Here is a 72,089-nt window from a genome sequence, read left to right as displayed (position 1 = left end):
TTGAAACCCAGTTTGTATGGGATTAAGCAAGCCCCCCATCAATGGTATCTTAAATTTGACAAATTCATGATTGATCACAAGTTTACTCACAGCGAGTCTGATCCTTGTATCTATTTCAAGAAGCTTCCTAATGGTGAATTTGTCATTCTTCTCCTTTATGTGGATGATATACTAGTGGCTGACACAAGCATAAAGATTGTGAGTGAACTTAAAACTCACTTAGCAAAGGAATTTGCCATGAAAGATTTAGGGGCAGCAAAGAAGATTCTAGGAATGACTATTTTTCAAGATAGGAAAAAGAGAGAACTCAAACTATCTCAGCAAGACTACATTAAAAAAGTTTTGGACAGATTTGGTATGGCAAATGCTAAGTTCGTTTGTGTACCCTTAGCCTCTCATTTTCAATTGTCTTCTCAATTATGTCCAAAAACACAAGAAGATAAGGAGTTTATGGATAAAATTTCATGCAAATCTGTAGTTGGAAGTCTCATGTATGCTATGGTGTCTACTCAACTAGACATTGCTCATACCGTGGGATTGGTGAGTAGATTTATGGCTAATCTGGGCATATCACATTGGGAGGTGGTCAAGTATATCTTGCAGTATCTCAAGGGTACTTCTGATTTTTGTTTATGGTTTGGAAAGGGCAAGGCAGTTTTGCAAGGGTTTATCGATTCTGATTTTGCCAGTGATTTAGACAAAAGAAAGTCTACTTCAGGTTATGCTTTCACATTTGTCGAGGCAACGATTAGTTGGGCTTCAAAATTGCAACATACAGCTGCTCAATCGACTGCGGAGGCTGAATACATAGCTCTTTCTGAAGGAGCAAAAGAGATGGTATGGTTGCAACTCTTGTTCAACAAATTGGGGTTGAAGCAATTAGTTTTGCTTTGTTTTGTGATAACAATAGTGCCATTTTTATGACTAAACATCAGACATCTCAGCCACGGTCAAAACATGTTGATGTTTGTAATCATTATGTTCACCATATGATCGAAGAAGGCAAGTTTCATGTAGATAAAATTCATACCGACATGAATCCAGCTGATGTGCTCACTAAAGTAGTTAAGTGGGAGTTCGATTTTTGTCGAGCTTCTCTCGGCTTTTCCAATAACTGATAGTAGGACTGAGTGGGGGAATCAACTTGTTGCAGCAGTTCATTGGTCTTCAGTGGGTGATTGTTGGAAGTGAAGTCCAACAGACTCCTTCCTCTTGCCGCCAGAACTCTTGGCTCTTCAACTTCTCCTTACAAGCTCTTTAAGAGCTGATTGTAATTCATTTGTAGAGGTTAATTCTAGAGCTGCTTGCAGCTGTGAATGTGTAAACCAGATTGGTTATTAATCAATTGATTCCCCTGCTTCAAGTGTGGACATAGACAATTGTCGAACCACAATAAATCTGTGTGTCTTATTTGTCTATGTTGTGTGTTTATAATTCTGTTTTAATCTGTTGTTTAAATTCGTTTCTTCATCCTAACACAAATGGTGTCATTCTACATTGACTCTTCTGCTTTCTTCCTCCTAGAGTTGCCAAAATCTGTCTAACAGACCTCCAAATATAGACTCGTGTTGCTTCTAGAACTTACTAAGGCGGTCTTCAAAAATCTATAACATGTCAAATCCCGTATCTAAGGAATCTTGATCAAATCTTACTTAGGATCTAGTTTACCTACTATTTCTATGTCTAATATGATATAATTATTTAATAATATTATATAAATAATAATAATAAATATACCAAGTTATACATTTATAACGGTCAATTTTACTATTAGAATTACATGTTCCTTTTGAAACCTAAAATTAAAACGCTGAAGCCACGTCTAAAACTCTGTGCAAGTTTTGAAGAGGACAGGTAATGGAAAATGGAACAGTGTTTGTAAGTGGAGCCCACATGAGCCAGCACACACTAAAGTCAAACCTTAGTGTGTGCTATTTAAGGCTGGCTGAAAAGCAATGTAATTAAGCTGATAGGCTTTTAGTGGGTGAAAGCGCTCAAAAAATTGCAAGACATTCCAGCGGCCACCGGATTGTCTTGCCGCCGGCATTCTCCCTCCGGTGCATGCATGTTCATTGTCTGGCCCGCTTGCTGACATGTGCCTTGGTTGCGGTCGTCTCCGTGCATGTGCTCTGTTTCCGAAGCGATGCTGTCTTTAATGATTTCGTCCCCAAGGCTGTGCACGAATGTCGACGTTCTTTATGGCTGTTTGCAACCCTGAAATCTAATTTGTTTTGTTGTTGTCGGCAATATTTCGCTCTACAATTTTTGCTCTAGAAATTTTCGCATAAGGTTGTTAGGTTTTGTTCTCGTTGTGACTATTTTACTAGGCTTCTTTGTGAGTTTGATAGCGTGAATGGTTTCAATTTGAAAGGTAAGGTTTCATTTTATTTAAATGTGTCTATTTGCTTGCAGGGTTGTTGCTTTGTTTCTGTTGTTTAACTGTTTGTGCGGGTGGGTACTTCCAGTTTGCAAGGCATTTTCGAGGCTGCTCTGTCAGTTTCAAGCCGTGAATGGTTTGAATTTGCAAGGTAGATTCTGGTTATATTTATATTCTTTCTCATTTTGTAATGCATTTTTTTGGAATCTGTTGTGCAAATAGCTTTCGTTTTATTTAAATTTATTTTTGCTTTATAATGCATTTTTTTTATATGCTTATTTGCTCCTCCCATGTGCTTGCAAGGTTGTGGCTTTGTTTATGTTGTTTAACTATTTGTGGGCATGGCTACTTCCAGTTTGGAAGGCATTTTCGAGGCTTCTTTGTGAGTTTCATGCCATGCATGCTTTGAATTTGCAAGGTAAGTTCGGCTGCTTGCAACCCTAAAATTTAATTTCTTTTATTGTTGTAGGCAATATTTCGCTTTGCAAATTTTCACATGAGGTTGTATATAGTCGTGGACTTAGGTTTTGTTCTGGTTGTGTTTGTTTTATTGGGCTCCTTTGTGAGCTTCACGGCTTGAATGGTTTGAATTTGCAATGTAAGAACTTTATTTAAATTTGTTTTGATTTTGTAATGGATTAAATCTATACTTTGCTTATTTTCTGCTTCCGTGTGCTTGCAGGGTTGTTTGTTTGTTTATGTTCTTTAACTGTTTGAATTTGCAAGGTAAGTTTGTGTTTTATTTAGATTCTTTATGGGCGCTTGGAACCCTAAAATCTAATTTGTTTTGTTGTTGTCAACAATATTTCGGTCTGCAAATTTTCGCATAAGGTTGCATATAGTCGTCTAGTTAGGTTTTGTCCTGGTTGTGATTGTTTTATTGGGCTCCTTTGTGACCTTCACGCCGTGAATGATTTGAATTTTTAAGGTAAGCTTTGGTTTTAAAAAAAAAAAAATTGGTTTTGTAATGAATTTTTTTTATAGTGTGCTTATTTTCTCGTTCCATGTGCTTGCAAGGTTGTTACTTTGTCTATGTTATTTAACTGTTTGTGGGCATGATGACTACTTCCAGTTTCCAAGGCATTTTCGCATAACTTTGGATATAGTTGTTTGAGTTAAGTTTTGTTGTGGCTCTGACTGGATGGTTTGAATTTGCAAGGTAAGTTCTGATTTTAGTTAGATTCTTTTTTGTTTTGTAATGCATTTTTTTATAGTCTGCTTATTTCCCAATTTGGTGTAGTTGCAAGGTTGGTATTTTGTGCATTTTGTTGTAGGTTAAAAGGGTTTTAGTTGGGTTTTGTTGTTTGCAGATATTTATTGATTTAAGTTTCTTACTTTGTTTTAATCTTTTCGTCCCCGGTGATGTGCACCAATGCAGACTGTTTTGTTTGGCTTATTTCTGAGGTTCTCGCCATTAATGGTTTTACATTGCTAGGTACTTGTTTAGTTTATTTTTTAAGTTTTCAAAATTCATAATGCATTATTTGATAGTTTCCTTATTTTTGGCCGTGGTGTGGTTGTAGGGTTGTTACTTTGGTTATGTTATTTAACTGTTTGTGGACGTGATTACTTTGAGTCTGCAATGTCTCTGTTCACTTTAACAGGTATTTAGGTTTTGACCATTCTGATGCCGATTAAATTCTGGTCTAGGTTAAAAGAATTTTAGTTTGGTTTTGGATTCTGTAGATATTTTTATTGTTTGCACTAATGCCAACGTTCTTTATGGCCGCTTGCAACCCTACAATGTAATTTCTTTTGCTGTTCTCAAGAATATTTTGCTGTGAAAATTTTTACCGAACATTCAGTATTGAATTTCAAGTTTTTCAAATTTGTAGTGCTTTATTTTATAGGGTGTTTATTTTTTTTGTGTGGTGTACTTGCAGGGTTGTGACTTTGTTCTTGTTATTTAACTGTTTGTTGTCTTGAATACATACATATATGCATAGGCGTGTATAAAGTAAATGATCTTGTCCCTCCAGTACGTCCGTGTTCATTACCTTGCCCACGTGGTGACGTGTGCCTTGTTTGTGGTTGTCTCCATGCGTGTGCTCTGTTTCTAAACAATGTTGTCTTTAATGATTTCATCCCCGAGGTTGTGTATGAATGTCGATGTTCTTTATGTGTGCAAAGATTAACAAATTGTTAGAGTACCTATATATATATATATATATATATATATATATATATATGTACGTGTATATATACATGTACATATATATATATATATATATATATATATATATATATATATATATATATATGTACGTGTATATATACATGTACATATATATACACATGATGTACATATATATATAATAGTTTTTCTTAGAATGCATTATAGTACTGATATATGTATATGTACACACACACACACACACACACACACATATATACATGTCTGTATATGCATGTATACATGTATATATATATATACACATGTATGCATATATATATGCATGTATGTATATATACACATGTGTGTATGTATATGGGTGAACTCACAATAATGGTTCCCACTTTTTTGCCACTTTTGACACTGAGATGAACAATTTTAAAATAATCTTCAACTTCCGACAACTTTAACTTTTAAACTATTAAGAATTTGAAGATGATGTAAATTAGTGATTTGTAGAATTTTGTCTTTAGATTCTATATATATTTTTTCAAAGTTTTTGGAAGGATTTTTTTTTAAGTTTTCCATCTCCCTCGAAAAGTAGTTTTTTACAACAAACTAGACTTTTTAAGAGTGATGTGCCTCCCAAAACACATAACTTTTTTTCTATAAATGATAAAAACTCAATTCTTTTGAATTTTGGTTTGTAACATCAATATCCAAGGCTTGCAGTTAGTTTGATAGTGATATGTTCAATATTTTTCATTTTATTAAGTTTTAAAGTCCGACTAGTCATAATTCAGACATAAGTTTACGTTTGAATACATAACTTATTCTATATATATCGAAATTCAATTTTATTTTTTTTGTTAGAAAGAAGACATTAATACCCAGGGCTTAGATATTTTTCAAAAAAATTTTGAATTAGTTTCCTATTTTTCCCAATGCGTTGAACATAGAAGTTCATGTTCAATGAAAAACCTATATTTGGTAAAATTAAAAAAACAAGTTCATAATAAACTCAATATGTAATAAAATTATATTCATTGTAAAGCTTTCTTTGAGGACTATAATACCACATTTTGGTTTGTCAAGATCATTCCATTTGAGCCTTCAACCAGAGGTTTCGAGGCCAAAAATCTGGAAAAAAATGTAGAAATCTTCAGAGAAGTGTTAAAAAAGGGGTTCAAACGAAAGGGGGTTCAAGCAAACCCCCCATTTTTAGGGGGGTTCGAATGAAGGGGGGTTCAATCGAACCCCCATGCTATAATTGAAAAAAGACATAAACGGGCATTAAAGGTGCTTCGCTCGAAAGATGGGGTTCGAGTGAAGTGGGGTCTTCGCTCGAACCCCAAAGGGTATTCCATTCGAACACCCCCACTTTGCTCGAACCCCCCGTAAACAAAATTTTCCATTTTCGCCAATTTCCTTCATTGGCAAAAGTGGGAACTAGCTTTGTGAGTTCACCCATATGTATATAGGGTTTTATTAAATCTCTATTTTAATAACTATGTTCTAAAGTGTGTAGGATTTATTGATACAATTCTGTGTTGTAGTCTCAAAGTAGTCACATCCACAAATAGTTAAATAACATAAAGAATGTATTGCTATAATTGTTTTCCTTAGAATACTTTGTAGTGTTGATATATGTATATGTACATACCCATATATACATATATACATATGTCTATATATATGTATATAGGGTTTTATTAAATATCTGTTTTAATAACTCCATTCTAAAGTGTGTAGGATTTGTTGATACAAGTCTACGTTGTAGTCTGAAAGTAGTCATGTCCACAAACAATTAAATAACATAAACAAACTATATATATAATTGTTTTTCTTAGAATGCTTTGTAGTGCTGATATATGTATATGTACATACACATATGTACATATATATATACATATATATATATATATATACATGTATGTATAGGCATGTATACATGTATATAAATACACACATGTACGCTTATATATATATGCATGTATGTACCTATAGACATGTGCGTGTGTATATATGCATAGGGTACTTTGTGTTGTAGTCTGAAAGTAATCACGCGCACAAATAGTTAAAAAACATAAACAAAGTAGCAAGCCTGCAAGCATCAAGGAATTTTTACAGTGCCAACACTTATATATATATATATATATATATATATATATATATATATATGTATGTATGTATGTATGTATGTATGTATGTATGTATGTATGTATGTACATGTCCATATATTGTACATATATATATATCAATTTATCTTAGTGAATAAAAGCCTTCATGTGCACACAACAGTAATCACGTATATACCCTTGTAAATTAACACCACTGCAACATGAACGTTAGTAAATAGTTACCTTGCAAAGTAAAATACTTACAACAACAAGAAAATAGTTACATTGTAGTGAGCAGCTTACAAACCCCATCAAGTAAACACTCACAGCCAAAAGAAAACCTAACTCGACAACTAAATCGAATGTTACAAGAAAATTTACAGAGCGAAATACTTACAACAACAACAAAACATATTACATTTTATAGTTTCAAGCGCCCATAACAAACTAAGAACCCTGCAAGTGCAACACACACAAAAAAAGCACAGTATACGTGCACAAACATTTAAACGAAGTGACAACCCTGCAAGGACATGGAAGGAGAAAATAAGTAGACTATAAAAAAAATGCATTACAAAACAAAAAAAAATTTAAATAAAACCAAAGTTTACATTGCAAATTCAAACCATTCATGGCGTGAAGCTCACAAAGAAACCCAATAAAATAGTTGCACAACTAGAACAAAACCTAACTCCATGACTATATACAACCTCATGCGAAAATTTGTAGAGTGAAATATTGCCTACAACAATTAAACTAGAAGTAGCCATGCCCACAAATAGTTAAACAGCATAAACAAAGCCACAACCCTACAAGCACACGGGAGGAGAAAATAAGCAGAATATAAAAAAAATGCATTACAAAACAAAAATAAATTTAAATAAAACGAAAGCTATTTCCAAAAATTTGCACAACAAATTCCAAAAAAATGCATTACAAAAGAAAAAAGAATATAAATATAACCAGTATTTACCTTGCAAATTCAAACCATTCACAGCTTGAAACTGACAGAGCAGCCTCAAAAATGCCTTGCAAACTGGAAGTACCCACCTGCACAAATAGTTAAACAACAGAAACAAAGAAACAACCCTGCAAGCAGACAGACACATTTAAATAAAATGAAACCATTCATGCTGTCAAACTCACAAAGAAGCCCAGTAAAACAGTCACAACGAGAACAAAACCTAACAACCTTATGCGAAAATTTTCAGAGCCAAAATTGTAGAGCGAAATATTACCAACAACAACAAAACAAAATAGATTTTAGGGTTGCAAGCAGCCATAAAGAACATCGACATTCATGCACAACCTTGGGGATGAAATCATTAAAGACAGCGTCGCTTCGGAAATAGAGCGCACGCACGGAGACGACCGCAACCAAGGCACACGTCAGCACAAAGTAAAACCCTTTTAACCTATAGCAAAATACACACAAATCAAAAATGTTTTCATAGCAGGATTATACATCTCGCACAGGAAAACATTAAACACAACGTTGCTTCACAAAATATTTGGTCAGACTCACACAAATTAGATAACTGACTTTGTGCACATGAAGGCTTTTAATCGCAAAGATAAATAACCACTAACAAATGTTCCATATTTAGAACATTAATATATTGCAATTGATGTCTATAATTCTGATTTTGTGACCACCTTATTACATAACATAGTTACGTTCTTTAGTTTACTAATAATAAATTCTCATTTTTGAAGTGATGTTGTCTTTAATGTTTTCCTTACCAGCCAAATCCACAAGTGTATTTAATTTTGTTATTGTATTCATGTCGCAGACCCTTCAAACTGTAAAATCAAATAGTTACCTTGCAGAGTGAAAGCATTCATGCCCATACTTAAATATATATCCATGTATTTATATTGATATAGATGTATATATATTAGATCTATATGTATATGTGTATGTACATTGATATATACATGTATAGTTGTATATATACATATATATATATACACATACTCTAAAATAAATGCAACTAAACACTTGTCTTGCAAAGTGAAAGCTTTGTAAGTTGACTCATTGGTCAATTTACAAAACTTAAAGTATTAACCTAATTATTACAAGTTTTTATAATCAATCAATAGTAAATTCATTATGATTCACAAAAAAAAAGAAGTGATCTACTTAAAGATTTGTTGTATTATTCTTGTATGTTCACTTTTTTTTGTAATGCATTTCCACTCTATCATTCCAACAGAAAACAACCATGCTAACACAATCAAATTTCAGAATGGATAGAAGATTGAAAGAAATAGAGAACATCAACAATGTAATTGAAAGCAAGTTGCAAGAAAGAAACAAGTTAAAGAGAAACCTCAGAAAGATAATTGACCACTACGAACATAAATCACCAAACCAAACAACAGTCAACCTCTCTACATCGTGTAGTGTTGTAACAACCATACATAGTATTGAATTAGCACCTTTACCAATACCAAGTACTGAACAAATAGATGATCCAACGGTTGTTTTCACATTAGGAGACAGAGTATTTAAATGGATTGATAACGAGCTTGGATGGGTTGCTTGGCTTGATCCTATGTTGTTGTAATTATTCAATGTTTGAAAAGTTACATTCATATTTTGGTTAACATTTGAAACAGACAGAAGCATCCCATATTTTCAAAGATCTTTGATGAGATGAACTCATATTTTGTTAATATGCTCTCAAATATGTAAATCATGATGTCATACTTTATGTTTTTTAAGCTTATCAGCATATGCCCAATTATCGTTTTCAATGCATGTTTCAATCACATTATGATCAATTCATTATCATTTGAAACAAAAAATAAATTGTAACAATGTTAATTTAAACTCGGTTAATTTTGCTCTGCTTGTGCATATATACCTTTGATAAGCTTACATCATGTTGTGATTGTATTCTGATATAATAACTACAATTCATCATGCTTATAATTTACTTTTAATTCTCAAAAGGTATATATGCACAATGGCATCTTCAACAGCCACCTCTGAATCGATAGACTACTCCACTATTGATAATTTGGTAAGCTAAATTATCAAAGCTTTTCAAAATACAAAGCTTTTATGCTCTTTTTTTTGGACAACTCATCTCTCTTTTCCATACCATCCTTTTTTCATAGCATAGTGCAAAAGTAAATGCTTACTCTACAGATAACATAGCCTGATTACATACTTTACTAACACAAGCTTTACATTAACAAGTAAGGAAATATATAAGTTGCTTGTCGTTAAAATTAAATCCTCTATATTCATATTATTTTTTGTAGGCAAAAACCCAAGAGTATGTCCCTACCCCTTTTGCAATTAAATCTATCAATGTTGGGGATGACCTTCCTTCAACATTGTTACAAGTTTTGTCATTTCAGAAAATGCAGAACAACACAGATGATACTGACAGACATAAATTAGTGTTATCTGATGGCACATACATGCAGTTGGCAATCTTGCCCTCTAAGTATGCTACTCTAATAGATTCAAATATTCTAAAAATAGGCACCATAGTCCAGTTATCGAGTTATACATGTCAATACATATGGAACACAAGGTAGGAAATCAACTATGGTTATTAAATACAATATGTTTCATCTTTTTTTAATTTTGTTTATGTATAATCAACAGTAATTTAAAAAGAAGTCTTTTGTTTTCACAGGTTTATTGTAATACTTAGTTTGGAAGTGAAACAAAGTGATTGCCCGTTCTTTGGTAAACCAGTATACATGTTCAAAGAACAACAACCAGAAATGATGTTTGAGGACAGACCATCAACATCTAAACGATCTCTTCAATTTGCCACTGAATTGCCATCCCCACAAACAACAACTTCTGAAAATATAAGCCCTATCAAAAGTTTGAATCCATACCAAAATAAATGAACAATCAAAGGGAGAGTTACTCATAAACACCCTATTAAGGCATATAGCACAGCCACAAAAAATGGCCATGTGTTTAGCTTTGACATTGTTGATTGTGAAGGTTCTGAAATTAGAATTACATGTTTTGATTAGATAGCTAAGTTACACTACTCTAACCATGTGGACATAGGTTCACATTATCTTATTTCAAAGGGATCTATTAAGGAGGCAAATGCAAGGTACAACAAACTAAATAGTCATTTAGAAATCACCTTGTCTAATGCATCCATACTAAAACATTGCACCAATGAAGAACAAGCAGATCAACAAGGTCCTCCTTTCACGCCCATTAATAAATTGTTTCATCTAACAAATAACATGTTGGTTGACATAATTGGCCTTGTTCTATATGTTGGAGATATCATTCCAATACACAAGAAAGATGGCAATCAAACACACAAACATGTTGTGAAAATTAGTGATATATCTAATTCAACAATTGACATCAACCTATGGGGTCTAATGGCAAAACAAAAAGGACTAGAATTGAAAAATATGTTGAGCAATGATAGTGTGGTTATCTTTTCTTTACGTAATGCTCGTGTTGGCTATTTCAATGGGAAGCTTATAAACATAACAGCTGCAACCACATTACATATCAACCCAACTTTTCTAGAAGCAGAGCTTCTAACATTAAGAGGAAAGGACCCTTTGCTTGTTGTACCCTTTGTTGCAGAAACTATCCACATAGATGGTAAATATAGTAGAATGACTATTTATTCAATCCATGAGTGGATGAGCATCAAACTAGAAACAATTCAGACAAATTTGCTAGCCATTCTGCGCTTTGTAAACGTAACTGACCAAAATTTCTATTACGCAGCCTGTCCACTAATAGTCAATGGAAGGCCTTGCAAGAAAAAATGTACACAACAAGTTGATGATTCTTGGTTTTTCTCTAGATGTCAAATGACTATGCAAGACTATAATTATAGTTACCTCTTGCCACTAAAGTTACAAGATGCCACAGGTACTCTATGGGCCACTGTTGTTGATGAGGGTAGCATTCACTTGCTACAGAAAACTGTAAAACAACTTTGTGCACTACAAAATGATGCAACAACAACAAAGACATCTTGCTCAGTGATTAAGAGACTACTGTCATGTCACTATTCATTCACACTGTTGGTTTCCACTGAGACATATAATTCAGAGTCAAAGATGAAAGTGACAGTCAATAAAGTCGCTCCCGTTGACTTCAAAGCTAAGTGTCATGCACTACTTCCAGAAATTGGCCGCCTAAGTACACAGACTTAGAATTATAATGCATCTTTTTGGATTATTAAACTTTCAGTTTACAATACAATTATACCATTAGCTAATTTACATATACAAACAATTACGTTTTACGAACACAAGGCTACTTCTATAAATATCTATATGTACATTTCTTACATCTACCTCTTATCTCTTTGAAAGTTTTTCCTCCTGGCATAAGTTATTTGCACTCATACTCATTACTTTTAAATGTGTTGAACTCTATGTTGTTTGCAGAAAATTTATACATATATGCATGCATATCATTTTTTTTGGTCTAATATCTATTTATATAACTATACAACACCGGAATTATTCATACTTATAGAATTCCGCAGATATACAACTATACTTATATATGTACATAACTATATATAAGTATTCATAGTTATAGTCTTTTTGATATACACATGTGTAGTTATATATGTGCATATGTTCATATACAAAACTTTGAATTTTTAGAAGATATGTATATATACATGTGTATATGTATGCATACATCTGTATGTATCAGAAATTACTATATTTGTGCATACCTATATTAGAATGATGCTTTCAAAAACAACAAACAACTAAGAACAACAAACAATTATACATATATACACTTATATATATATATATATATATATATATATATTATAATTATTCATAGTCTTATTTTTTTTGATATATACATGTGTAGTTATATATGTGCATATGTTTGTATGTAACATTTTGAATATTTAATTCATATGTATATATACATATGTACATATATACATACATGTGTATGTATCATAAATTACTATATCTATGCATATTTATATTACAATGCTACTTTTGAAAAACCAAGTTGCTAACAGCAACAAGTGTACGCAGAACAACACTGCAAAGTCAATTTATGACTTTTCAAAACCCATACATTTCAAGTAAAGTCATTTATAAGTATATAAATATGTGTACATATAAGTTGACTGAATGAGAGCAACAAAACAACACAACAAATCACTAGACATACAAATAAACACAACAAAAGCACTTTACATACAGAACAAATCCTCTAAAATCACATTACCATAGATGCAACAATTTTCAATTCTCATACATTCTTGATACATAGTTCAAAGTTAACTACCTTCAATTATGAAATTCTGACATCCCTGTGCTCTCTTTCAAATATTAGATATCTATCCAGCCTTGCCCTCAAGAAATTGATGCAATCAAATTGAAGAGAAGCCAGACCAATAGAAATTACTATGCAAAGAACAAAGCCTCTATCTCCAAGAAACGACAACTGAGATGTCATGCACTACATAGACCTTGCAATAACTCAAGAAAGTTATTAGAAATAGAAAAGAATGATCTTGATCAAATTAATCTCAATCAAACATCTTTTACTGCTCCTGAACTTGCTATGAAGACTGCTTCATTTCAAAATATGTTGTCTAATTTCCGCAAAAATATTGATATGTTAGAGGTCACACAACCATGTTCTGTTTGTAAAGAAATGTATGTGGGCATGACTATTAAAAAATTCAATCACGTACTTATGTGCATGAGATGTTATGGTGAAAAAGGCACGCACCGCTTCTCATTATCAAACAATATGGACCCAGGTGAACAACCTTCTATTTTAAAGTGTCTCTCTCAAGTAGAAGAAATGCTCATATCAAGAATTGCCCCTGTTTTACAAGTAACACATGCAAGGGGAGGGCAATACAAATTTTGGCCATACAATAAACCTCCCACAAGATATTTCTGAAATTGCAATAACATTACCTCACCATATTAAGCAATTACAAATTCTAATTATCCGTAGAACCAATTTGCAAGGATTAACTTATGACTGTTACGTGAATAGATTTCACGTCATGAATGCATTGCCTTACAAAATGAAACATGATCAATACTACAAGGATGTAGTCATTGATACAGATGCAGTGCATCTATTGCCAGAGCAAACCACTGATATTACAGAGCTACTACATTCAGTGCATTCCCTAGAAGAAGATGTTGTTCAAGATACTTCCACTCTGTTGAATATTAACAATGAAGAACAAATCGGGGAGAATATCTCCTCATTTATCCCACAATGACCATCATCAATACCAGAACTTGATGCAATCAAAAACATCCTCCATCTAGATAACAACAACAACAACGTTGTTCCTTGGCCACAAATTAGTACGTCACCTATCAATGGGTACAATACCGAGGGCCTCCTTTCCATGGCATTCCCAACACTATTCCCTTCTGGAATAGCTTTACCACTACAACAAGGAACAAGGCATGTACATTTACATGAATATGCTTTGCACCTGATCCAATATTCTGATCAAAGATTTGGGCAACATGTTCACTTTAGATATTATATCTACAATATTATGATGAGACATCGATCCCAATAATCAGCTGATGTCTTCATTAAGACTAATCTACAAGATAGCCTTCCACACAATCTTCATGGTCTAAAGGAACACTTACAAAAGACACTGTCAAGTGAATTACCAAATCATATCATGCGATATGTAGCCTCATTACGTGGTACATGACCATTTTGGAGCAAGTCCCGATGTGACCTTACATCAATGATAGAACAGTTAGGTGCACCTACACTATTCTTCACCTTAAGTTCAGCTGATACAAAATGGCCAGACTTGCATAAGTTATTGCCAAAAACAAAGTCACCTACTATACCCAACACTAAAACACAATTTATTGAAAATTTAGTCAATAATCCCCACATTATAGCTTTATACTTGCACTTAAGATTTCAAATCTTTCGTTATGAAGTCATTGTCAAAGAACTGAAAAACCATTGACCACTGGTACAGATATGAATGGCAACATCGAGGATCTACACATATACATGGATTTCTTTGGTTGCCAGAAGCACCAAATGTTGATAACCTTGACTGGTCAGATCATGCAAGTATCCAATCAGTTAAACACTTCTTTGACCATTACATCACAGCCTGGAGCCCACGTCTTGAAGAAGCTCACTTGAACAAGCAATATACGCCTGCAATTTTAGATCTATGTCTTGCAGATACAAAGATCATATCCAAGTCGGATCCTTGCACTGATTATACTGAGTTACTCAATGTTGTTCAACGACATACAAAGTGTTCAGAGTATACCTGCTTGAGGAAAAAAACTCAACCCTTCAATGCCGCTACAAATCTCCTTCGCTTGAACAACCCGAATCCTCATTGATGTTAGACCACAATAATAACCCATCATACAAACTAGCAAGGAATGATGATCATCTGAATGTACACAACCCAACAATGCTCGCCATATGGAGGGCTAATGTTGATTGTCAGCCTATCTGCTCCACTAAAATAGTTCTACAATATATCTCAAAGTACACATCCAAAACTGAACAAAAGTTAGAAAGTTATATTGATATCTTGAAACGTATAGTTGAATCAACAAATTCAAATGATACAATTCTCTTAGCATACCAAAGACTCCTCATGGGAATTGTTGCTGATAGGGACATTAGCGCACAAGAAACTTGTCACATGCTGCTTAAACTCCCATTGATATCTTGCACACACCAATTTGTAACACTCAATGTTGGTAAAAAAATCTTTCAATGCATAGCTAATTGTGATGAAGAATCTCAAACCTCAATATCCTACATCTCAAACTACATGAAATGACCATTAGAATTAGCAAACATGACTCTGCTTCGTTCATCCCAGCTATATACATACTCTTACCAGCGTAAATCATGTAAATGGATGAAAAGAAAGCTAGCCACAATTGTAAATGTCTACCCGCAACATAAATCTTTACCTTTAAAAGAGGACAACAGTTTTGAAAGTTTTTGTTGGAGTGAATTGCTTCTTTACAAACCATTTCGAATCATTCCTCTACATATAGGGAGCTCAGCTGAAGAAATTATCATAAATTGGAAAGATCTTGAAAGTACAGATTACATCTGGTGGCATGTAAATGGTTTTGAAAAACACATTACCACAGAAAATGGTGAAGAGCTACAACCAGAAGATATACGTCAATCAACTCATGAAGATCTATACGAATGGAAATTCTTGTCACAAATGGGAGCATCAAACAACTTTGACGTTGCTGCCCTTCAAATGCTTGGCAAACATGATTTTGATCTACAATTTGATCAGACTACTTCTATACCTGATGAACCACTACATTCAAAAGCATCTCACTTTGTTTTTACAGAGAAAAGCCAAGCACCCCACAATCTTGCCAACCCGCATTTAAATGCACCTACTAACTATGAGCTTGCACGAAACCAAAATATTGCACTTGATATTGTTAAAACTCATGTTGAACAGAACTTGCATTCTTCACCATAACAATTAATCATTCAAAGCACAATAGGCACTAGAAAATCATTTCTTATTGACTGCAGACGCGGACAGTTAAATTCAAATTCAGAGCATGCACAATATCCTTTGCTTGTACTAGCACCAACAGGTGTCTCCGCATATAATATCCAAGCAACCACAATCCATGTTGCCCTCCGTATACCCATTCAAGAGTACAAACCCTTAACAGGCCATTCCCTATTAATGTTTCAAGAGCAATGCAAACACTTACATTACATTTTAATAGATGAAATGAGCTTTGTTGGCCATCAATTACTCATTAAGATTGATAAAAGATTGCGAGAAGCTTTTCCCAGCAGACAACATGAATCATTTGCAGGTATCTTAGTCATTTTGGTTGGTGATCTTGCACAGCTTCCCCCAATTATGGATAGGCCATTATATGCATCTCACTCAGCGACACTGGCTCTATGGGACACATTCAATACTGTTGTGACCTTGGATATTCCATTTCGTCAACAAGGCACAAGTTCTTCACAGATAAGATTCCATGAAATATTGCTTAATATCCGCAACTCAACACCATTGCAAACAGATTGGGAATCCCTGTAGTCGCGGTCTACCCATTCTTTGACACATGATGAGAATAATCACTTCAGCCAATAGAAGCATTTGTTTGCAACAAATGCAACATCAAGTGCACACAACATAAAAATGTTAACACAATTGCACTCACCCATTGCATGTGCAACAACGATCATTGCACATCAAAGAGATAAACAGGCACACCAAGAAGAACAACTAGCATTTGATTCTTCTTTCTATAGACTAGGAAATTATGCTTATTGCAAATTTATGGATAGAAGTTGGCCTTATAAATGGTGCTTTGGGTCATATCAAACAAATTGTCTACGATGCAGCTTCCAAACCACCCGATTTGCCAAAATATGTCATTGTTCTTTTCAAACATTATACTGGGCCTTCATGGGATCCACAAAATACAAAACATGTCCCAATTCCACCAATCACTAGAGGAAACCACACACAAATTCCACTAACAATGGCATGGGGCATTACTATTCACAAATCATAGGGGCTGACATTAGACTTTGCCACAGTTGACATCGACAAAACAAAGAAACAAGGCCTAACATTCACAGGACTGTCAAGAGTAAAAGCAATTGAACACCTACGTATACAACCAGCCTTCACCTACCAAAGGTACTCCCAATTGAAAGGTGCAGCATCAACAATACTACGAAAGGTAGAGGAAGCCCGTTTGTTGCAGCTATCGCACAACACAGAACAAACATACCTACAGAATGAGCAACATCAGGTATACAAATCACATCTTCATTATGTTTTCATGTATTGTATATCTTCTATTCAATGTATCAACACAAAACAATATTTCTACTTTTCAAGATCAACAACACAACTAATGTCTTTGGAAGTGAAGAACCCTTTTACATGTCCCAACTCTGCAACAAAAAGGTACACACCTAACACCCACTTCCTATTCAACTACCTGCTTGCAGTAGCTTTCGCACAACACAAAACAAACATACCTACAGAATGAGCACAATAAGGTATACAAATCACATCTTCATTATGTTTTCATGTATTGTATATCTTCTATTCAATGTATCAACTATTTTGTAGCTTTCAACAAATTTTTCCCCTCCTATTTGCCAAAAATTGTTTCCCATACATTCTTATTTATCACAGCTTCCAATACACTTTCAGTCTACAAGGCACCTATTCACTTTCACACATATAATGGTTTCTGATGCTATTTACTCATTGTATCGCTCTTTACAATTGGTAAGTATTATACTATTTATCATTACCTACCTTTTCTCATTAACATTTCTTTACACCTTCAAGTTCTTTTCATTGAATAATTGAGCTTTTAGTACACAATAGCATCATATGAATATAACAATTACAAATTTTTGCCACTTGTTCAATGCATTTAATATTCCCTAATGATGTACTAATACAAGATTCTTCCTTTGTTTATTTTCTTTAACTGCACCTCTTCCCTTTCACAGGTATTATAGTTTGTGAAGGTTAGCTTTTAAAAAGAACAACATCCAATACACCAAGCTCATTAATTTGAAGATATATAACACTCTTCAATATGTTGTTTAACTATTTGTGGGGGTGGCTACTTCCAGTTTGCAAGGAATTTTCGATAGTGCTCTGTCAGTTTCAAGTCGTGAATGGTTTGAATTTGCAAGGTAAATTCTGGTTATATTTATATTCTTTCTCGTTTTGTAATGCATTTTTTTGGAATCTGTTGTGCAAATTTTTGCAAATAGCTTTCGTTTTATTTAAATTTATTTTTGTTTTGTAATGCATTTTTTTTATATGCTTATTTTCTCCTCCCGTGTGCTTGCAAGGTTGTGGCTTTGTTTATGTTTGTATTTTTGATGATGTTTCCTCCCTGTGCCTCTCTTTACAATTAGTAAGTATTATACTATTTATCATCACCTACCTTCTCTCTTTAACACCCCTTCACACTTTCAGGTTCTCTTCACTGAACAATTCAACTTTCCATAAAGAACAACAGGTAAATCTTTTCAAATTACAAAATACTCTTAGGTAGACAACTATATCATTACTAAATAGCATCAAATGCAGCAAGGTCGTTTCTTTAACGGTATGTAAACTTTACTCACTTGTTCAATATATTGATTTTCCAACGTCTGCTTGCAGGCTTCTTACTTTGTTTACATTGTTCAACTATCCATGCACATGTTAACTTTTACACGTCTTATGCTTTCTCAAGGTTTTGAATTTGTACCTATTATTCAATTCAACATTAATTGCCTTCTCTCTTTAACACTCCTTCACGCTTTCAGGTTCTCTTCACTAAACAATTCAGCTTTCCATAAAGAACAACAGATAAATCTTTTCAGATTACAAAATACTCAACTTTCTTTCACTTCTTAAACCAAATTTGATTATTATTTTCATTAAGTTCTTTGCAGAAAAGCTCTCTCACAACAAACAAATACTGACATGAATCATACAGGAGATTTCAATTATGCAATTACACATCTATAAGGTATTATATTACTAAAAAATACTAACTTTCAAATTTTCAAGCTTTTCAAAGTATTTAACTTCACCAAACTTACATGTTGCCCAAATCTAACTTATATAAATGAAACAATGATGCAGGTCTTTCATCATATACATCACATAGAATTCAACAAAAGGCTATATAACATGTTGCTCTTACCAGCATGGGGGATGGAGGGTGGATAACAACAATACTTTGGGTCCAACAAAAAAAATTGGTTGGGAGTAATATAGCCTACAAAAAAAAAATGTAAAACAATATTCATGACATTTTCTTCAAGTACATCATGCTGCATACACCAGCATGGGGGATGGTGGGTGGAAAATTTTTAACTTTGGGAACAACCATTGGTTGGATTATGTACACAAAAATTGTCTTACTGTACAATTAACTTTTTTACTTTAATAAAATTTTGTTATTCAGTTATACAATACAATATACTTCTCGATATCACAACTATATCACATCTACTAACATATTGCCTTAACAATCAGACCTATGGGCCTCCCCTGCAACTGCTAGTAAATAGATATGTTTCTTGTCATCTTTTGTGGGTACCAAAGAATGGCCAGGGTTGTAATCTTACCTCCCATGGAATGACCCACTTTTAACCACATCTATTTCCTGCAACAGAACAGAACAAAAGGCCAAATGTGCGCTTCTCTCATTAAATTTATGGTATAAATTATTGCAGTATATGTTACAATGAGATTTTTTTGCTTCTCTCATTAAATTTATGGTATAAATTATTGCAGTATATGTTACAATGAGATTTTTTTCAAGCTTTTTTAATACATAAAATTTTCAGATTATATATTCAAATTAAAAATGATTTGGTGTAGCCTACAACCTACCTGTCAAACCTCAGCTGTAGCACTCTCAACATCGCCGATCTTTAAAACTGCATTTGAATTTGAGATTTTAAATCACACGCTAGAGGACTTGAACCTTCGCCCTTGTGGTTGAGCAATTCATAAAAACACATACGGAAGCAAAATTCACGAAAGAGAAAAACTTCACGACAAAGTGACTTCAAACAAAATTTCGCATTCAGTAGAAAATACACGAAAGGGAGCATAAAAATACACAAAAACAAAACTTAGAATTTGTATGCAAAACTACTAAAAGAGAACATGCGGATGTAGCTCAGATGATAGAGCGCTCGCTTAGCATGTGAGAGGTACGGGGATCGATACTCCGCATCTCCATTTCATTTAATATCTTTACCTTCAAGATTAGGCATTGGCAACGCTAGCTGATAACCTTTTTTATCCTTTTTGTGTTACAGCCACACACTTTAATCAGTAACTCTAAAAGTATTTATGTGTTTCATAAATATCTGCTCGGAGATGATGAAAGCACCCCAACCAAAAAAGAAAATTATGTTATACAAAGTTCGATGATGCAGCTCTCCAACGATCAATGTAATACACACACACATTCACAGATAAAAGAAAAAGTTCGATGATGCAGCTCTCCAACCAAAAACGAAAATTATGTTATACAGAGACTTCAATCTAGCAAAACCTAAACTTCCGTTGCCGGGATTTGAACCCGGGTCGTCTGGGTGAAAGCCAGATATCCTAACCGGACTAGACGACAACGGAGGTAGAAAAGAGTTGATATCAGACTGTTCCGTAAAAGCATAAACTTTTGCTATCGACTCTGTACAAACTTTGGAAAGTGCTACGCTTCCGTTGCTAGGATTTGAACCCCGGTTGTCTGGTTATGAAAGGTTCAAAAAAATTGTGAAAAATACTGATAAATTTAAGTCAATTAGGAGCATTCAGGATGAAAGTTCTAGTAGATTTGATTTTGACAAGTTTGTTGAATAAAAGGCAAAGAAAATTTATTGAATATGAAGAAGTTGGATTTTAGAAGAGAGTAAAAAGATAAGATCAACTGATATTTGTAAAACTTTCGCAGTCAAATGATATGATGAAGACAAGCTTTAATTTCTTAGTACAAAATTGCTACTAATCTCCAATGTTTACAGCATTACATCAATGAAACTCCTCTTGCTGTAATCTAAGTAAAATAAATTGCTACAAATTGTACTTCAACTTGCATATCAACGTTATCAGTAATTACCATCTGATATAACATGTGAGTGTAGGGAGCGATTTTTCTTCTTGCCATTGCAAATGGGATCTTGGCATCTTTTTTGAAGATTGAATGATCACTTATGATCTGCAGGTTGACTAACAACTTGAAATTGTCTTGGGAGATGAAGGCAGATCACATCCGCAAACACAAGAAATCTATGCAAGGTTGGAGAAATTGTTTTGGGAGATGAAGGCAGCAGGGTATATCTCAGATGTGAGATTTGTAAAGAATGATGTAAAGAATTATTGATCTGCCATCACAGTGAGAAATTGGAAATTGCATTCTAATTATTATACATGCTATTTGGAACAACTATTAGAGTTGTAAAAAATTTTAAGATTATTTAGTGAGCGTCATACCACAACACAATTTATCTCAAAGATTGTTGCAAAAGAATTTGTACTTAGAGATGCAAATTGTTTCCAGCATTTCAAACATGAAAAATGTTCTTGTAGATACTAAGGAAAGGGGAACCCTTCACTTCCTTGCTCATTCAACTCTCTAATTACTAGTTTTAAAGAAACAATAAAAATGATAATTAAAAGTCTATTAAGATATTTCACATGTACCAATAGTCACCCATTTGTAATTCTAAAGGTTAAAATTTTGATATTTAATTGAAAAAAAAAAAACTTTCCTCATATTATCATACCATTAGAAACCAACATTGTAAGATCCAATAGATATCTCTCTACTACATTCATCCCCAAGCCATTTAAAATATGACAAGCTGTAAAACCAGAAAAAAACACCCTTCAGAGGACAAATCTCAAATTCATCATGAAATAGCATGTGAGAGGAGATTATCGAGCTACCATACTAGATTTTCCAGCTTCAAACAATACACCACAACAATAAAAAAGCACCCTTCTCACTAAGGTATCAAACAAAATCAAAGGATCCAATCCAACCCAACCATCTAATATCATTCCTCTATGGCCTACAAATCTGAAAACTAATAACTCCTAGGACCGATGTGTGAAATAAATACCATCAAACTGCTTGCAAAGCTATAGAGCAATAGTCAGAAGGCTTTAAAATTTTCAGCAATTACCACCATAGATTCTCCATCCACTATCAATTTATTGCATGCCTTGGAAAGAGCCAATTTTATTCCTTCCACCACCACCACCAACCACTCAGCTGCATTATTAATCTTAGAGCCAAAAAAGAAGAAACCACCCTTCACAAACGACCGTCCTTATTCCTGAGAGCACATCCAGCTCCACCCAAGCTAGGGTTGCCATAAAAAATTAACTCCAAATAAACTCAATGCACATTATGATACGTTGAGAATGGAAAAATTGAAAATTCTATCCTAATTGAAGACATGACTTAAATGAAATATAGAAAAACAAAATATGCCTACAATAATAGAATTGAATTGAAGGGTAAACATTAAGTTCAAAAACAATAATAGAATTGAATTGAAGGGTAAACATTAAGTTCAAAAACCTGAAACATAACAATGAAAATTAGTGTTTAAATCTAATTTATGACATAATTTCAACTTTGATTAGTGATAGAGAATTGGAACTGGTATGTTTGAAATTAGATTAAAGATCAGGATCTTATGTTATATAGTTAGAATTTGAAACCTTTAAGGCTTATAACTAAATTGTTTGTTTGGTTCTATCTTTGAATATTTATACATAATTGTATATTATTAAATTTTATCTTTGGAATCTCTAAAACATGTGTTTATACTTTCTATCTAAGAAATTGGTAGTATTAAAAAGTAACTTTGTAGCTTATGTTAGATAAAGGAAAAATCATTGAATCAGTTGATAACAAATGGGTTCTATTATAGATATGACAAAATGTAAAGCATGCAAATAAGAAAGTGTAATTTATTGATGTCATTAAGATTGATTAAACTAAGATCAAGATAAAATTGATGTTATAATCAGAAATACAAAATATTCTCTATTAATATTTTCTTGATTAAAAATGATTTCAAATAAAAATTTTAGATATATAAATTATAAGCACATAACTAAATACTTTTGATGTTCAAGCTAATAATTACATTCTCATAAAATTCAACATAAAAAAAATAGAGCTAACAAATTAGTGATCTGCACTAGTATTGGTCACTTCAAATCTAATCAGAGCTGGTGCGGTTTAGGAGTGCTTGTGCAACCTAAAGTTTGTGGCAATACATAAGAGTGTAAACAAGTATAAGGTGAGATATGCAAAAATCAAATTTCATTTACTAATGAATTTTGATAATTTAATCTAGATTGCAAATAATGGTTTCATAGCTCGGACAAATTCAGTCCAGTTCAAGCTGAAAATATCATGAAACAAAATCAAACTCATTGAATATGTAATGATGGCAAATGGTTTCATGCCAAATTCTGCACAGTTCAAGTTGAAATTATTAAATGACATTGACGGTGATTCTTCTTCAAATTGAAATAATGAAATGATTCTAACTATTTTCAAAATTTTATTGCATATACAATATGCACAATTTGATTTGAAATGTTAAATAGATTTTCTACCTGGAACTTCATTCTTAGAAAATTCTGTCCATAGAGTATCTTTAATGTGTGTTTTATTGTCTAGCTACTTCCTTGGAAATCTTGGCAAGAATAGCAAGGGATGGTTTAAACAACACACACTAAGGCGTTTAACTTAGATTTTTAAGTGTCATCTTCGTGCTTTACGTCTTCTAAAGTGCTTGCTTTGCTAAGTTTTAATTCTAATAATAAGAGAGTATAAATGAATAGTCTAGTATATTAATTATTATTTATATAATAATATTAATTAATTTAATTATATTGATAATTTATAATTAAATGGTTTAATATATTTATTTTTATTTATATCTAAATATTAAAATCAAAAGTTGTACATAACAAGGAAAAACTATATTAGAAATAATTTAGAATAATGAAAATATATATTTTTTAAATATTTTAAAAAATTATTATGTATCTAATTTACTAGAGTTCTATTAGCATCTTTCTTATATTTTTAAATTCTATGTTCAAATATTTAATATTTATTAACATATTTTTAACATAATATTAATTTCCAATATCATAATTTCCCGCTCTCTCGCTCTGCAAGTTCAAAATTCAAACCCTTGTTGTTCATGGTGGAGTTTGTTGGTGGGGATCTCCCCCCACCACCTACGGACCCCGTTTTTTACCCTACGATGCTGACAGTGTCTATCACATCCTCTCTTGGTCCCATGGTGAATCCTCCCTCCGGTCCGACTATGTTTCAGATCCCGATGTGTCAGTTGTTCATGATAAAGAAAATATCACGGAGCCTCCGACTGTTAACACGAATCTCAAAGGATGGAAAAACGTGTTGGTTGGAAACACTGAGGTTGTGGACCCCAACATCGTCTCTGTCTACTTGCAAACTGAGGAGGGAATGTCTATAGAGCTTCCTAACATTGTTTTGGACCGCATTTTGCAGAACATGGCTAATACTCTAGTGGGAAAATTCTTCTCCCTATGCCCCACAGTGGAGATGGTCAGAAAATGGGTCAAGGACAAATGGAAATTGAAAGGGAGTATTTCTGTTAGTGCCATGCCTCGAGCCCTCTTCCTCTTCAAATTCACTGTTGAGGAGGATGTCGCTCTTGTCCTCTCTGGATGGTGGTCCTATGGTCAAAACAACCTTTCCCTTTGTCGTTGGAAGGATGGCTTCGACCCAATGACTGACTTGCATAAAACTGCTCTGGTATGGGTTCGACTCCCGGGGCTTCCCCTTGAATACTGGGATGAGTCCATCTTTAAATGGATTGGGAACTCCTTTGGTCATTTTGTTGGTATTGATGATATCACCATAACCAGATCGCGCTTGGTCTATACTCGTTTATGTGTTCAAGCTACTATGAGCATAAATCTCCCCAACTTTATAACCCTCAAATCCAGGCTTGGTAGCTGGACTCGAGCCTTGGTTTATGAAAATGCCACCCTCTTCTGCCAAAACTGCCACAAATCTCGACATATTATTTCCCAATGTAAAGCTCTGGCCTTCCTACCTCTCAAGCTTAAGGGCCCGGCCCTGGTTGAAGACCCTGTGCCAAACGCTCCTATTATTCATCAAGACCCGGTTGTGGGGCTTGTTGTGGCTCCTACTCCTAGCCTGGACCTGCCTCCCTCAGCAATCGAGGACCCGGTTATGGAGGAATACCCCTTTGCTGAGAGTATTAACAACCTTCTCAATAGGGAAAACTTTAAGAAACCCCCACCTTCAACAAGGTGTAAAAACCTGGCGAAAGTTGTATAATTCTCAAGGAAAATTTTAATTTTACTGGCAAATTTTTGCGGCTTACGGAGAAAAAATAATAATCTCCATTGGTGAATTAGCCGTGATTGCTCAAAGTTTGTGAAAAATCCTGGCGAATTGTAATGTTTTTAAAACCAAAAAAAATTTCATGGGCGAATTGTAATGTTTTTAAAACCAGAAAAATATTTGCATTGGCGATTTCAACCTATTTTCAAACCATTAAAAAAAATATTGGCGATTTCAGCCTATTTTCAAACAATAAAAATAAAATATTGGTGATTTCAAGCTATTTTCAAACCATTAAAAAAAATATATTAGTGATTTCAAGATATTAAGTCATTAAAACACGTGGCACATAGTCATCAACTCTCTGCCTAAAAGACTACCCATTAGAAAATCTCGTGACCTAGCAACAAGCCCTTATGACTCTATCTCCAACTCGCAAGCTGAAAATGCTAAGCCTTCATAACCTCGAGATCTAGCGACTGAGGGAAATTGAATTGCCACTCGCCAATTCTCGACCACAAAATGTTAAGTCCTCGTCACCGCAACGACTTGGAGATAGTGGTAACTTTAACCCTTGTTGTGTACTCGCCAACATAAAACTGTTTATCTCTTAACCGCTAGCACTTCACTTGCAAGCTCGTGGCTTGATCAGGTCTTTAGACATTTAACTTCGCGAGCTGGCAATAACCATAAAACTCAACCACGAACTATCTAGTCACTAGCTCGCGACCTAAAAATGCTAACATTAAACAAACATGAGAGCTAGCGACAACTGTATGAAATGAGTTACTCGCTAACTCTCGCGGCTATAACGTATGACATCAGACCAACTTGAGACCTCGCGACCAAAGCAATTTCATTAACAATGTCCAACTCGGTAACATAAAACGCTAACACCCAAAAAGCTAGAGACCTCACGATGTAAACCCAAACCAACTTGTTGCCAGCTCACAACTTGATCACATCTTCAGATATTTTACTTCGCGAGCTAGCGATAACCATAAAACTTAACCACAAACTATCTGGTCACCAACTCACAACCTAAAAATGCTAACATTAAACAAACATGAGAGCTAGCGACAACTATGGTGGCAAGCTAATATGTACAAGGAATTTTTAAGGCTTGGATGCCGACTCATTCCTGAGGGACTAGTTTGAAGGTTTCTCTTGAGTTGAGGTTGATTAGACAAGCGAGGATGACGGTTTCAAAGGCATAAAAGGATTGGACAACTTCTGAGTTAGAGATGAAAGATCACAGATTTCTTTGAGAAATCAGACCTCAAGTTGCTTGTTGTTAGGGATTCTGAAGCAAAATTTGTCCAATCAAGGAGGAATAAAATCAGAACAAAATCGTTCACAATAGATGAGCCTTAGCAGGATGTAGTGGATTTGATAGGCATGACTTCTAGAGTCTATAGTCATGTTGAAAACCACCAAAATGATGATTTTTCACATGAATGAGCATCACCAAATGAAGTGTTAAGAGGTAATAAATACAATGGAGTGGTGACTTAATTGGTAGAAGAGAAAAGAAACCTTTTTCATTTTCTGAGAGTGATTTTTTCCTTAGAAAGGAAGATGATGTTTGAGCAGGATCGTGCATGGAGTTGTTGTGTGCTCTGTGATATCAGATAGGTGTTTTTTTTTCTCCTTTGTGAGTTTGTTTATTGTTAGAGGGGTTGTGAAAGTGAGAAGGATTGCCAGAGGGGGTGTGAAAGCCTTTTCTTATCAAGAAAGGCCAAGTATGGCACATCCTCTGCTTCTACTCTGCCATAGGATGGCAGGGGGTTTGAAGAAGGAGCTCGCAGAGGAATGAAAGAAGGATTTGTTTGGGTGGGGAGTGGAAGCAAGTCATCTTTGTGACAATATGGAAGCTGCAACCCCTCTCCAACATATTACATTTACCCTAAAGCTCCTCTTTCCACTTTCCCTGATCGTGGGCATGAAGGCTCGAGCTCCTCTTTCCATTTTCTCTGTTCTTGGGCATGAAGGATTCCTCCTCTATTTGGAAATGATATGTTGGACAGAACGTTACATCTCACATTCCATCTAAAGGCATCAGGATGATAATGGCATGGCTCAAGCAGTTTTGCAAGTTGTATAGTCATTGGGGTTCATTTTCTAGTTCCAGTAGTGATTCTAAACTCTAGGTGAAGGGAGCACGTTGTATAATCATTTACAGAGCAAATGAAAAGCATTTAGTGTCAAGATTTGTGCAGGTTCTTGAAGGAGTTATATATAAATTTATTTTGTGATGGTCGACGGAAGTAGTAATTTTATTCAATAGAAATTAAATTCTGATCTATTTCTTTTCGGTGTATAATTCTATCTCTTTCAAATGATCAAAATCATGAGTTTTAGGGCAAGTGCAAGGTAATGAGTCACAAATTCATGGAATTTTGCATGTTGGAAAATGCGCTCTTATAAATGAGGGCATGTTTATGCTTCAGGCTCCCCAACCAAAAGGTAACGGGGGTCCGAAGCAAAAAAAAAACGGGCCCTCATTTTGTTCTAAAACGGGAGCCCGCTTTTAAACAAAACGGGGGCTCTTTTTTTAGAAATGGGGGCCCATTATTAAAATTGGGGGCCCGTTTCTAAAAAACGGGGGCCCGTTTTTTAAAAATGAGCCCCCGTTTCTAAATCACATTTTTCCTTTTGTTTCCACAAGCCACCCTTGTTTGAAAACGAGGGCCCGTTTTGTGGAAGTTGATTCCACAACCCGCCACTTGGCTCGGGATTAGGCCCGGGATAGGCCTACGATGGCCACACCTGAGACATGGACCTACAAATTCAAATCTCCATGAATGAAAGCACAAATATGAACTTCTGAAATAGTTTACATGCCTCTAATCAGAGAATTTTTATACGAAATTAAAACCCATTTCAGATTATACTGTCTAGATTATAAATATATAAATTTATTTAAAATTTGATTATTTTAACTATTTTTCATTTAATTTATACTAAATCGGGTCCATAAATTTGAAATATTAACTAATTTTGTTAATTTAATAACTTTTTTATTTTAAAGAATTTTGGAAAAAAAATTATATGTCATCAATCTACACAAAATTATTTTGTATTTAAAAAAAAAAAAAATCAAAAAATGTTAAGTTTACATCAAATTATGTGGGTCGTACACGTCAAATTTTTAAAAAGATAATTACGGCCATTAAAAATTAATTAAAAAAAAATATTAGAAAAAAAAATACAAAAAAATATGCTCATCAATCTTCAGTGTGTCACAAACCATTTCCCAAAATGGTTTGAGAAAATAATTTTAATTGTGTCAAAAAGTGTGGGTCGTACACATGCATGGTATGGTCCTGAAACAGGCATTTTTAAAACATAGTCTTCAAAACTCCATTCAAAAAGTTATTTTTTATTATGTGGGTATTAAAATAAATTACATATTTGGAAAGTACACTCAAAGGGATATCTTTTATATTACTGACTTTTTCCAAGATTCAATCTCTAAGTGTTTCAAAATTTAAGCTCAAATGAGACAAAATCTGAAAATCAGGGAAAACACTTCCACTTTTTGGCCAAAAAGTGGACTCATCTTCTTACACTGACCCTTTAACTTTTTTTATTTTGTTGTATTGTTATGGTGTATGTAATTTTTCATTTAATTCTTCCTATTATGCCCAGGAATGCAAATTTTTTGTTAGTCTGGAATCATATTAAGGATTTACCTCATTGTAATTGGTGGGCGGATTATAGGTATGAGTAAATGCCAACTTTATGGAGGAGGGAAAACATGTACATGATAGTCATAGAACAGCTCCATATATATTACATAAACATCCATAGCATATAAAATCATAAGAGTATTAAGAATGAAAGTATCAAACACCACAATAGATAGGAATACAACATAATTATTAAAACATGCATGCAACTAAATTAAAGGGAATATTTTTTGAGGATCCAATTCCATGATAGATGTTATAGATAAATCACAATTTCATAATCAAAGGAAAACAAGAAAACATATTCACCCAAAATGAATCAATTATTATAATCGGAAGGTCACTTCACCAAGTCAACATAAAGACAACAAACCAATGCCTTATCCTAGGGCATAGAGTCACTTACAATTCAAAGACAACCTGATAATAAACTTCAATAAGATTCATTTGCAGATAAATAAGAATGAATATGTCATTACATACACACCCCAGATTCATACGTAAACTAAAAAACCCTTGACCATTCAATTCACAGTGAAAACATAAATTCAACCCAAAGACAATTATGTGAAGATCTCAAACTGCAAATGATATTGATATTATATTCATAATGATATCAGAAAGTAAATTCAAAATGCGATTCAACTATGCACTTATCAAATTCTTGAACAGTTGAACTATTATAATTATATCAAAGTTTTCAACATTAATAAAAGTGGCCAACTGGCCATCCCTCTCTATCGATCAAAAATAAAAAATGGCCATCCCTCTCTACCGATCAAAAAGAAAAAGTGGTCATCCCTCTCAAATTAATCTTGGAATCCTTTTATAAGATGAGGATTCAACAATCTTAGAATTACTGTGAGGAATCTTGGGTAGCAACCTGACATTTCTTCTTTTGCTTTAGCATGGCTTTCCACTTGTCCACCTCTTTGTCTATTGGCCAACTGAATGCCTTTACCTCTTCTAGCTTTGTAACTGAATCTATCCATCTGGCATTTGTAACTACCCTGGCCTCAACAATAAACTTTGCATGGTCAACCTCAACCTTGAATAGTGAATCAAGTATACCGTTAAGGAAATCAGCATCAACCTATTCATCTATATGCTTGATTATTTCTTCTTTCTCCAAAATAAAACCAAATTCGCTGGTCCAATCAGAAACTGATTTCAAATCTCCATTACTACCATAAATTGAAGGCACCAATTTACTATAACCTTCCCCAAATGTCTGCAATTTTTCATTTATAAGCACATCCTTCCATGTGAAAAATGCATAAGCTGCATTCATTACCTCCACCATGTCTTTAGTGTCACTAATCCTGGGAGGGAACTCGTCACTATACATCATTGCAGTATCTATCTTATCCATTAATCTGCTTCTTCTTGACCAAACATTGAACAAAGGTCCAAGAAAAGCGATAGCCTCAGAGGATGTTTTACTTGCCTCTTTCAAAGAAATGTGCAAATCATGCACTACCATCAATTTTCTTTTCAATACATTAATCATGTGTTTCAGAATTCCTAACACAACAGAGATAGCCTTGACATTTTGTTCCTTTTCAAGCTTTTCAATTTTCTCTGTGTATTCCTCCATTTTTGCTATCACATCAGCTGGTATTTCTTGTACTTGTTTTGTAATATGTATTGGAGGGGGCTCATTTGCAATTTTTTCTTTCAACTCCACTAATTGTTCCTCCAAAGAACCCTTCTTCATCAGCGTCTCTTCATATTTTTTAGATAAAGGAATCAATTGGCTATATGTTTTTGTGTATCTTCTTGACAAATCATCTATTTTTGATTAATTCATGAAAGAAACTTGAGTCAAAATGAGGCAATCTCTGTGTCAATTATGTTATGCAAATTCCAAATCATTATGTCAGCTTTCTTTTCTACTTGTATATTTAGAAGGTGGGCCTTTTGAGTGGAAGGGGCCAAAGACCAATCAACAAGTGTCTTTGACTTAGGATTAAATCCTGATCCTTTTATTACATCTCCAATTTAAAATTCAATTTTAAACATTGGGTCCTCTTGCTTCCTAATCTGATCAATAATAAAAATAGACTAGATATCCCAGTCAGGCATCATAATCATACCAGTACTCTTAATCAATTGTCTTTCTTGTTCCACATATATTTGCTCCCTGTCAGGATCATATTCGTGAAGTGCCTTGATGATCTCCTCTTTCTATTCTACATTTCCTTCCTCTATGATCAGATTTTATCTTAATTGATTTTTTTTCAACCTTGTCAAAAAAAAATTAAATTCATCTGACTTAATAAAGTCATCATCTTTCATGAACTCATTTGACAACATCACACGCACATCAAAGCCTTGAGAAAGGGCTTCGTTTGTTTCTCCATGTTCTTCATTCTGTCCTGCTTCTTTGAGATGTGTCCTTATTTGATGAAAGTAGTGTCCTCGTTCTGTAACAATTGCTCTAGCAAGGTCTCTCCTCACAATTGTTCCGAACTCTTTGGTTTTTTGTTTCTTTGCAGCTGGCACTTGGGTAGATTGAACCTCATCCCCACTCTCTACATCATCAACAGACACACTAAGTGGCCTCTTGCCATGTGAAGAATGTCCATCTTGGGGGTCTTGTTGCTGAGCAACCACTTCTGGAATTTGAGGCATTTGTTCCATCAAAGTTTCATATAAACTCAGCATTATGTTAATCCTCTCCAGGTATGGGTTATCAGGGCAAAAACCTGAGAAACTAGGGTCAACAACCTTCAATTCTGCTTCAACTCTCATCAATTTTTTCCCTTTTCTTCTCCTTTCTTGTACTTCCTCTTTTCTCAACAAATTTCTAACCATATCTTCATCATCCCATGGTTCATGGTCCTTTATTGTGGCCCAAGGTGTCATTTTTGGCAATACATGTTTAATAAATTGTTCAGGATCATAGAATCTAGACACAACATTAACCAACCTATAATGTTTAAGGAAATTGTTTACTTCATCAAAGGAACTCCTACCAATGGTAAAATTAGATACAACCCAAAGCCTAGGAAGAAGAGAACCCTTCCTGTGTTTGTCAAGGTATTCTTTTTCAACTAGGGTCAATTGCCAAATAAACTCCATAAAAGCAATCCTAATTGGAACAAATTTTGGTAAAATATGGGGAGGCTGAGGACACCCATAGACTCTAATCATAGTAAAGTTATCAAAAAATAAAAAGTCCCGCTAGTTATGTGAAATAGACCAGTTTGGAACATACTGGTAAGGTCTCAAAACTCTCCTAACATGAATTGACAATCGTTCCCTAATTATTCCTAGCATTTCCATAATTGGCAAAACAATCCAAATTTCAAAGAAAAGGAAAGAAGAATGGGGAGAACTGTTGTCCCAAACCTAGGTCCATCTTTGTATTGCCATTAAGACACCCAATTCTTCTTTGAAAATCTCCAATTATTTATCCATGAACTCAACAAATTATAGAACAAGATTAAATGCATTAGCAATGAATAATGCTTGAATGTAGGGTTGGGCGCACCACTACAAATTTTAACTGGAGCATTATGAATGTGTTCAACCACATAGCCCACATAATCGTAATCTTTGTTAACATTTGGGTGTTGAATGTCCATAGCCATCATCAGTAATTCAGCTGACACTGTTGAATCTCCATCAAAACCCAACACTCTGCATAATCCATAGATTGTACAATGCATATAATGGTGGAAAGGTGTGATGTCAAATGGTGGTTCGATACTATCTGGAATTATAATTGGTTTCCTATTCACCCTAGGCATGTATCTGGGCATTGCATGCTTCTTGATAACACCTTTGTATTTGTCATAATCCTTTGCAATCTGCTCCAAATCTATATCTGTACATGCAACACTAGTAATCTGGAAAGCTTCAACAAAGCTAGCTCTATTAATTGAAACTAGGGCATACTGGTTCTTTCTTCTGATTACCCTAGATACTAGGCAATAGCATTTGGCCAACTATTTGATCAAATCCACATCAACATACACATCTAACACAATTAATTTTGCCATATTTAAATCCCAAGGGTTTGACATCGGGACACCCTTAACCCTATTATTCCAGAAATAATGAAACAGAGAAGAACTAGTCATATAAAGCGTGGTCAGGTTTCTGCATTGGCTCCATAAATCTTTCCATGCCAAATCATTTGTATTCAAAGCAACGGAATTCCCTAGCATCAAATCTACAAATTCTTCTTTGTATTTCTTAACCATCTTTTCCTCAGTGGCCTTGGGCTTAGAACCTCTAGTTCCACTCGTCGCCTTGCTCATTTTAGCTGCAGGAGAAAAACTTAACCAATTTTCTGAAATTTTCCCACACCCAACACTCTGAATTCTCCAACATTGTTGCAGAGCTCAATTCACTAGATTACCTCAAAGATAGAATGCATTAATGCAATTATACAAAATCTCGGCTCAATCATGCAATTTATGGTATTTGGGCATCGTCACTTCTCTTAAGTCTCATTAATTGTGACACTTGCATGAACTAGCTACTGTGGCATTAATTCAAAGTTAAAGTACTCAAGCGAAATTTGAATTTATGCCCTTCTATTTGATTGTTGATTTCCATTCAAAACTTTTACAGAACCCGGCAAAAAAGTCCACGTGCCAATCCCCATCTTTAATCGCACACTCGCAACTAGTTATAACAATTTGGAAAGTAATCGGCAAGTTAGCGAAAATGCTACCAAATCCTCTTAATCGCAAGCTCGCAACCCCTTTTACAAATCCTTGAAGAATCTCACGAGTGAGCAACAACCATTGATCTTCATGAAGCCCTTCAGTCGCAACCTCGCAACAACAATTGTAATATTCTTTCTTTACCTGCGAGCTGGCGACCACTGCAAATCTAACAAAACAACTTATTTCATCACAAGCTTGCAAGTCAAAACTTAACTTGACTTAAACCCTTGTGATCTCACGACAACAAGACACTTAACCACCATTGCATGCTTGCAACACTTTTTGACTTAAGACTTACAAACCCACGAGCATGCGATGACCACAAAATCAGACCAAAACTTACCTGTCACCAGATCGCAACGTAAAATGCTAAACAACTTCAAAACCTATGAGAAAGCAACGAAACCAACCAAGTTGCGATACCAACCACATTACATGATCACAAATTAAAATGACTTAACCGCGAACACATCGTGACCTTGCAATAACATAAAATCACACCCAGTCGCAACCTCACAACATAAAATGGTCAAGTGCAAAACATCTTGCGAGGTAGAGACAACTAAAATCTCCCAATACTAGCAAGCTCGTGACTTAAACTGACTTGATGATAAAGGACCTATGAGCTAGCGATAACCATAAAATCTCAAAACTTTTTATCTCTTGACCGCAACGACCCAACGAGTACCAACAAAAATCGATGTTTTATGTTAATTACCGTCATAAACAGGCACGAGCAGTGGCACACAGACCATTAATGACTTACTTTCTAACTCTCGCGGCTATAATGCATAGCATCAAACCAATTCGAGACCTCGCGACCAAAGCAATTTCATCAACAATCTCCAGCTCGTTAACATAAAATGCTAACACTCAAAAAACTAGAGACCTTGCGATTCAAACCCAAACCAACACTCGCTAACTCGCCACTTAAATTGTTAAACATGAAATTTATCTATGATTTACAGATGAAAAATTAAACATGTCTCATTGTCTAACCAACTATTTGACCACACTTGACGTTGACATGGACAAATAAAGAGAGGACAACTCATATTTTCAATGCACGACAAATTCGGTTTACTAGCCATCTGAGACAAAAAAACAAACACAAAACCCTAATCACTATGAACATCATGTTAAGAATTTAATGTAGAACAATAGAAAGGTTCTAACAGTTATGCAATATGAATAATTTTGTGGATGTTGTGACACAAATTGTTGCATTTCATGTTCAACATAATGTGGAACCAATTTACTAATAATTCAGAAAATAAATTCTAATTGTTTACTAATAATTCAAATTCACAATTAAAAATATGAAATAAGTATCCATTCTGATTGACAAATTCAAGGAATACAGTATCAAAAATCATCAATGACAACTATAGTATTGCAAATTGAAATTGTAATATGACTCAAGAATTGTAGTATAATTATAAATACCTATAAAATGACTGCTAATTCACTTCAGTGACTCAGACCAAGGCTTCTATATCCCAAATGGACTCAAGATCCAAAAACTGACTAGTACTAATAGGTTCATCTTCATTCTGAGTCGGCTATTCAAAAATTTATCCGTCTTCATGTTGACTTTGAGTCTGTGATCCATCATTTGTCTCAACACTAGCACTAGCAGTAGCACCACCAGCTTTTAAAGTGTTGCACAACCCTCGTCTTTCACACATGGAATTCCAAATTTCCAGTGCCCTATAATATGGAAAATCTCTAACATTATACTGAGTTACAAACAACCTCAAACGAGTTTCCAAATTTTTGTCTAATTTGTTTCTGATCTTCGATTTCAAAGCCCTAATGCACTGAAAACCCTCTCTTCTTCCACCAACCCCAATATCACTGTTTGACATAAATCAACAAGCTTCAAATATTCTTGTATTGCAGTACGCAATGCTTCACTTTGATCTATCCTTTTCCAAAGCCTTGTGATTGATCCAGGTTCAAATGGATTCTCCAAGTTAACCAACTGTTGTTTCATAAACAATGCAAAGTGTTTACATTATTTTTAAAGATGATCTGAATTTAAAATTCCTTCTATTGGTTGTCCATTGTAATATGCATCTTTTGAAAATGTCAATATCAATTCCTCTAGTTTTTTATGAAACATCTTTGCATCATTTGGATTATCTCCAATTAAATGCCAAAATTGAGGATACACACAACCCATGGCTTCAAGTATTTCTTCTCGAGGGAATCTTTCACGAATCTCAGTTGAAAGTTCATATGCAATAGACTTCAAATTATCACTAACAAATTTAACAATCCTGTCAAAATCTTTGTTTTTAACTAGTAGTGCTCTGCATCGCTTGCCCGTCTTAGATTGGTGCATTGGTATCTGAAATCCTTTTACAAAGACACATAACTCATTTTTTGTATTGAAATGTAAAAAAATTTCAGCATGATCCAAATCTGTAATTATCTGCCACCTAAAAAAATTTGGGCTTCGCCCTGTTAGATCTGAATAAAAACCATCCAGGCTCAAGCATGTCATTTTACGTAGAGTGCTATACTCATTGATATACATAGTTCTATCTTGGGCTTTCTTAACAAGTTTTTTCATTGAATCCAACATGGGGAGAAGACTAGCTAAAGTTAACAGAGTCTCTATATCACTTAACTTATGTAAGAGATCATGAGCTTTGTCTACTGTGAGGCGTTGCTCATATATTAGTCTGATCAAGGATTGATATTCTGTTAGAACTCATTCTGTTGGTCCATGCAAGGAGATCCATGTGGTCTCAACATCCCTGAGAATCTTGTTTCCTATTATTACTCCCTCAGCAAAAATTTGAAATTCTGCAAAACGTTTAGGACTTCGGCAGAAGTATGAGTGGAGCTCGTGGACCAGATCTTCAACTTTTAACACTGTAGGGAAATTGCTTACAATTCTATATGCTAAATTCATTCGATGGGCCATGTAGTGAATGCCAACCATGTATGGTGCGATACTAGTTTGTAATCTTGCGCAAAGACCAGTCCTTTGACCTTGCATTACTGCAGCTCCATCAGCTCCAACACACACCAACTTCTTGGCAATTGTAAGTCATCCATACCAGCAATTTCATTCAAAGCTTTCTTAACTTCCAAATATAAATTTTATGTTGTTGAATTTCCCCTCATTTTATGAACACAGAGTAGATGAGCTCGGTGGACATGTTCTTTTACGGTATACACATGCATACAAACCCAAGCAATGTTATCTACCGCAGTAACTTCATCTATGGATAATGAAATGAAATTTGACTCTTTTACACTCTCTTGTAAATTTTGCTTTTCCACCTCAGTGAGACAGTTTGCCATTTCCCATCCAACAATTATTGACCAATGTGACATAGGATAGTGAGGAACATTCAAAAAAGATAATAAATTACTAAATTCTAGGAAATCTTTCATAGGACACTCTCTCGACAGAATATGAAAAATAACACTCATCTGAACAGTCTTTGCCAGTTTGCATCTTGCGCTGCATGTTCAAGCCCAACCTTGATTGTATTTCCAAATCCACTATTACCAATTAGTGTCATTTTGTGGTTATGCTCTTCATATTCTGCAGCATACTTAACATGAAGACATTCTTCCTTTGATTTCCATCTTACTACTGGTGTTTCCTTTCCGTCTATGATCCATTTTTCATAAACCTTACCAATATGATTTTCTATGGTGTCAAGCTTTAGCTGCATCTTCTTCTCTCTTTTAGTTTTCTAGCTACAAATTTTACACCTGCATTCTGTTGGTTGTTCATTATTGTTTGGGACTGGTTTAATGAATGGGTACTTTGCTACCCAATGAATCTTAAAACTCCTTGTCATCTCCCACTCTCGCCCCAGTTTTACTTTCCTTTTTCTTTTCTTTCTACCAACATCATCTTCAGTACTATCATTTGCATCCAAGTGAATTATCTCATTGTGTGTATCCCTTAGAACATTTTCTGCCATGTCGATATTGCCATCCTCATTTGATGCATTTAACTCAATGACAATTCCACCTTGTGGTGGTGGTGAGCTACTGTGAATGGCTTCTGCAACTGCAGAAGTTGATCGACCAGAAACTTTGCCAATTCCAAAGAAAGTCTTTATGGTAGTATCTTTAAGTTTAAGGTTTGGGCGTTTTGATGGCCTCCCAATCCCTTCAGTTTCACTGCCCTGAGGAGTCTTACCCTTGTCTAACATCCCAATCACTTCACCACCTTTAGGAGTCTCAGTCTCACCCCTGTCTGACATCTCAATCCCTTCACCACCCTAAGGAGTCTCACCCATGTCTGACTGTGACATCTTGAGTCTTGACCTCTCACTACGAATTAAAAGTTAAAACTAATACTATCAAGTATGAAGAAATGATTACTCACCTTTATGCCTTCTCAATTCTCTATATCGAGAATCAGGAATGCCTGGGCCTGTGTTGCAGGATTGTAACTCTGGCCCTCTGCCCTACAATGAACTTCTACGTTCCAACTCAAATTGCGGAATGCGAGTTGAGAGCTCCCAAATTTACTAATCAAACATGAACAAATTGTAAGAAAGAGTGTATTTATATCAATCCATGATTGCATTTTTGGTGAATTACGCGAGCGTGCAATGAACATTTAATTTAAGTGGGGTGAAATGGGTCCTCGAATGCTTATAATGTTTTAATTGATATTGGCAAATTTGGCCGACACGTGCAATGAACATTTAATTTACCGTTAGCGAATTAGGTCTTGGGTACGTGGTTGTTTTACTATTACTTGCGAATAACAGAGGTGATCTAATACCCACGTCCGAGTGATTCCAAGTGAATATTACGGGCATGCACGTCGAATGGTGTGTGGTCAATGGTGAAGCTAGAATATAGTGTATCGTTAACTCCAAAATTTTAGGCGATTGGACCATGATGTTGCCCTAGACTATTCGCCATTTCCTATTAAAAAAAATGCAAAAATACGCGGAATTTGCCAATTGGCGAAGATTCACCACTAAAAAAATCTCTGCTTCTCAAATCTCCTACAAAGAATGTGGATTAAGCCTCTAAATCGCCCCTGAAGGAACAGTGCATCTCCCCGACGACCAACTCGGTTTCACTAGTTGACCAACTGGAAGATGGGGACATTGTGAGGGACCCCACTCTCACCCCAGAGATAGCTCGCTCCTCGTTGGTGTTTCCCACTCTGAACCAGGGTATCTTCTCTCCTGGTGCTCCTGGTGCGTCATCTAGTGGTTGCATGATTCCTATTGATGAGGGTTGGATTACTCAAAGATGCAAGACCAGGAATGCAAAGTCTGATTTGGGGATGGACCTTAAAGCGGTTCGGCCATCATAGAGACTATCAAGACAAAAGGAAGTAGCAAGGGATATTGCCAATGACAGGCAGTGGACCTTGGAGATGTCCATAAAAGGTAAGAAATGAAGGTCCTCTCATGGAACATGAGGGGCTTCAACAACCCCCAAAAGCAATATGCTCTTAAGAAGTGTATTTTTGAAAATAAAATTATGGTCCTTCTTCTCCAAGAAGTTAAGATGTCTATGTCTTCCTTTTCCCTTGTTGCTGGGAAAATTTGGTCTGGTGCTAAGTTTGTTATCAGTGATGATACTGGAGCCTCCGGTGGCTTGGTCACCATGTGGGACCCCTCCCATTTTTCTGGCAGTCTTCTCTCCTCGGCCAACCTTTTGGTCTCTGAACTCTCTTCCCCAATGGAATCCTACCTTCTCGTTATTGTTTATGCCCCCAATGTTAGATCAGGTAGATTAAATTTTTGGAATGACATAACTAATCTAATACAAAATAATGCCAATGCCCACTGGTTGAGTGTGGGTTATTTCAACTCTCCTTTGATCCCCTCTGAGAAGTTGGGAGGCCTTCTAGGGTACTCTAACAACATGACTAATCTTTCCAAATTCATTGGCATGAATGGGTTGATGGATATGGAACTAACAGGGCACAAATTCACTTGGTCCAATCTTAGGAAGGGAAAGGATCTTATTCAAGTCAAACTTGACAGATTTATTATCTTGGGCGGTTGGGGAATTGGTCCCTCCTTGAAGCTCACTACCCTCCCTAGAATGGTCTCTGACCACAACCCCCTACTCCTTTGGAATACCACAAATGCTACAAAGAAAAATCATCCTTTTCGGTATGAAATAATGTGGAACTCTCATTCGGAGTTCAAGGATTGCATTAAAATATGGTGGAGCACCAACATACCAAGCACACCTCTATTCAGGATTGCCCAAAAGCTTGACTTGGTCAAAAGAAACATCTGGGGTTGGAACAAATACACCTTCGAGGATATCTTCAAGCAAAAAAGGAGCTCAATAGTAAACTGACTGTTATCTAAGAGCGCATTGATCAAGGTGACTCCCTTGAAGCTACCCATATGGAGGAGGCTTCTCTTCTCAGAAAATGGAAGGAAAACTCCCACAAAGAAGAACTCTACTGGAAACTGAAATCCATGGTTCAATGGCTCAATGAGGGTGACAAGTATACGACTTTCTTTCACAGATCTGCTATTATCCACGGGCGTAGAAACCACATCTCCTCCCTCATGGACGACAACAATCAGGTGGTCAATGATGTAGTAGTTTGAGTAGACTGACTACCAGCTATTTTGCCACTTTGTTTAGGGAAGATGGTGACTTGGGGGACGTTGCTAGGGAGGATCTTCTCAACTGCCTCCCACCACCCCTCTCGGTGGAAGATAACAGCCTTATTTTGGCCCCTGTTTCTAAGGAGGAAGTCAAGTCTATTGTTTTTTCTATGGGTTCCTTCAAAGCCCCAAGTCTTGATGGTTTCCCCTTGTCTTTTTTCCAAGATTTTTGGGATGTAGTGGGCCCTGATGTTGTTCTGGCTACTAGGGATTTTTTAAGATCTGGAAGGCTCCTCAACAAACTTAATCACACCTTCATTTCCCTTGTCCCTAAAACTCAGGAGGTGTCTACTCTGAAGGACTTCTGCCCTATCAGTCTCTGCAACACTATATATAAAATATTCAATAAAGTTCTTGTTAATAGGCTCAAACCTTTCTTGGATCCTTTGATTAGCCCTTCCCAGAAGGATTTTGTCCCGGGTAGACAAATTCTTGATGCGGTCATCTCTACTCATGAGATTATTCACTCCATGGATAAGTGTCATCAGTCGAGGATGGTACTCAAGCTTGACATCTCCAAGGCTTATGATAGAGTCAACTGGAACTTCCTTTTAAAAGTTCTCAAAGCTATGGGGCTTGAAGATAAACTCATCAAACTTATTGGGGAATGCATATCTACTATCACCTACGTTGTGCTTCTCAATGGGAGCCCCTTGGAGAAGTTCAGGGCCTCCAGAGGGTTGCGACAAGGGGATCCTCTATCCTCTTACCTTTTCATCATCCTTGCAGAAGTGTTGGCTTCTAACTTGAACTCCATGGTTCGCAGGGGAGCTCTACTAGGCATCAAACCTGCCTCTACGACACCCCCAATGTTTTGTAGCAGTTCGTCGATGACACTATTATTTTTGGTATCTCCTCTATTTGGGAAGATAAGGCTTGGAAATCCTTTCTCAACTCCTATGCTCTGGCCTCTGGCCAACACATTAACTATGAAAAGAGAAACATTTAATTCTTTCACGGTCATGTCCAACTCCAAGATAAAGTCTGAAGAATCCTTGGTTGTCAAAGGGCCTCCCCTTGATTGTTACAGATGTCTCTAATTCCTTCTGGATCTCTATCCTTGAAAGAATGCATAAGAAGTTGGCTAGTTGGAAAGGTAGATTCCTCAGTAGTGCTAGGAAATTGTAGTTGCTCTCCTCCTCCCTCAAGGGGATCCCTATGTACTTTCTCTCCCTTTTTAAGATTTTTGCGGCTATGGCTACTAAGCTAGAAAACATTCAAAATACTTTCCTCTGGATGGGAATGGAAGAAAAGAAGAGGCTCACCTTGGTGGGTTGGGACAAAGTTTGTCTTCCGAAGGCCATGGGCGGTTTGCGAACCTGCAAGATCTCTAGGTTCAATAAGGCCCTTATGACCAAAATTGTCTAGAAGCTACTCAATAAGGATACAGATTGGAGCAGGATCATCAAGGCCAAGTACCTGGGTAATGGGGACTTTTCCTCTATTTTGAAAGAGGAGGGCCTTCCTAGGGGTTCCAAAATTTGGAATAACATCTTGAGTTGCAGGGACCCTTTATCTCATGGCTTGAGTTGGCTTATTGGAAATGGTAGGAAAATTCTCTTCTGGGAGGCTTGTTGGTTAGGAGAGAGACCCCTTGCTTCTTCCCCCTCCCTGAGAAGGCTCCAGGATGCCACCAAAAGCTTCTTTGGTGAAAAGGTCGGTGATTATTTCAGCAACCGCACTTGGAGAGCCTTGGAGGACTGCTACATTGATCCTCCCTTCCTCCTCCCTACTACTAGAGAGATCCAGAAGCTTTTGGCTAGTATGGTCCTCCCTCTTTTTCCTAGGGAGGATAGATTCATTTGGAAGTGGGGCCCCTCTAGAGACTTCTCTGTTAGAACTGCCTACACTATCTTACTTAGAGAACCTGTTTACATCTCTATCTAGAAAAAGGTCTAGAATCCCCAGCTCATCCCCAAGGTTAATTTCTTCCAGTGGACTGCTCTCCTCAACAAAATTTTGACCCAAGATAATCTGGTCAAGCGGGATTCCAATTCCCTAGCAGATGCATCCTTTACAAAAATGATGAGGAAAGTTCGTTTCATCTCTTCCTCCATTGTGCCTTCACTCAGGAGCTCTGCGGGATAGAAACAACAAGCTCAATGTATGTTGGATTATGAATGATAATTTGTCCCAAGAGTTTCGGGGCCCCTCTTCCAACCCCCTTATCCAACAACTATGGAAGCAAATCCCTCCCCCCCACATGAGCTGGAGTATCTGGAAGGAAAGGAATGACAAGATATTTAGAGACAAAGAGGCCTATGTGGAAACTGTGTTTTCTCGATTCCTTAAGTTGATTCTTGAGAATATCTCTGTTTCTAAAACCCAGATGGCATCCAAGCCCCCCTCTGCCTGGGATTGGGAAATTGCTACATGTTGGAACCTTCCCCCCTCATTCTCTCTTGTTGACTCTCTAAGAGACTCCTAAGACAAAGCATGGTCTAGTCCCCTCCGGCTACAAATTTCAAACTCAATTTTGATGGGGCTGTCAAGGGGCCTGGCTGCTAGTGGAGGGGTTATCAGATCCCATTTGGGGGCCCTTGTTGCTTCTTATGTAGGTAACCTGAATGAGAATTCCTCTAATCAGGATGAAGCTATGGTCTTTGCCTGGGGAATTCGCCTCACCCTCACCATAGGAATCAAGATTATGGACATTGAGGGTGACTCCAAGCTCATCATTGATGTTGTCAAAGGGCAGAATAAGCTTAATTGGACAATTGAGGGAACCATCAAGGACACCCTGAGGCTCATCTCCAGGCTTGACTCATTCAGAATTATGCATGTCTTCAAGGAAGGCAATAGTGTGGCAGATTCCTTGACAGCCATTGGTCTAAACCTCTCAGGATTGAGATGTTGGAGGAGTCACAATTCCCTCCTGGACCATGTTAATTTCCTTCTTCAAGAAGAGAAATCCAGAATCTTTACTAATGATTGAGCGGCTGCCAAGTGCTTTCGTTACCCTCCTCTCTTCCCTTGGGGTAGTCTGGAGGTGTTGGTTTCATAATTCAAATTTTGGGAATATTCCTTCAATCCTTTCTGATGTGGTGGTGACTCATTCAGCCAGGCTGGCGATGATGCACATGTTGCTATGTTGGCAATTCCTTTCAGCTTGCAGAGTCATGATGAGGTACGATTAGATTAGTAACGTGTTGGTTGCCGTCGGTATTTGTTAGCTCTTAATGCCTCGTAACTAGGAAATCATCTCTAAAAGTGACTTCATTTTTTCCCATGTGCTCAACTTCATGTCTCATTAATTGATGTCAGGATCGTACACTTCCCATTATCTCTTCTTGGCTTGCTTCTCAAAGGGTCTCTGCAACTTTCTCTATGCTAATTTTTTCATGACTAAAGAAGCTCTGTTGACAGAGGATATGGGGGGCAACAAAGTTAGATATGAACCAGATAATCTGGACGATTTTAAAAACAACCCCCTGGTCTGGAATTTTTGCATTGAAGGTGGGGTTCCCAATTTTTTGGAATGCATGAAGGGCCACAATGAGCAACTCTCGACTACTTTTATCTCCTCCTGGTCTGGGAGGCGTATCTCGGTTGGTGATATTTCCTTTGATGTCTCTGAGGAGACTATTGCCCACGATACGAAGATGACCCTTGATGGCTGCTGTTGGAAGTCTACCATCCATGTTGCAAATAGTGAAGGTTTGAAATGATTCTTCCATAACCGCGAATAACCCGTCAAGCTACAAGGTGGGTTTGCTCGGGAGGAGCTCAAACACCCGTGGAACATGATCTTCCTTATGATCATGAATTAATTCACTCTCAAAGGCAGGCATAAGGTATTCTATTAGTATCATTTGTCCCTCCTCAATCACTTCTGCAACAATGATTTGCTTTGTCTGTCATTTTATTTACTGCACTCTATAGAAAGTTCTGTTAAAGACACCATGGATCCCAAACATGGGGATAAGCTGCCCTACCTCCTTCACCAAGATCTCATTTACAGGTTGTATAAATTCCATGAGGCCCTTTGCCCCCCCCCCCCGGGGAACCTTTCGCTCTCTCAACCCCCCATGCCTACTCCTCAGCAGCTTGCGGCCCTGTCTATGGCATTCCCTAGATTATTCCAGTATCCTCATGAGGTTTTTGCTACGACCACCATGTCCATGCCTGCTTATGCCTTGATAGTTTCCTTATCGACGGTCTCCCCCAGTTTAACTCTGTCAGCCTCTCCCAGTGCTTCTCGCTCCCTGTCCAAGGGCAAAGGCAAAACCCCTATTAAACGCAAATGTATTGTCCTTGATGACAATTCTTCCTCTGAGGATGTCGAGAACAACAATCCTTCCCCTGATTCTAAGGTTAAAAGGAGATCCTCCAGACTGGCTTCCAAAAGCCAAAACAAGAAGACCCCGGTGATCGAGAATCTAGACTCCGAGGAGGACCCCATTGGGGACAAGGACAGAGAGGACCCTAATACCACTATGGGGGCCCCTGATGGGGATGTTGTGGATGTGAATATGACTAGGGACGCCATGGTTCTGACCATTATTGGTGCCGCTGACATGGGTAACTCTGAAATGCAAACCCAGGACCCCATTGATGTTAAGGATACAACCCCTATGAACACAGGCACTAAGGGTGTCATGGGTGAGGAAATTTCCGATAATAAAGCCCTGGACTTTGGTAACTTGCACCGAAATTTAAAAATGGCTGAATAGGTGATGCAATCTATCCCCCTAATGGGCCTGGTTAATGACATTGATAACTCCCCTGTTGGAGATGTGCCCAAAGAGATCGAAGAGACTATAGATGACATGGCTACTGAGAACCCCCGGGGTGTCCCTACTCTTCAGCAAATGGAAAAGCTAAGCACGGATGTGTTGGATATCACACAAAGGATTGAAAACCTTGACCCTATGCTTGAATTGCAGACTATCAAGGATGATGTCAACCGACTCAAGAACAAGATGGAGGCTTGGGAAGCCCAAATGGTGGGCCTTAACAAACTCCATGTGCAGGTGTTACACAGCTCAACGTTCACCCTCTCTTTACTGAGGGAACATTCTGTGGACACGAAGGAGGACAAGCAAGAGGCTAGGGACCTTTACAAGTTCATGTCCAATGAATGGAACAATGCCATGGATGTCACTAGGGTGTGCAAGGCACCCCTGTAGTTTATTTTTTGTTTTCTATTGTTGTTTCTAATTTCTAAAGACTTGGTTCCTTTGTTGACAGTTATTGTTAATTGTTGTTATAGTGTTGTTTCTGCACTATGATTTTTAATAGTTATGCTATGTAAAGGGTCAGTGCCCTTGTTCTCACCACTTTATTAATCAAAAACATAATATTTTTGTGTAAATATTAAACTATAATAATATTTTATCATTATTTGATAAATAAGTATTTTAGTATTATCTTTTCAAATAATCATTTTCACTTAAATTAATTGTTAGAATCTATAATAACACTTTATTACAAATTACATCATTGTATCTTATAATTAGTATTATGCATAATACTAATAATGTTAATAAATTTTTATTTATATTTTTATTAAAATATTTAATTCATTTAATATTTTTTATACTAAAAGTTAAAATTAAGTTAGAATAAAAATTATTCCAAGCTAGAATTTAAACTAGCACTATATGGATTATGTTAATTTTATAATTATACAATTTAAAAGTTACAACATACATTAAATTTATTATTACTATTAAATTTATTCATTAAAAAGTACAAATATTTTAATCAATTGTATTATAATATAATCTTAGTTAATATTTTTTTTAAATATTTCAATTAAGTGATTATTAATTTAAATTAATATTGTGATAAATAATTTTTTGGTTATATTTTAAAATTATTAATTATAATTCTATTTTAATAATTATTATTGAAATTATAACTCTAACCAGAATTCTTATTAATTATTATAGCTCTCAAATTATTATAGTTATAATTGGTGTTAGAATTAGGATTATAATGAGTGTTAGTATGATTATTATTAAGATTAAGGGTAGGCTTAGAATAAAGATTAGGATTAACATTCAAGTAAAAATTAGTATTACAATTATACTTAGGGTTAGGGTTAAGATTATAAATAGGTTAAGAATTTAGTTTTTTTTTTTCTAAATGTTAAAGTTAGAACTAGGGTTACAGTATAATTAGGAGTTTAATTAGATATATTAATGTTAGAACTAGATTTATTCTTAGGGTTAGAATTAGGATGATAATTATGCTTAGGGTTAGTATTTGGGAGAGAATTAGAGTTAGGTGAAAATTAATATTAAATTTAAAATTAAGGTCAGAGCTATGGTGAGGGTCAAAATTAAGGTCAGAGTTATGGTGAGGGTCAAAATTAGGACTTGGTTAAAAAATATAGATTTATAAAACTATGTAATCCTCTATAAATATATAAAGTTACATTAATATGATTTATATTATTATATATCATAGTGTACTACACTACATATACACACATTATTTACTTATGTTATTTTTAAATTTAAGTATCTATTTATCAAAAATGTCATTATTATATACCTCTAAATTATTGTGATGGTTTATCTATCAACTATACAACAATACTTTTATTACAATACTATAAGATTGTAATAATATGTCTTGCAAGAATCTATTATCTCAAACTATATTCTAACCTACACCAAATTGATATGTTGTAACTCAACTATCAACTAAAAAATACTATCATTACCACACTTAAAAGAGAGAGAGCCAATAATACAAAATTTTGCATTTATTAGGCACCTAAAGATATATTCTTCTAATATACATTTTCTTATTTATTGAACAAAATTTTAACTATAATATCTCAATTTAATGTTGTAGAATATGAGCGTACCAAATTTGCTTGAAAAAATTGTTATTTATTAAAATATAAATAACAATTAATATATGAAAAAGTATTTAGTTATACATAATAAAAAACAATTATGTATTTTAAAATTTCTTTTTCTAAGTGCTTACTAACAATAAAATCTCATTTTTTTAATTTTATTAGTTTTTTCTCTCACATGAGATATATATAATAAATATAATTTCTCAATTTTATGTAGTAGAATATTAACTATCAAAACATCAATTGCTTCAAAATTGTTATCTATTAAAATATAAATAAAAGCTAATATATTAGAACTATTTCATTATATATATTAAAAATAATTATTTATTATTAAATATTTTTTTATTTTTTTAAATCTATTATTCTAAACCATTTGAATATTTTGCTTATATTATATAATATTTTATTTTTCTCATTAAAATAGAAATAATTAATATATTAAATTTACTTAATTATAAATTAACAATATGATATTATTATTATTATTAATTTATTTATTTATTTATTTATTTATTTATTTATTTTATTATTCCATAACTCAACATTCTATCTTCCCATACACTATCAACAACCTAATCTCAAAATAGATCCGACTCAGTATAAAATCATCACATACCAACAACATATACAACCAGCAGCATTACCCATTCATGAAGAAGTGCAGCAACTGAGAAGCCAGTTCTCCCAAATTGAACAAATTATCAGAAGATGCCTCTGACAACCACCAATCCTCAGAGTTCTTAAGTTGCCTGAACTCAGTCTTCACCTTCAGGATACTCTCCTTGACTCCATCTTGCAGTTCGCACACAGCGTAGCCACCGCGTCCCCATAATCTTCTTTCACAAAATGCCCCAACATCTCCACACATCTCTCCTTCGATTCCAAAATGTCTACCTGTCAGTTATCTAGTTTACCTGCTATTTCTGCGTCTAATTATATATTAAGCACATCTATTTCCTGCAACAGAACAAAACAAAAGGCCAAATGTGTGCTTCTCTCATTAAATTTATGGTATAAATTATTGCAGTATATGTTACAATGAGAATTTTTTCAAGCTTTTTTAATACATAAAATTTTCAGATTATATATTCAAATTAAAACGATTTGGTGTAGCCTACCTCCAACCTGTCAAACCTCAACATCGCCGATCTTTAAAACTGCATATGAATTTGAGATTTTGTGAGCGAATGTTGAACAAAAAGTTCACAAAAAGTCAAAGTTGAGGGTCACAAATGTTAAAGCACACGCTACAGGACTTGAACCTCCGACCTCGTGGTTGAGCAATTCATAAAACACATACGGAAGCAAAATTCACGAAAGAGAAAAACTTCACCACAATGTGCCTTCCAGCAAAATTTTGCATTCAGTTAGAAAATACACGGAAGGGAGCATGAAAATACACAGAAACAAAACTTTGAATTTGTTTGTAAAACTGATGAAGCAAAATATGGGGATGTAGCTCAGATGGTAGAGCGCTCGCTTAGCATGCGAGAGGTACGGGGATCGATACCCCGCATCTCCATTTCATTCAATATCTTTATCTTCAGGATTACTTCCAAGCTTCAATGTTTAAGATTTTATTTAAATTCACTTAGGCATTCAAACATATTTTTGAAGAAACATGCAACGAGAACGGCAACGCTAGCTGATAACATTTTTTATCCTTTTTGTGTTACAACCACACACTTTAATCAATTACTGAAATGTATGTATGTGTTTCATACTCCATAGAGCAATGAGTTGTGAAGGATGATTAATATCTGCTCTGAGATGATGAAAGCACCCACGATATAGTCCGACGATAAATGTAATGCACACACACATTCACAGATAAAAGAAAAAGTTCGATGATGTGCTTCTCCAACCAAAAAAGAAAATTATGTTATACAGAGATTTGAATCTAGCGAAAACTAAACTTCCGTTGCCGGGATTTGAACCCGGGTCGTCTGGGTGAAAGCCAGATATCCTAACCGGACTAGACGACAACGGAGGTAGAAACAAATTGATATCCGAATGTTCACTAAAACCATAAAATTTTGCTATCTGACTCTGTACAAACTTTGGAAAGTGCTACGCTTCCGTTGCTAGGATTTGAACCCCGGTTGTCTGGTTATGAAAGGTTTAAAAAAATTGTGAAAAATAGCAAGTTGGTGTGAACAAAATTCTGATAAATTTAAGCCTATTAGCAGCATTGAGGATGAAAGTTCTAGTAGATATGATTTTGACAAGTTTATTGAATAAAAGGAAAGAAAATTTATTGAATATGAAGAAGATGAATTTTAGAAGAGAGTTAAAAGATAAGATCAACTGATATTTGTAAAACTTTCGCAGTCAAATGGTATGATGAAAACAAGCTTTAATTTCTTAGTACAAAATTGCTACTAATCTCCAATGTTTACAGCATTACACATTGCTACTAATGGGTTTTAGTATGTTAGCTTCCCACATCTAACATCAATGAAACTCGTCTTGCTGTAATCTAAGTAAAATAAATTGCTAGAAATTGTACTTCAACTTGCATATCAATTTTATCAGTAATTACCATCTGATATAACACGTGAGTGCAGAGAGCAATTTTTCTTCTTGCCATTGCAAATGGGATCTTACCATCTTTTTGGAAGATTGAATGATCACTTATGATCTGCAGGATGTAGGATGCCTTTTTTCTCTTGTTTGATGGAAGATTAGGGTTGCATAATTCTGTGTAGTGTAAAATAAAGATAATATCTTTATTCATATTTGATTAAATTTAAATTTCTTTGAAAAGAGGTGTATCCAACTTTACAGTAGCCTACTTTCCACAGAAATAATATCTTTGTTCATATCGATTCCATTTAAATTTCTTGAAAAGAGGCATATCCAACTTTAAGCTAACATGCTTTCTACAGAAATAAAAGGGCTTTGCACTAAGACAAATCAATTATTGTTAATATTAAGCAGTACTTAAATGTGGTTTCTTTGTCTATTCAAGGAAGTTTACTCCTTTCATGCAAAATTCTATTAAGGGGCTTTTGCTGACCATTTTTATTATAAAGTAGTATCCTAAACTCGGTAGCAAACTTATTGACCTCCAATCATAACCACTATCTTTAACTTTTAATTTTTGTTTTTTTAGTTTTCAAGATTGTATCAACTGAATTCAAAATCAAAAAATTAGAGGAAATTGAAGTTGAAAATTTAATGGTACAAAGCCTTTTTTTTAAAGGTATAGGAAACAGATCACATCCGCAAACACAAGAAATCTATGCAGCAGGGTATATCTCAGATGTGAGATTTGTAAAGAATGATGTAGAGAATTAGGAGATAATTATTCATCTGCCATCACAGTGAGAAATTGGAAATTGCATTCGAATTATTATACATGTTATTTGGAACAACTATTAGAGTTGTCAAAAATTTTAAGATTATTTAGTGAGCGTCAATACCACAACCAAATTTACTAAGGGGTTCAGTTACTGTCCATGCTCGAATAACCAACCATTCACTTCTTGCTCACCCAACCCTCCAGTTACTAACTTTAAAGAAACAACAAAAATGATAATTAAAAGTCCATTAAGATATTTCACATGTACCAATAATCATCAACTTGTAACTCTTAACAGTTAAAATTTTGATATTTAATTAAAAAAAAAATCAACTTTATTTTAATACACATAATACATGATTACTGGAACCTAAATTTCCTCATATTATCATACCATCAGAAACCAACATTGCCTTTATGAAGTTCAGGCTTTCTGCATTATCATGACAGAATATCCAATAGATCTCTCTCCTACTACATTCATCCCAAGCCATTTAAAATATGACACCCTTCAGAGGACAAATCTCAAATTCATCATGAAATAGCATGTGAGAGGAGATTATCGAGCTACCATACTAGATTTTCCAGCTTCAAACAATACACCACAACAATAAAAAAGCATCCTTCTCACTAAGGTATCAAACAAAATCAAAGGATCCAATCCAACCCAAGCATCCGAAGAATCACTGATTTTGGCAGTCCCTCTATGGCCCACAAATCTGAAAACTAATACCACCATAGATTCTCCTTCCACTATCAATTTATTGCATGCCTTGGAAAGAGCCAATTTTATTCCTTCTACCACCACCAACTACTCAGCTGCATTATTAATCTTAGAGCCAAAAAAGAAGGAACCACCCTTCACAAACGACCGTCCTTATTCCTGAGTGCACATCCAGCTCCACCCAAGCTAGGGTTGCCATAAAAAATTAACTCCAAATAAACTCAATGCACATTATGACAGGTTGAGAATGGCAAAATTGAAAAATCTATCCTAATTGAAGACATGACTTAAATGAAATATAGAAAAACAAAATATACCTACAATAATAGAATTGAAGGGTAAACATTAAGTTCAAAAACCTGAAACATAACAATAAAAATTAGTGTTTAAATCTAATTTATCGCATAATTTCAACTTTGACTAGTGACAGAGAATTGGAACTGGTATGTTTGAAATTAGATTAAAGATCAGGATCTTATGTTATATGTTATATGGTTAGAATTTGATACTTCAAAGGTTTATAATTAAATTGTTTGTTTGGTTCTATCCTTGAACATTTATACATAATTGTGTATTACTAAATTTTGTCTTTGGAATCTCTAAAACATGTGTTTATACCTTATATCTAAGAAATTGGTAGTATTAAAAAGTAACTTTGTAGCTTATGTTAGATAAAGGAAAAATTATTGAATCATTTGATAACAAATAGGTTCTATTATAGATATGACAAAATGTAAAGCATGCAAATAAGAAAGTGTAATTCATTGATGTCATTAAGATTGATTAAACTAAGACCAAGATAAAATTTGAACTGATGTTATAATCACAAATACAAAATATTCTCTATTAATATTTTCTTGATTCAAAATGATTTCAAATAAAATTCTTAGTTATATAAATTATAGACACATAACTAAATACTTTTGATGTGCAAACTAATAATTACATTCTCATAGAATTCAACATTGAAAAAAACCAAAACATAAAACTAAACTATAATCATAATACAACCAAAGAAAATAAAATCAGTTTTGATTCTATCTAGAAACAGGACTACATTAACCAGTATCATATAACCAGTGACAATAACCCTTAGATGGGAAGTTGCTCCTCCTAGAGAAAGTGTCGTCCATGTGAATCTGAGAAGAAACGAAGCTTGCTCTATTTAAGGAAAGCAGGTAACAATGCAATCACTCTTTTACTTCATTTTACGCTCCAATTCAACAAATCTGTTTGCAATCCATATCGTCTTACTGTGTATAAATACATGGCACAACCAAGCATACACACATCCTAGAATTAAGTGAGGAAGATGGCAAAGGCATTATATGGAGCAGGAATTGGGTTCATTGCTCTCGCTCTCACCACACTGCTGCTGCTTAATAATATGGTGAGCGCTGTTTATGGTCTGGGCATAATTATTAAGTCCCCACCATCTCCCAAAGCAGTGATTGCAGAGAGAGAGAGGACCCCCCAGTCTCATCTTTTCCACCCTCTGATCACTCTCTAGTGATTGCAGAGGACACCCCAATAATCGGTGTACATGGGCAACCAGTATCATCTGTTTTACCCTCTCATCACTCTGTAGATGAGGACCATCACCCAAATAATCTGGCAAAGCCAAACTACCATCCTTAATGTTATCCCTTATCTCCATCTTCCCCTTCCCATCTTTACTATTATCAATAACATACAATAACATACAATAATTCCTTCTTGGCTTTGTTGGGATCTCTTTCACAGCCCTGGAAAGTCTATATCGTAATGGAAATCTAAAGTTCCCTCTTTTTGTTTAAGCATTTTCAAGTGTGTGTTTTGTTTCTATATGTTGTCAGGTTTTCTCATTATTAACAAATTTATTTTTTGGGGGTTAAGTTTCAATAAATTTATTGCTCTGTATAGATTTAATTAATCAATTTTCATTAATTCGTTATTATTAAATTGTTTTTCCATCAATAATTAATTTTCATTAACTCGTTATTACTAAATTGTTTTTCCATCAATTATATCTATAAATTTTTTAATAGTTAAGATATATGATTTTTAAGTGGTCAAATTAAAAAAAACTTTTTTCTTCAATCTAATTGACTCAAATAATTTGCTTATTACAATTATATTCTAATAGAAAAAAATTAAATAAATTCATTTTATATAATTAATTATATAATTATTTTAATTACTCTTAGAATTTAAATAGGAGTAGGGTTCAATTAGGGTTAGGACTATGATGCAATTAGTATTTAATTAAAGTTATAAAATAATTTTTGATTAATTAGGATTAAATTATAGATATATTTCAAACATGGTTAGGATAAGGATTTAATTAGGGTAAGAGCTATGTATAAAGTTAAATTGGAGTTAGGGTTAAGATCAATTAGGCATATAGGTAAAACTTTTGATTTAGTGTTAGGGTTAAATTATGGTTAGGATTCAAAGAGGTTAGGAATACAATTCAATTAAGATTAAAATTATAATTGAATTTAATCTAGATTGCAAATAATGGTTTCATGGCTTGGACAAATTCAGTCCATTTCCAGCTGAAAATATCATGAAACAAACTCAAACTCATTGAATATGTAATGATGGCAAATAGTTTAATCTAGACTATAGACAACGGTTTCATGCCATAGATAAATTCGGGACAGTTCAAGTTGAAATTATTATGGAACAAACAAGTTTGACACAATTTTAAGTTTATTTGTACAAAAGAGCACTTTCCTCTGGTTTCTACATTTTTCACAAGATCATCTCTCTAAGCACATTTATACTGCAATTTTTATTTTATTTTTTTAATAGTTCAAACGAAAAACAAATCTGACAAACATCACTATGAAGAAAAAAATTGGCCAGAAGATTGGTAGAGGAAAATCATCTTTTATGTTCAAGATGAATCTGGAAAGCCAATCTGTTAGATAATTATGTTGGGCAGAACATAAAGAAATTTACAAGTAGAACACCAATCTATTAGAAAGACTACTCCAAATATCTAGATGCAGTCCAGGTCTAATTTATCACATACATATCTGCAAGGTCGAGGTGAAAAATGTTTGATGTAGATAATGATTGGTGGCATTTCCAAGCAATCTTAATACATTATTGACTGTGTTAATAATGCATTACTGTTAGTTTTGAACGAGAAGAGAAGACATTATAATTAACAACAAAATAAAGAAATTATAACATAAACGAAAAGACAACAACGCAACGCATAACACAGTCATTTACGTGGTTCACCATTAATGGCTACATCCATTAGAAAGCAGGGAATAAATTCTATTAACGGATATCCAATCTACTATTAGGGCAGAAATGTAAATGAAATGACAAAAATAAAATGAAACACTTTTCGATTAGTATTCAAGAAGTACTTGCTGCATAATAAAGGTAGCGAACAGTTTACACAGTTACACAAAAACTGTCAGATGGAACAAATAAGTTATAACTATACAAAAATTAATAAAATCAAACAAAACTAAAATTAACCTAAAATTACTAAGTTTTAACCTAAAGATTAATACATTAACATCTCCCCCTTAATCTGAAGGAGTTAAACCAATCATTTCACGAAATTTTTCAAACTTAACACAACCCAATGCTTTGGTAAGTATATCTGCAGGTTGGTCTGTAGTAGCACAATATTGAAGGGAGATACTGCCATCTTTCACATAGTGCCGAATAAAATGAAACTTGGTGTTGATATGTTTGGTACGATCATGAAACAGTGGGTTTTTAGCCATTTTTATAGTAGATTGAGTGTCAATAAAGAGTGGTGTGGAAGAAGCTTGTGGTGCCTGCAAATCTGCAAGAATTCTTCGAAGCCATAAGATTTCTCTAGTTGCCTCAGATGCTACTATATATTCTGCTTCTGCAGAAGAGAGAGTTGGGACTGGTTGTTTTTTAGATTTCCAAGAGATTACAGCAGAACCAAGAGACATTAAGTAACCAGATGTAGATTTTCCATCATCCATATCACCTGCATAATGAATAACTAAGCAAAGAAAATTTTGATATCTTGGAGTATTTAAGCCCATAGTTTTGAGTGCCCTGTAGATATCGAAGAACCCGTTTGGCTGCTAACCAATGAGTTTCTCTAGGTTGTTGCATAAATCGTGACAGAACTCCAACAGAAAAAGAAATATCAGGTTGAGTAGTTGTAGCCTTGCTTTATAAGAACTTCTTGTACCTGTTTTACCTATTTCATCAGGTCGCAAATCTTTCAAAGTTTGTTGAACTTGTTTGGTCCACCTATGAGAGGATTTTTGTGGGACAATAGATGTTTCTATTTGTAGATTAGAATCTTCATTGGGAGGTAATGAGTCAGGCTCATCATTAGTGAGAACATCACTATGAGAAGGGGCTTCTTCTGGTACATGAAGAGGTGAAGCATCATGAGTTGAGGTAGCTTGAGATGCAGGTTCTACACATGTATTCATTCCTCCAGAGTGTAAAATCTCACAAGAATTTTCTATCCAAGGAGAAGATGTGGCAAATTTATCAAGCTGTTTTAACTCATTTTCAATATGTGTATCACTTTTGAAAGATTCACAAAATACAACATCACGAGCAATAAAAAACTTTTTATGAACTTCATCATATAATCTATAGGCTTTTGAAGTTTCAGAATAGCCCAAAAAAATGCACTTATAACTATGATGATGCAACTTATTCCTTTTTTTCTTTAGGAATCAAAGCATAGCAAATAGAACCAAAAATTCAAAGGTGTCGAATAGTTGGAGGATAACCAAACCAAACCTCATATGGAGTTGTTTGGTGAAGAGCAGATGATGGAGATCTATTGCGAAGATAGACTGTTGTTCTTGCTGCTTCAGCCCAAAAATATAACTTGATGCCTTTGAAATATAACATTGCTCGAACCATGTTCATGATAGTTCTATTCATTCTTTCAACAACACCGTTTTGTTGAGGAGTGCCTGGAATAGTGAGATGATGCTGAATACCATTTTGACAAAGATAATCCTCAAAAATTAGAGAAGTAAATTCTCCACCATTATCTGTTCGAAGAGTACCAATTTGAGATTGAGCCTGATTTTCAATCATAACACGAAATCTTTTAAAAGTGTCAAAAGCCTCTGATTTTTTCTGCAAAAAATAAATCCAAGTCATGCGACTATAATCATCAATAAACAACATAAAGTACTTAGATCCTCCAATAGAAGTTACTGGTAAAGGCCCACACAAATCTGAATGAATGAGTTGCAATTTTCTATGTGCTCTCCAGGTGGAATGAGGAAAAGAATTTTTATGTTGTTTGGCAAGAATACATGCTTCACATTTTTCAATTGATTTAGAAAAAAATGGTAAACCATCAATACCATTCTTTTGCATGGTATGAATGCTATCATAACTAATATGCCCCAATCTTGCATGCCATAAAAGGCTTGGTGATATACTCTCTTCTTCAGTAAGATATGCAAAAATTTTAGAAGTAGATGCACCATTTAATTTTAATAATCTTCCATCTTCACACCCAGTGAAAACAATTTGATTGTTAGATGTTTTTCTTACAACAACCTGCCCATCTTTTAAGAAAATAGAATAGCCTTTTTGTCGAATCAATACTAATGATAGCAAATTTCGTTGTAATTCTGGAATAAATAATACATCATGAAGCACAAGGTCTTGAAGATTAGGCAACTTAAATTGAATAGTTCCTTTTCCAAGAGGTTTCAGACTAGATTTATCTGCTAAATAAATTGGACCATAGGCACCTTCATGAAATTCTTCAAAACAATCACGCCGAAATGTCATATGTTGTGTGGCTCCAGTATCTAAGATCCAAGAATCATACCATGAGGAATTAGATGTAAAATCTGAAACAGAAAGCACATATTGATCACTATCACTGTCACAAGCAAATTGGGCTGCTCCTGAAATTTTATCCTCTGAAATTTTATCATCACTGTGCATTTTTGTTTTATCTTTCTGTTTAAATGAATTTTCTCTAAAACTTTCTATCTTGTCCCATGAGAGCTTACATTCATGTGCTTCATGACTACCTTTTCTACCACATCTTTTACAATATAAATACTGCCTATCATTTTGATTATCATGTTGCCTCCATTGACCTCTAGTTTTTCCTTTATCATTATAACTATACTTTGAAGAGATTTTATTGATAGATTTTTCTTTTTGATGAGCAAAACAAACATTTTCAGTAGTATTATCTATTTTCCTTCCAAAAGCTTTTTCACGTTCTGCTAACTTTTCAACCAATTTATCAAATGAAATGGTTTTCAATTGATTACTTGCTTGAAGAGACTCTAGATAAGTGGAATGTGTTGGAAGAAGTGCCTTGATGAAAGCAGTGAGATAGATATCAACTTTTCCACCCGTAGCATCAACATCATGTTTTATAGCTCTGATTTCAGAAGCCAAACTCATAACATCACCATTTTTCAATTCAAGATTAAACAATTTTAATTGTAACTGAATAAACTCTAATTCTGAATGAGAATCAAATAAATCTTTTAATTTGTGAAGGGCTTCCCATGCAAATGTGCATCCTTGTATATGTCGATACACATCTCCATTAACAGAAGCTCTTATCAAAGCCAAAGCTTTGAAATTTTTATATTGCCAAATTTCTTTTTCTTTAGCCTCAATTGGTGTTGTAGGTTGGGCATTTCCATCACAAATTTTAGACCATAAATCATTAAAAATGAGAGTGTTTTCAATTTTTCTATGCCATTCCATCCAATTATCTTTTCCTGTTAAAGTTTCTCCAATCAATGAAACAATAGACTGCATTCTGAATTTAAAATAAATAAACACAATTTGCAAGGCCTGCAACTTTAAAATAACTTCTCAATCCTTTAAAAATAGAGAATAAATAAATTGATATCACCTGAATCAATTTATTGTTTCTGTAGAATTCTCTGCTCTTATTTCTCCGCTCTGATACCACTGTTAGGGCAGAAATGTAAATGAAATGACAAAAATAAAATGAAACACTTTTCGATTAGTATTCAAGAAGTACTTGCTGCATAATAAAGGCAGCGAACAGTTTGCACAGTTACACAAAAACTGTAGGATGGAACAAATAAGTTATAACTGTACAAAAACTAATAAAATTAAACAAAACTAAAATTAACCTAAAATTACTAAGTTTTAACCTAAAGATTAACACATTAACAATCTACTACCTCATACATGGCTGCACACATGCATTTAAAGAATCATATTTAGTTGGGAAACAAAGAGTTGAGAGAATCCGAAAGGTCTTGTGACTGTTGGGCTTCACATTCCCAACAATCTCCCCCGTGAAGGCCAACCGGCACAGGCATGCATGACGACATTCCCTGCATTCCTATTCTAAATTGATAACACAACCAGTCTGCTAGATTTTAGCTTTGCGAATTTTTGCTCGCGTACACTTTGGATTTTTTTTTCCAAAGCACGTCAGACTGAAGAAAACTTAACTGTTGAACATCTTCCATTTTTAAAACAATTTCCTCAGCACTATAACCAGCACACTCCAGGTCCATGCTGTATATACCAGTTAAGGGATCATACGTGATCCCCAAATCAATATTCTCCTGAATGCCAAAACCAAAACAACCTGTTTCATTACGAAGTCTCACATCCATCATAATTTCCACATGCTGGTAAAGGTGGGCATGATCAATGCCATCCCAGATGTCAACTATATTTACAGCTCTCAACAGTCTTCTATTATTTTGGCAGATTTCATCGAAGCTAATTCCTCCACGTCCACCCCTTGCAACTAGCATCTTGTCACCAAAATGAGTAAGATTTACCTCATCATAAAATGGCATATTGGACGTTACAGCTGAAAATGATTTTCCAAAGTTCGTTTCAAGTGGAAATTGACCCTTCCAACTTTCTTCAACTGTGATTCGATCTATAATACTATTTGCCACATCAAAATTATTCTGGTGCACAAGAAGTTCAATAGCATTCTGACCAACTGGTTCTGATGTCGAATATCCATAAAGCAGCTCCACAAAGCGATTCCAATAAGTTATTTCTCCTGTGGGTTTTAATATGTGAATTGTTTGCCCCAAGGACTGAAGAATGTTAATATAATCTCCATTTGTTAATTCACTTGGAAACGTACTCTCTGGCAATTCCTTTTGTCCAGACTGTGAAGAGTTACATCCCTGCTGTAAGGGAGATGCCTGATGCCGCTAAGGCAAATTCTGCCCTCTTTCTTGCTGAGCATCGAAACTAGACCTTCTGGAAGCTGCCAACTGTGTTCGCTGCGGAGAAACTGAATGTGATCTCTGTGATGAGAGTGGTAACCTCTGCCCTCTTTGCTCCACAAAGTCATGGCGAGCCCTGTCTGGGGTGCTGAAGTGCCGGGATTTTACAGAGCTGCTGGAGATAGACTGGTCCACCAGTTCAAATTGCAATTTTGAATTCACACGAAAATTATTTTCTTCAAAGTCCTTAACGGTTGTTGGAGAAAGTGCTGCACCACCTACAGTTGGTATAACTTCTGCAGTGCTTTGGCCTATCTTGTCCTCCAAAAGACGCCCAATGCTTGAAGTGCAAATACCACCCAAACATTTTATGTCTCCCCCCCGAGTTGGAATTTCAAGGGATAGCAAAATATTGGGACCAATATGCCTAGGCCCCATCACACATAACCTTTGGAGAAAGCTAAGCCACGTCGGTTTATCTTCCTCACTCCTTTTTTCCTCTACAAGCCTGGCCTCGTTTCTTGTATAAGAAACTACAGGGGGCGTTGTCCTTTGCCCTTCCATATTAATAACAATTGTGGACTTCTCGCATTCCAGTTGGGCAAAAACAAAAACAAATTCAAAAATACTTGCAGCCCCCAATCTCCAGTCTTGGTTATTGGGAACAATCAATGGAGTATCGATAATGTCATTAGCATCCTTCCTAGTATCCATATCTTTGATAATCTTTGCATGAACCCTGAGCAAAGCATCCTGCGCAGGTGATGGGCTTTCAATGGCCCCATAAAAACCAGAATGTTGATCTCCAATTGTCGGAACAGAAATATGTAAGACCCTTTCCTCACATCCTTCCGTTGTTTTTTGCACAAAAGCGACACTACCAGCAGGCCTCGTGGCTTCCAAAACCTCATCAGCCCGTATTCTCCAACCTCGTATGGGCTCCTCCGCATCATACCTCTTCTCGATGCCCATTTTGACAGGCACTTTCTGCAGAGTAATATTCTCCTTATCTTGGGAGACAAACTCCGTAGCAAATTCCCCAGGATGCCCAAATACCTCTGATACCATGCCGTTGCCACCGTTTTCTTCATACTCTGCCTCCTTGGTGAATCTCTCTTCAATGAGGTCAACTTCCATCTCCGCCACAACCTGAGAACAATCCAAAACAAGGCCCAAACCAGACTTGGTCTGGGGAAATTCTCCCGCCACATCACGAGGCTCATTATCCTCAATCTGGTCAGAGATTGGAGGCTCAACACGTTGTCTTCGCCATGGCCTACAATCAGCATCATCGTCTGGATCACGAAGCTTTCTATTTACAGAAGTAGCTCCCCTTGCATCAATCATAATTTGATCAAAACTTCTTTCATCCTGCACTTCGTCATCCAATTCCATAGGTTCATCTTGTTCTATGAAATTGTCTGCAAAAAGGTCTTCTCCCTCTTCAGCCGCAACCTCTACTTGGGTATTCAACAATTTTTCTTCAACATCCTTCAACTTGGTCTGAAGCTTAGCTTCTCTCAAAGAAGCGTTTTGCAAATCTTCTTGAAGAGAAAATATCTTGGCTTGCGTATTTGTATGATGATCTTCTAGAGCTATTATGAGATTCTCCATCTCAACATGCCTATCAACCGGTATATCATCAAGGTTGCCTTTATTTACTTTTGCTCCATTTAAGATTTCCATTAGTTCTTTTTCTCTTAAATTTCTCGAAGTCTCAACCTCCAAAATTCTTGCCAAGGTATCCTCTATAAAATACAACTGATCCGTCAGTAAGAAATTTTCCTCCTTTAGCCGCATAATTTTCTCTTCTTGATATTTTTCGACATCGTATGTCTCATCATCTTCAAGTTCTTCCTCACTCGCCTCGACATCCTCTTCTTCAGCTGAATCCTCCTCATCTTTCCAGCCATCCGACCAATGTACATGATGTTTCATTTCAGCTTCTTCTTCTTCCTCCATCTCTGCTCAAGCCAACATGGCTCTGATACCAATTGTTAGTTTTGAACGAGCAGAGAAGACATTATAATTAACAACAAAATAAAGAAACTATAACATAAACGAAAAGACAACAATGCATAACACAGTCATTTATGTGGTTCACTATTAATGGCCACATCCACTAGAAAGCAGGGAATAAATTCTATTAACCGATATCCAATCTACTACCTCATACATGGCTGCACACATGCATTTAAAGAATCATATTTAGTTGGGAAACAAAGAGTTGAGAGAATCTGAAAGATCTTGTGACTGTTGGGCTTCACATTCCCAACAATTACAAGTTTACGAAGTCTGTGCTGGAGATGCTTGTGTAGTGTCTACACATTCAAAGGCATGTGCTATATGCTATGTTAGTTGACTATATCATGGACATCAAATGTTAAAAAGTTTTAATTCTAAGTTTTAAAGCACCTACGTACTACATGTAATTCTAATAATAAGAGAGTATAAATGAATAGTCTAGTATATTAATTTTTTATTTTTTTTAATCAAGTGCTATCAAGGTGGGGATAGCGTCCTCTATTTATCAAAAAAGAAAGATTTACATATTATATTTGACTGACACACTCAAAAAAAACTAACTAAAAAAACTGAATTACAATTGTCTTAAAATGGTGGCCACCCACATTCCTATAGTAGCACCTTATCTGTGCTCCCCCGAGAGCCAGCCATCTTCTTTTTGCATTATCCTCCTGAACGAGCCCATATCGGCATTCGTGACCCCAACCCTGAAGACCTCCCATGCTTCTGCCATAAACTCCTCCTTCTTGAGCCTGAGAGCTACTGCGGCTAACTGAGCTTCATCCTCTAAATCTGAACACTCTGCGCCCAATAGGATAGTCGTGGGATTGAAATAAGGGCCTACAATGCTGGCCCACTCCTCTTCCACCTCCAGAACCGCACCCTCCACACCCTCTGCATCTTCTTCCCTCACAAATCCCACCAATTTCTGCACACATGCTTCCTTCGATGGTAGAACATCAACCAGAAAGCACAATATGGTTTCATAAATGTAACCATCGCACTAGTGCCTCTTCTCACTAAATGCGTCCTTGAGAAAGCCTTGGATGGTGTTTTGACCTTCAATGTCAATATCGAAAAGACGCTCTCACTGGGCTTCCAAAGACTCCTCGCGACAGAGATGACTTAGGCCGAACCTATGCACCATTTTGCCTTCTCAGAGATGCTTGCTCCGCCCGATCTTAACTTTGCAATAAATAGGCCTAACACTTCTAGAACCATCCAACTAACCAAACCCGTCCTCTCTTCTCCCGTCGGGATTTCAAAACCAGTCAAGGAATACCGTAGTAGCCACTGCCTAGCCCGTGTGAATAAAGTTGATAAGAGCGTACCTCTCTTATCCTAAAAACAAAATTTGTAATGATTTTCACCGTATCCCCATCTTTGAGAAATGGGCTCTGTCGTCATTCAAGATGTTATGGAGATCTTCGTTCCCTACATTTGCCGATGACATGACTACTGGCAGAGTCTCTATGATCCCTTGGTTAGCAAGAAAATCCGCCACTTGATTACCTTCGTGGAAAGTATGGTGTAGATGGTAGTCCGTCAACTTTTAAAGTAGGCCATATATCCTCGAGATCCAAGCGTTTAACCGCCAATTCGTAAATCCTTTTTTGATTATCCCGCTTAAGATAACTTTTGAATCACCCTCTATGACCACCCTAGTAACTCCATTAGATGAGGCCCATTTCAAACCTTCCTCTAGAGCAGTTATTTCTGCTATGTTATTAGTGGCAATTCCCACTTGACCACATACTGCCCCAACTAAGCTACCCTTCTCATCTCTAACTACCGCACCATAACCAGATAAGCCTAGATTTCCTTTGCTATCTCCGTCGAAGTTCAATGTTTTCCACCTAGGTGGGGGAGGTGTCCACTTAACTTTCTTCTGCTCCGTTGGTTTCACGCCTTGAAGGTGACTACTGCTTTGTTTCAACTTCTATATTTCCTCCATCTCCATATCCCATTTAGAATAATATTTAAATCTACTTCCGTAGATCTTACCATTAATAGTTTCTTCTATTACCGCTTGGATTTTATTAATAAGAAGAGTGCCCTCCATCTCTTCCTCCCTGAATACCCTTATGTTTCTCTCTTTCCACACATGCCAAACAACCATAGATGGGCTAGTAATCCACAGACTTCCCCATTTTGAGAACTTGCTCCCCGTCGGCCAAGCAAAGATAAAATCTTTGAAAGTACTTTTATACACCATATAGTTCTGAAGCTTCAACTGTAACCAATATTCCCAACACTGCCTTGAATAAGAGCAACTGTACAATAAATGTTCTGCGAATTCTTCCTCTTTTTTGCAAAAACAACATCTACTGGGCCCCACTATACCTATTGATTTCAGTCTGTCACTTGTAAGAATTCTTCCATGCAATGCAATCCAAAGGAAGGCACCAACTTTAGGTAACACCCATTTGTCCCAACATAGAACGGCAGGCCAATTGCAGTCCTTCTGTCTCTTTCTTTGCAGTTCATATCCCAAACTAACCTTGTAATTACTTGATTTAGCAGCATTCCAGATAAGGGAGTCATTTTCAAACAAAATATAGATTTTCCTGTTGTTGAGAATCTCAGCCACCTTCACACTGTTGTTGTCTCGCCTTTCTCCAATCCTTTTCCACATTATTGGAGAATTTGGACGACAATCTTCTTGAACATAATCTGCCACAAAACTCCCATAGCTGCCTCTATTTCATTGATCCAGTCTTGATCCTCAATCTCATCTACCAATGCTTTTTCTCCATTCCAAGAGTCCCTCCAGAACTTTGCTTTACGCCCATCTCCTATCTTCCATGTGAGGTGATATGTTATAATCTTCCTGCTTTCCCAAATGAACTTCCATATCGGTGAACCTCCAATCGAGTTTGCCATTGTGAATATTCTCTCTGGCTCATTCGAGTCCAAGTATTTAAAAGCCATCAACTTGTACCAACCTTTTTGGGGAAAATTATAGATCTTCCAAGCAAGTTTCGCGCCAAGAGCCAAGTTCTGAAAATTCATTTTCCTGGGGCCTGCCCCACCTTCCTCGCGCATGCAGGCAATTTCCCAATTGATCAATGGGATCTTTTTTTCCTCTTTCGAGCCTTCCCAAATGAACTTTTTGAGCATTCCATCTAGTGCCGACGAAGCCTTGCTAGATACTCTATAACATGACATGTAGTAGATAGGAACTACAGACAAAACAGATTTAATCATTTGAATCCGCCCCGCTTGCGAAAGCCATTTGTTCTTCCATAAAGCTAATTTGGCTTTGCACTTATTGACCACTTCTTCCGACATTCTGTTGTCCAGTTTTCTTGCAAACAAAGGAACCCCAAGGTATTTAATAGGAAAACTTCCTTGACCGAATTGCAACACTCCCTCTATCTTCCTCTGAGTTCTCTTGTTTGTGTTGAGGAAGAATATCCTTGATTTTTGCTTATTCATGCACTACCCTGAATCCTTTTCATAATATTCTAACACACTCTTGATGACATGAGCTTCTCTTTCCATTGCTGTGTCGAAGAGAATAGCATTGTCCGCAAATTGCGAATGGGAGATCGAATCCAATCTTTCATGAATTGAGAATCCTTTCCATAGACCTCGTCCGACCTTGCTTTTTATTTGTCTACCGAGCACTTCTGCCATAAGAACAAACAAAAAGGGTGACAAAGGGTCTCCTTGCCGAAGACCATTAGTAGCTTGGAAGAAGCCGCACACGGATCCATTAACTAAGATTGAAAAGTTTACTGATGAAATATAGTGCTCAATACATTTCAACCATCTTTTATCAAATCCAAATTTCCTAAGAACCTCAGATAGGAAGCTCCACATGACTCGATCATAATCCTTAGACACATCTAATTTAATGATCATACCTTGGAATTTGGAGGAATGCATTGAATGAATAGTTTCCGCTGCCATAATTATACTATCCATGATTTCTCGACCCAGGGTGAATCCATGTTGGTCTGACGAAATGATCTTCATCAGAATCGGTTTAAGCCTGTTCACCATGGCCTTGGATAGAATTTTATACAAAGAATTGCATAAGGAAATGGGCCTGAAATCTACAATGGAAGAACAAACCCGCTTTTTAGGGATCAGAGCAATGTTGGTATGATTTATCTCCTTAACAAACTTCCCCTGTTTTCTAAAATCTTCCAAAATTCTGAGAATGTCATTCCCCATAAACTCCCAGCATTTTTGAAAAAACTCCACTGTGAACCCGTCTGGGCCCAGAGCTTTGTTTGGATGCAAGTCAAAGACAACCTTTTTAGCTTCCTCTAAAGTGAATGGACAACATAGCGACTTGTTGTCCTCCTCTGAGATCTCATTTAGAATAATATCTGTCATCGAATGGGGTTGAGATGGTTTGTGCCCGTTAACATCACCAAGAAGGTTCTTGAAAAATTTCACCGCTACCTCCTCAATGGCTTTAGGAGAAGAATGCCACTTGCCTTCTTGATCTGTGATTGAGACAATTTTGTTCTTCATCCTGTTAGTTTTTACCGAAGCATGGAAAAATTTGGTATTCGTGTCACCCTCTTTAATCCAAAGCTCTCTGGATTTATCACACCAAAAAATTTCTTCTCTAAGAAGAATCTCTACCAATTCCTTCTTGAGAGCTAATTCTTTGTGATACGTATCATAAGACATCCCGGAGGTTATAGTGACAGAATTTAATCAAGATAGTTCCTCCTCAACTCTATTTCTTTCTGCAAAAATATTTTTGAAAGAACCTTTATTCCATACTTTAATCTTATCCTTTAAGAATTTTAGTCTTTTCACAAAGCTATAACTCGAGGTTCCCCTGTAAATATTACTTTCTTTCCACCATTGCTCGAGATGTGCAATGATCTCACCATCTCTCCACCACATACTCAAAAATTTGAAGTTGCTACTTCCTTTAATTGGAGCCTCTCTCCATTTAAGCTCCACAAGAAAATGATCTAAGAGAGAAATTGGGAGAATGGATACCTCTACCTGAAAGGACGACTCCAACCAGGATTCTCCAATGAGATGTCTGTCCAATCTTTCCTAGATGTGTGCAAAATTTTCCCTCCGGTTAGTCCATGTGAAGAGCCCATTCTTTGGGAAAACATCCATCAAATGATTTTGTACGACAAATTCACGAAATTCTTCCATGACCTTGTTTGACATTGTCAAGCCTCCCTTCTTCTCATCTAAATCAAGCAAGGCATTAAAATCAGCAACCACTACTATCCTATCATTCCTCATATCAGAGATTTTGTTTGAAAGGACATACCAAACCTGGTACTTCTCTTGAGTTTTTGTAGGTCCATAAACATTTATTAAAGGGAATTCCATATTCTCCTTCAAGCTGTAAATAGTGCATAACATCCAATGTTTGTCTTTCTCTGTTAATGTCACTTTGACCAAGGAAGGATTCCATATAACGCCCAGAATGCCAATGACTCCATTGGCTTCTTGAAATGCACCCTCCCATTCTTTGCAAGACTTAATAAAATAATTTGCATTCTCTATACTACGCTTAGTTTCCTGGATGGCAATAATGTCACAATTACATCTACAAAATGCTTGTTTAACCAAGCATCTTTTATCAGGAGTCGATAGACCCCTGACATTCCACATAATGGTCTTCAACTCTTTCCAAGGGAGAGCCCTTCTTCCTTAGCTTTCCTCATGAAATCGAATACACTAACAATGCCCTTCTCTTTAGCGTTGTCTTCCCTTTTTTGACAGGTGCTCCTCCTGCCTTTGAATCCTTTGGCTTTACCTAGAAGGATGTTAGCCGACTGACTGATACATCTCAGGTCAACATTATCCAAAGCATCCTCTTGAAATAATTCCTCCTCAAAGTCCTTATCCAGTTCAAATTCCGTATCAGATAACCCTTTGCAAAAGTTGTTAATTATGGGGGAAGACGGGTCTACATCTCCCTCCATGGCTCCAAAGACTTCTTGCCTGGAGGACTCCCCTTCCTCAACTGGACAAATGTGAATGGCTGCATTCTTGTAATCCAACTGCGGATCTTCTCTGACTTTCATTGATGATAATGATCCTTTCTTTTGTTGTTGCAGAGGAGATCTAATTTCTTGATTCTTTGCAACTGAATCTGAAACCGTTTTCTCCAACTTTCGCCTCCATATTTGCACTGATCTCCTAAAGGGATTCCTATCCTTTCTAACAAACATTCTGCATTCCTCTGCTCCATGAAACTTGCTACCGCATCTGGGACAATGACGAATCTCTTTTTCAACTTCTATCTGTTGTCTCCACACACCATTCGATGAGTGTAATGTAATGTACTCTGGGATACGCCTGACTGCCGCTATCCTTAATCTAGCATACTTACACAGATCGTTCTCATCGTTAATGTCTATCTCCAGCACCGTCCCAAGCATTCTACCGATCTTCTCCAGAAAGACCTCACCCCAGTATTCAATCGACATATTATAAAGGCTTACCCATTTCGGACATGAATAGACTGCCAGGGGGATGGGATCAAAATTCGGTGTCTAGGGTTGTAGGTACACTGCATGCTTATCTGCAAACCAATTCTCCTGATTAAGGATACGATCTCTTTTCGATTTATTTTCAAAAAGCGCCACAAAAAAGCCTTTCGGAATAAATTTGATTACGATCCGATCACCCCACTTCTCTTCTACCAATAGTCTAATAATTTTCCTTGACCAGTTAAGGCCGATAATCCTTACGATCACCACTTGATCTTCCCAGATCTGTCTATCTTCCTCCATCTCCTCCATGAGATCCACCACCATCTCATCTTCTTCTACGAAAAGCCTCCCTTTCGAATTCCCTGCAAAACCCTCTGCACCGCCATTAGCATCCAAAGGTTTTTGCAGAGCCGATCTCCCCTTCATTCTATCTGACCTTTTTCCTAGTATATTAATTATTATTTATATAATTATATTAATTAATTTAATTATATTATATTATATTAATTTTTATTTATAGCTAAATATTAAAATCAAAAGTTGTACATAAAAAGGAAAAAATATATTAGAAATTGTTTAGAATAATGAAAATATAGTTTTTTTAAATTATTATGTATCTAATTTACTAGAGTTTTATTAACATCTTTCTTATATTTTTAAAATCTTCTTTCAAATATTTAATATTTATTAACATATTTTTAACATAATATTTTTCTGTAAATATTAAACTATAATTTAATATTTTATCAGTATTTGATAAATAAGTATTTTAGTATTATCTTTTCAAATAATCATTTTCACTTAAATTAATTGTTAGAATCTATTGTAACACTTTATTGCAAATTACATCATTGTATCTTATAATTACTATTATGCATAATACTAATAATTTTAATAAATTTTATTTTTATTTTTATTAAAATATTTAATTCATTTAATTCATTTAATATTTTTTACACTAAAAGTTAAAATTAAGTTAGAATAAAATTTATTCCAAGCTAGAACTTTAACTAGCACTATATGGATTATGTTAATTTTATAATTATGTAATTTAAAAGTTACAATATACATTAAATTTATTCATTAAAAAGTACAAATATTTTTATCAGTTGTATTATAATATAATCTTAGTTAATATTTTTTCAAATATTTCAATTAAGTAACTATTAATTTAAATTAATATTACGATAAATAATTTTTTTATTATATTTGAAAATTATTAATTGCAATTCTATTTAAATAATTATTATTTAAATTATAACTTTCACCTTAATTCTTATTAATTATTATAGTTCTCAATTATTATAGTTATAGTTCGTGTTAGAATTAGGATTATAATGAGTGTTAGTATGATTATTGTTAGGATTAAGGGTAGAAATAGGGTTACATATAATTAGGAGTTTAATTAGATTATATTAATGTTAGAATTAGGTTTATTCTTAGGGTTAGAACTAGGATGATAATTATGCTTAGGGTTAGCATTTGGGATAGAATTAGAGTTAGGTGAAAATTAATATTAAATTTAAAATTAAGGTCATAGTTATGGTGAGGGTTAAAATTAGGACTAGGTTAAAAAAATATAGATCTATAGAACTATGTAATCTTCTATAAATATATAAAGTTACATTAATATGATTTGTATTATTATATATCATAGTGTACTACATTACATATACACACATTATTTATTTATGTTATTTTTAAATTTAAGTATTTATTTATCTAAAATGTCATTATTATATATAGGTCTAAATTATTGTCATGGTTTATCTATCAACTATACAACAATACTTTTATTACAATACTATAAGATTGTGATAATATGTCTTGCAAGAATCTATTATCTCAAATTATATTCTAACCTACACCAAATTGATATGTTGTAACTCAACTGTCAACTAAAAAATACTAGCATTACCATAATTAAAAAAGAGAGAGCTAATAATATCAAATTTTGCATTTATTAGACACCTAAAGATATATTCTTCTAATATACATTTTCTTATTTATTGAACAAAATTTTAACTATAATATCTCAATTTAATGTTGTAGAATATGAACGTACCAAATTTTCTTGAAGAAATTGTTATTTATTAAAATATAAATAACAATTAATATATTGAAAAATTATTTAGTTATACATAATAAAAAACAATTATGCATTTTAAAATTTCTTTTTCTAAGTGCTTACTATATATAAAATCTCATTTTATTAATTTTATTAGTTTTTTCTTGACATGAGATATATATAATAAATTTAATTTCTCAATTTTATGTAGTAGAATTTATTTAATTTTTTTTATATTAAAGATCGAGAGTAAACAAAATACAACTAGTTGTAGAAAGGAGAGGCTACACCTCAACCATCAAAACCACTGAGGAACTGTATTACATTACTGAAAGTAGTCCAAAGTCAAAAAAGGACAGCATAAAGAGGATCCAAAGCACTACTGCATAATGTGATCGAATGGATCGATCCAAGTGGTCCACCCTTGGGCCCCTTCCATCTAGATCACCTTTTTTCGATCCTGGATTTGAGACAGCATGGCAATGTGGTCAGCCTCGGACATCCTATTGTTGTTAATCTCTTTTTGCAACTTCTTTAGAGCCTTTTCAAAGGAAGACTGGTTGTTCGCAAGCCTCCTCCACTCGTAGCCATCCTTCATCTCATAAATGAACATAGTGGTGTGACCATCTTGCAGGAACCGAAGGAACTTATGCCTTTCAACATTCATCAAGAAGCAGACCTGCGAAGCAATTTAAAAAAAAGTGAGTCTACGAAGAGGCTCAGTAAGACCTTTGCCATTGCCATTAAATTTGTCCTCATTTCACAGCTTCCAAATGAACCAAAGAATATATGAAGATAAGATAAACTAGAATAAATTAGCATCCTTTTTTAGTCCATCAATATAACCAGTAATAATGCTAAAAATATCCACATGACTAGGAATGTAAAAACCAAACATTAACCAAACCTCCCTAGCGAAGGAGTGGTCAAAAAAAATGTGTCTGTCGGTCTCAGGTATTCTGCAAAGGGAACACATATCAGTACTGAGAGGATTTCTCCTTAACGGAAGTCTATCAATAATAAGCTTCCATTTAAAACATTGAATTTTAGGGGGAAGCGGGCTTTTCCATAGACGAGTAAAGCACTTATACCAAGAGTTGTCAGGCAGGTTCAAGTACCACAAGATATTGAAATGGTTAATAATAGAGTCGTCATTGGAGATCAAGTCATATATGGGGTGACATTTAGCATTGGGTAGGAGAGAGCCATCTTTCCATTTGAGAGTCAAGAATCAGTGAGAGTTCAGATCAGTACTAGAGGGCAGGGCAAGGGTAGCACAGGCATTCTTAATCATATGGTATGTTTTTTTTGGGTGGGAGGCAGATTGTAGGAAGCGCTGAGCTCTTCCTAGCTGATTAATACACCGTTCTCAAATAAGTCCTCAAAGACCCTGATGTCGGCTCTGGCTCAAAGCTTGGTCGAGCAGCCTTGGGTAAGGGCTAGGGGTTTATTAGCACGAAAGAGGTTCCACCAAATCGACCTTTCTCCATGAATAGTACCATTGCTGCTAACACTAGGACTGTCAATAAGATGTATAATATGCTCCCAGGCTTTCCAAATGGACTTAAAGGCATATGAGCCTTGCACGAAAACAGGAAAGCTACCTACCACCAGGTCAGCAAGGGGAAGGGCTTTACAGGACTTAGCATTCTTAGGGACACCTCTCTCGATATTGTTTCTAATCAAGACTTTCCAGGGTTCCATGCCATCTAGGGCATGAAAAATCCATTTCGCAGCGAGGGGAATACCTTGGATCTTGAGATCCTTTAGCCCAAGGATACCCATTCTCTTAGTCATGTGACACCATTTCTAATTAGCCGCATGCATTTTTTTCCCAGCTTTGCCATCAGACCAAAGGTACTGCCTTATGGCTTTCTGGACATCAAGGATTTGATAATTATTGAACATCTAGGCGGAGGAGTAGTAGACACTATATGAGGAGAGAATTTTCTGACAGATCTGGACTCTTCTAGTAAGAGAGA

The 72,089-nt window shown here is 35.3% G+C and overlaps 1 protein-coding gene and 3 non-coding genes across 4 annotated transcripts; 2 read left to right on the top strand and 2 right to left on the bottom strand.

The window, feature by feature from the left end:
• Positions 1–9,582: 9,582 nt before the first annotated feature.
• Positions 9,583–11,785, top strand: LOC131043015 (replication protein A 70 kDa DNA-binding subunit E-like). Its single transcript, XM_059222073.1, has 4 exons — positions 9,583–9,639; positions 9,884–10,071; positions 10,267–10,463; positions 10,659–11,785. The coding sequence occupies exons 1-4, from the start codon at positions 9,583–9,585 to the stop codon at positions 11,783–11,785; spliced, it is 1,569 nt and encodes a 522-aa protein (XP_059078056.1).
• Positions 11,786–20,704: 8,919 nt separating this feature from the next.
• TRNAE-UUC (transfer RNA glutamic acid (anticodon UUC)) lies at positions 20,705–20,778 on the bottom strand. The gene has a single exon. It is a non-coding gene; the product is annotated as a tRNA-Glu (tRNA).
• A 28,040-nt stretch (positions 20,779–48,818) lies between these two features.
• TRNAA-AGC (transfer RNA alanine (anticodon AGC)) lies at positions 48,819–48,891 on the top strand. The gene has a single exon. It is a non-coding gene; the product is annotated as a tRNA-Ala (tRNA).
• Positions 48,892–49,285: 394 nt separating this feature from the next.
• TRNAE-UUC (transfer RNA glutamic acid (anticodon UUC)) lies at positions 49,286–49,359 on the bottom strand. Its single transcript has one exon. It is a non-coding gene; the product is annotated as a tRNA-Glu (tRNA).
• Between the last annotated feature and the right edge of the window lie 22,730 nt (positions 49,360–72,089).

Source organism: Cryptomeria japonica, chromosome 6, assembly GCF_030272615.1.
Source record: "Cryptomeria japonica chromosome 6, Sugi_1.0, whole genome shotgun sequence".
Taxonomy (NCBI): Eukaryota; Viridiplantae; Streptophyta; class Pinopsida; order Cupressales; family Cupressaceae; genus Cryptomeria; species Cryptomeria japonica.
Note: the sequence above shows the minus strand (reverse complement) of the source record. Positions and strands in the feature narration are given on the sequence as shown.

Bases quoted from the DNA above. Each gene is read 5' to 3' on its own strand.
- LOC131043015 (XM_059222073.1), top strand. From the start codon at position 9,583: ATGGCATCTTCAACAGCCACCTCTGAATCGATAGACTACTCCACTATT. The intron at 10,072-10,266 runs GTATGCTACTCT...TTGTTTTCACAG, and splicing joins TTGGCAATCTTGCCCTCTAA to GTTTATTGTAATACTTAGTT. The intron at 10,464-10,658 runs GTTTGAATCCAT...ATGTGGACATAG, and splicing joins AAATATAAGCCCTATCAAAA to GTTCACATTATCTTATTTCA.